Genomic DNA, 72,089 nt, shown 5'->3' with positions numbered 1-72,089 from the left:
TTTAAACGATTCTATATTCCTAGCCCAAAAGAAAATCGTTGCTTTTATATCTTCAATGTCAACTGTATTTGATAGATTCCTCTCCTTGATGATTTTTTTTTTTTTTTTGGAAGTCGACTACGATCAACATATGTCGTTACATTTGGCATTGATACATCAAAGATGTGAGAAGCTCGATAACCGCCCACTCAAACTACCGGGCCTATAGCCCAACTAAACAATGGTCTAAAGCCCAACTACATTATTTATACCCTAATAATCCCAATCCCAATTCAAATAAACCAAAGATTCCACCTTCTCTGGGAATCGAACCTAGGACCTCCAGGGCTTTCTGGAGTTTATGTCAACACCTTGGAACCACTTGGGCTACCAACTGTTGACTCCTTGATGATTTTGTTGTTTCTGTCTTTTGATATATTCCATATAATATAGCCATTGGAACCAGTTGCCAAATTTTTCTTCTACTTTTTCTCTTCCAAAGGCCATCCCATTGTGCTACCATTTGGTTGATACTATAGGATCTGCACCACTGAGTGTTTAGGGATGAGATAAAAAAGTTTGAAACATCTGATGCAATTCTACAGTTGAGAAACAGATGATCTATGGTTCTTCTTCACTCTTGCACATTATGCATCTGTTCTGTACCATAAGGCCTCTGTGTCTCAGATTATCCACTGTTGGCACTTTGTTAATCATAAGGCCCAGATTAGAAAACCACTCTAGGTGGGATTGCTTTCTTCCAGATGTACTTGCTGAAACTTGGGTCTAGAGTCTGTTCCTCTTGGTCCAGTGGAGAAGAGCAATTACTTACTAAAAGTTTCTCTTGGTCTTTTATCCTCCAAACCCTTTTGTCCTGTTGCTCTGATAATCTGACTTGCTGTAGGTTGTCCATGATCTCCACATATTGCTGGATTTCCCGATCATTCAAGTGTATTCTAGTGAGGATTTTCCATACTTGAGCCTCCTGATCATAGCAGTTCTCATATATTGTCGGAAACCTCTCCCAAAGAGTTGTAGATCCCAGCCACACATCTAACCAGAACATAATTCTTTCACCATTTCCACATTCCCGTTGTGTGAGCCTTTGAAACTGGCTTGAGAGAGGGTTTCTATTCCTTTCCAAACTCTACAACCATATGTTGGTTTCCTGCTTGTTGGTTCCCACTCCTCTGGATTAGTTCCATATTTGTCCTCTAGTGATCTGCACTTCCTATTCCTTCTTGTTGGACGGCTAAGACTCCAAATTACAGCATAATAAGTTAATCGTAAACGGTAATAGGCAATCGATACATGGTGCTAGATTGTAGGATAAGTTGACACCCTATCCAACTAAGGTATGTTGCTGTTGGGAACCTTTGGTAATGATCGACAAAAGGACCAAAGTTAACCGTCATATTTTGATCCTAACCGCATAGACAATCTTTTAGATTCTCACATTCATTAGTATCCTTTGGTTTTCAGAGACAACCAGTTTGACATATTGTATCATTGTAATATTTACTTAAATCATTGAATACTAGTTCTAGGAAGGTTGGCGCTCTGGGGAAACAAGAACATGTTAGGGTGCAAAATTTTAAAGGGAAATTGTGAATTTTGTCAAATGTTTTGAGGTACAAAATTTTAAAGGGAAATTGTATGTTTTGTCAAATTTTCCGGGGCAGCAAAACTTACTCTTCTTTGTCATGTCCAACTACCACCTTCTGCCACATCCCTGGCTACCACCTCCGGCCACAACCCTGGCTACCACCTCCAGCCGCCACCATTTATATCCTTTTTTCTTCCCCCTCTCCTTCCACCACCACCACCACATTCATTTATATTTCTTCTCGCTCTCCTCACTCTCTCTCTTTTTTTTTTGAAGATTTGAATTAATATTAAACAAAAGGGACTATACAATAAGAGGGAGGGTGGTGGAAGCTTTAAGCAATCCACGCCTCCCAATTGAAGACAACATCATTGAAAGAAGCAGATCCAATTAAAGTAAGGTTTTTAGCCCAACCAAAAATAACAGACTTTATGTCCTCCACATCGAGGCTCGAGTTTTCATTCGCATCCTTGAAAATCTTGTTATTCCGATCCTTCCAGATGCTCCACACTATAGCTGCTAGGATTAAGTCCCAAATCTCCTCACTCTCTCTCTCTCTCCTCCTCTCTTCTCCTCTCTCTCTATCTATCCCTCCCCTTCGCTGGAAAACTGATCTGGTTTGTGGAAATCTCCCAAACCAGTACGCTGGTTGGGGAAAGATCTCCTAACCAGGTCGTACTGGTTTGGGGGATTCCTCCCCTTCCCCGGAAGGATAGAGACAGAGCGAGAAGAAAGAGGGGATAAAGATAGGTAGGAGAGAGAGAGAGGGAGGAGAGAGAAATAATGGTGGTGGGAGGTGGTGGTGGTGGTTGGAGGAGGAAAAGAGAGAAATATTTGAAAAAAAGAATTTAAAGTCGCCGGTAATGGCCGTTTGCTGGCAACCATTTCTTGAGTGGAGAAAGAATGGGGTAGGAGTTGGGGAAACCAAAAGAAATTAAACTCAAAATTTTGTAACCCGCAAAATTTCTTGTTTCCCCGAAGCGGTAGCCTTCTAGGAAATATTATTCTAACGTTACTGGAGTGGCGGAATTGAGATCACTGCTGCAACAGGCACATAAATGTTTGCTATATATTGCATCTATAACATACTGCGACCGCAGAGACCTGATAAGAACAGGAAATATTTTGTGAAAGGTTGATTTACTTTTAAAGTCTTATACTTATTTTCTCAGTTTCTTAGCTGAATCTTCTTTAAGCGTAATCTGGGTAGTACAATGTTACATACAGAATTCATTAACTGTTTGTATTCTGGAGAGTACAATTTTCTTTAGAAGTAAACCTAGAAAGTCATTAACCAATGCTTGTAAATGCAATTTATGTTTTATGCTTCCTTCTTTGGGTTCATATTATGGTATAGCAATTAGTGCATGTATCTGCATCCGTAAGCTGTGTTACAAATTAAAAAACTTGTGTAGGGAAAGCTGAAGGGGTTCACTTTGAGGACGAAGGTGATGGTTACGAGTTCAATGAAGGGGGATACCTACTTACTTACTATCATGCAGAACTTCAATCTTCAATTGTTACTGTAAAAGTTGCTAAAGCTGAAGGATCCTGGGCGAGACCAAAACGTCGTTTACACGTAATATTATTGCTTGGAGGAGGTGCAAGAGTATGTATGCTTCTTATGAAGCGCAAAACTAATCAAGCAAGAAATGTTCAAACCAATACATTGATATAATTGAATTTCTATAATAATAATTATTATTATTATTTTGTTCATGGAAGATTGATGCATGGGGAGTTGACGGAGAGCTAGTACAAGTTACAATGCCTTCTAGAGCTGAGGTTTCCAATCTTATATCCGCTAGTGAGGAGCAGTACAGGAAACGTATTGGTATAAACTGTTAATACTCCGTACATAGGTTTAAGCTTATGATCTATTTACTGTTGACCATCTTTTTTTAGAAAGGACTGTTGACCATCTTGTCGATTATCAACTGTCACATTGCAGAAAGTGCTAAGCAAATTCCAGATGTAGAGGCGGCTACAGGACACAAGGGAATAGAATTATCTAAGACACCTGTTGAACTAAAAAGTGGTGATTGGCTTCTCAAAATAGTGCCTTGGATCGGGGGTAGAATGATTTCTATGCAGCATCTCCCTTCAGGTAAATCATAATGCATGTCCTGAGGAGCCAAATGTAATTGTTTTCCTTCTTCTTTAAATTATAAATGTATAATATATGGATGGCTAGGTGTTTATTTTCTAACTAGTTCTTTAGTCTCAATATATGGCTATGAAACACGTTAACTTAGAACTTGGAAGGGTAAATCATGTGGAGTTGGTGTTATTCTTACTTGATATGAGTGCGTGTACGTGTTCGTAAAATTAACATTAGACTATAAATCATTGGCATGTTGATTGCATAACGTCGGGCACAGAATCCTTTGAGTAAACTACTGAAGGAAATGGGGAACTCATTCTGTCAGTGCTTCTGGAAGCTCCAACCACATTACGTACTGCTACTATATAAGCTTCGCTTGGTAGTCAGGAATCTTTGCGAATCTTCGCACAACAATAAATGGCTTTGTGGTGTTTATTTAAGTATTATCATGTGACCAAATCCTCCGGTACCGCATACGAACTTGGAAAAAATAGGGTGTGAGTATGTGTACTTTTAAGCATAGCTACAGATACTCCCTGTTGTGCCAAATGCATGTGGCCAAACTGATAGCTTCTTGAGTAAGCATCAGTGCATCACCAAGGCATTAATGTCATTTCAGGTGCTGTTATATTTTCTTTGGTAGGACTTTGAATTCAATTTTCAACATGGGTTGAGGGCTGCATCTTTCAGTAGAAAAACCCAACTCTTTATAGAAGATGGTTGCAAAGATTATGCCAGTTTTAAAATGTTTTCAAGATCCTTAACGTGGATCCAATCTGTCAATTTTGGGGGTGCAGTGTTCAACTTTATGGACCCAAATTGTGTATAGGTGATGTCGATTGTTGATAATGTATATGAAATCTTATTCTGGTAAGGGAAATGCTAAATGTACAAAGAATCTTTGACAAGATTCTTTACAAAATGCTAAATGAACGGTCCGGATCAAAGTCAAACTTTGAAAAGCTTTGATTAACTTTTGTCTTTTAGTGAAAATGAGTCATTAAGTCAAGAATTTTGTCAAAGACTTTGTACATGTAGCACTCCCGTTCTGGTAAACCTTATAAAAGAATATCTGGAAAAAAAATTAGAATTTTAACAGTAAATGCAATATAGTAATAGTACACTATTTAATGTCATATAACGTTGGAAGAGCTTGTATTACGTTATTATATGCATTTTGTCATGAGAATCAATCATATAAGTTTCTGAGAATTGATCATAAGTTTTTTGCTATTTGGATGCTTTCTTTCAGGAACCCAGTGGCTCCATAGCAGGGTCGAAGTGGACGGATATGAAGAATATAGTGGCATTGAATACAGATCTGCTGGGTGTTCTGAGGAATATAGTGTCATTGAGTGAGTTAATGAACTACTAATTTTCCCCTTCTAGAAACCTATATTACTATCATGCAATACTACCATTACGGGCATAATATGAAGCCGAAATGCCGAATTAATGTACAATCATCTTAAATGGTAAACTTAATATCCAATCTTGAGTTTTCCTTTTGTTGCTTGAACTTCATCCTCGTCCTGATAGTGTTACAAATGTCGATGTAGCCGGCCTTTCTAGAATCCCATTTTGTTTGTTTCTGTTCAATCAAGAGGTGTCAGGTAATGAAGAATGATTAAGTTTTGTATTATGAACTGAGTGTAGTGACTTATTTCAGGAGGAATCTTGAGCAAGCAGGGGAGGAGGAATCTCTTCACATGGAAGGGGATATTGGCGGTGGATTAATTCTCCAGCGTCAGATATCTGTCCCTAAAAATGATCCCAAAGTTATCCAGATTGATTCTGGCATTATAGCTCGTAATGTTGGTGCTGGTTCTGGTGGATTTTCAAGGTTAATCAGAGAACTTGATCCATTACTTCGGCCTACATTTGTTTCAATTTAACTCTCTCCAATTGTTTAATCCAGTGTATGGAAAACAACCGTTATAGGGGAAGTAACGGTTATTTTTCTAGTAAAGAAGTGCATTTTTCCAGTTGTTTGACAAACTTTCTTTCATGGCAGTTTTGCCGTTCTTTTTTTACTATTATAACCTTGTCTACACCTTTTTCTTACTGCTTTTCCAAAAAAAACCCATCTTGGCAAAAAGGTGTAACATCCTATATCATGTTATAAAGATAACTGTAATGGACCCACCCACCCTATCCGCTTGTCTGTTATTTGAACATTGATTTAAACCTGCTGATCTTATTGAAAGGACACAGAGCTCTTATTTGTTACTTGTTTTCTCTCTTCACTAGTTAATCCTCATTGACTCCTTTTGATTTGCTAATGAAGGTTGGTCTGCTTGCGAGTACACCCGGTTTTCACTCTTCTGCACCCAACAGAAGTTTTTGTGAAATTTGTTTCTGTCGATGGGTCTCAGCATGAAGTATGGCCCGAATCTGGTGAGAAATTGTTTGAAGGAGATCTTCGGCCTAACGGTACTATCCTTTATCCCCTCGTTCTCTACATTCACAGTATGAAATGTCAGTCTAGTGATTGAATATTATCCAAAATTGAGCCATTTGAGATAGCCAAGGCTGATCCTGTTGAGCCAAGATCTAAACTGGGTGATTTGGATCATCTATCTTAGCTTGTTCTAAAATAGAGTTAGGATCAACATTACCAAAAACTCGACCTCAATCCTGCTTACCATGCACCATCTATTACACCAGCCGTGGCTATCAAAATCACAAGTCTTTAGTAACTTACCTAATTTTTTTTTTAAGAAAGCATTATTTAATTGATTAGTCAAGTACAAGATTTTATTTAATAAACTACATAGAACGTTTAAGAACTTAAAGTTTGTGGAGTGAATTTTTTGAGAGTAGGTGTCTTTATTGTATGGAGTATCATAATGTGGCCCAAAATAGAGTACTAATCGAAGACCCCTAGCATATCGTATGACTCATAATGAACATGGTTCCATGGTGGCATAACACGTCATAGAATACTTTTCAGGTAACATCAGTAAGGATCCACTGAATACATGATCTTACGGGTGTCATTCGATAACCGAACTGGAAGCCGGGAACCCATTCTTCCAGTTCCACATATTTCAATACCAAAACTAAAATCAGTACGGTGATAACGGGTCCCTCATTATTTCGATGATCTTTTACTGAGAATGATTAGACTGAGAATGAGAACCAGCTTATGCAAATTGTTATTCCTCAAGATACTTCCATGATCTTGTACTGTTTTAGTAGGTAAGAACTAAGTAATGGAGAATCAAAACATTACTACTCGATAACAATCCAATCAGAACCAATTACCTCATCCCGATCCATCCATAAACATCCCTATGGCATACCGCATATGTAACATAAAAAGTTCAGTTTCAGGCCCTGTCTTATTTTGCGATATTAATGATACTTCGTTGACTGATTAACTGGTTGTATTTCTGTTTCAAATTATAATTCGCAGGTGAATGGATTCTGATCGATCGAGGTTTAGGCCTGGGCTTGGTAAATCGTTTTAATCTAAAGGAGGTTTACAAATGTATGATACATTGGGGAACCGGAACAGTTAACTTGGAACTATGGTCTGAAGATCGGCCAGTTTCAAAGGAATCACCCCTGACTATCTCCCATCACTATGAAGTAAGACCCATATCTTAGTTAATCTTTACCCACGACGTACTTCAGATAGATTTTCGCCCACTAAATCACATTTCTCATTAATAAGTACACCTTGGGAATCATTTGTAATAAAGTTAAACCGGCAGCTAGGGTGATTCAGTTTCTTCGCCAGCTTGACTTGATTATATATTTTCGTTGCTCATCTTCTGATTATGAGCGTGTTGAAAATGGTAGAGAATGGTTATTTAAACTTGTAATCGGCTGTGGCAGTTAGTGTTATAATAAAAAAAAATCCCTTTTATCAATGAAGTTCTCAACACTGCTTTATGTTTTGTAGCTATAGTAATTCTCATTCCACATGTGAATCTATTAGGATTTCAAGCGCTGTCAAGATGATTACAGATTGGATCTTTACATAATAAGCCACAAATCTATCTTTCTTTTTTGGCCGGGGAATAAAGAAAATTTTCGGGGGCATAAAGAATTATTTGATACCAAAATGATTTAGAGGGCGTATTCTTATTTTAAGCCAAAAATTAACTTGATCAAACATTGTCTTTTGATATTCATCTTCTCTCTCTATCCTCTCTTGTTTAATCTCTTGTTTTCTCTCTCGTTCTTTATCCCTCTCTCTTTCATTGTAGATCACTCATCGCACTTGTTGTAGACACATTTTTTTTGTAAATTAGTTTCTTTTTTTCTCTTTCGCAGTCTTTATCTCTCTTTCTTGCAGTCTCTGTCTCGCCCTTTCTCTCTTGCGGCATGTATAGATCTCGTTGTGGAGACCATAGAGTTCGTGGTCACCAAATGTTTGATCAAGTTAATTTTTGGGTTAAAAAAATAATATTCCTTTGAGAATGTACAGAAAATATGGATTTCCTAGAGAATTTAGTCTCCGGAGATTATTCTTTGTCCCTACTTAAATCAGAATTTTCATACGTACGTAAGAATTCAATCTAATACATTTTACATGGCTTTGAGTCTTTTGCCTCCTTTGACTACAACGCGAGACACACAAAAGTAAATTAAGTAAGTTACAACATAAAACTTAAAGAAGCAAAAAGAAAGAAACATATCTTGTGTGACGCCCCAAGTCCTTGCAGTTACCGATATTATCCCCGCTTTGACCACCTCACGCAGGTATGGGGTTTTGTTCTCGGCGAAGGCACCATGGACCCACCCAAAAGGCCTTGGTACTTACTAAGCTTGAGCGTACACCTATAGCCCAGTCTCCGGACACTCTTACAAGCGATGTGGGACTATTACAATCCCCCACCCTCAGCGAAGAGTCGTCCTCGACTCTGATACCACTTGTGACGCTCCAAGCCCTAGCAGTTACCGATATTGTCCCCGCTTTGACCACCTCAGGTAGGTACGGGGTTTTGTTTTTGGCGAAGGCACCACGAGCCCACCCGAAAGGCCTCGGTACTTACTAAGCTTGAGCGTACACCTATAGCCCAGTATCCGGACACTCTTGCGAGCGATGTGGGACTATTACAATAAATTGAAGTTAGGAGAGTTGATCCCACGACCTCTCTCTCTCTGTATATTCTTACAACGTTTATATCTCTACAAACTACTGTCTTGAAAATCATTATGAAATTATATATATGTTGATTACATTTCCAATATTCTTTAAACATTTATTTAATTCTAACAATATACTTAAATGTAACATTTTTTATCACTCTTTCTCGTAAGAAATGAAGTTGAATTTTTCATTATTGCAATCTTATTTTCATAAAAAACACAATGTAAACTGATATTTACTTGGGTTAATTCCGTTTTGGCCCCCATATTGTGACCAACTCACCGTTTTGGCCCCCAATTGTGTCCGGCAGTTCGTTTTGGCCCCAATTTCCTGTTTGGCCCCCACATATTTTTGTAAGCTTCTCCATTCTACCCTTATGGAAATTTTGCAATTTAAATATGTTTTCTTTCTCTTTGTCCACCTCACCAAGCAATTTCCACGTCACATTTGTCCACATAAGATCGCCGGAATATGTCGCCGGACTACATCTGTTTCCACCGACCTCCATTTTTTTTGAGTTATTTCCCAAATGGCCTCCAACTTTGTGACCAGCTTCCTGCTTGGCCCCGTACTTTAGCAAATATTCCTATATGGCCCCCTTTTTCCGTTATCTTTAACTGTTCGTTACTCTCACTCCTCCACCTCATTTCCTCTCTATGCCAAGTCACCGAAAATGCCACATCATCGTCTTCTCCGGCAGGGGTCGCCGACCGGCCACATTTCCGGCCGGCGACCTTCAAACCTAAAATAAAAAAAAAACTTCTTCTTCCTCTCTCCTGTTTTCTCTATCTTCTTTTTCCTCTCTCTTTCTCTCATCTTATTCCTCTCTCTCTTCCCCTCTCTCTTCCCCTCTCTTCTCACTCTTTCTCTCTCTCTAAAATGGTCGGCGAAGGGGTGAACTAGACCTTCGAAGGTCCGGGATAACCAGACCGACGGCCAGCGAAGGGTTCCCCCCTTCGCCGACCATTTTAGAGAGAGAGAAAGAGTGAGAAGAGAGAGGAAGAAGAAGAAGAAGAAGAAGAAGAAGAAGAAGAAGAAGAAGAGAGAGGAAGAAGAAGAGAGAGAAAACAGGAGAGAGAGAGGAAGAAGAAGAAAAGAATTTTTTTTTTTAGGTTTGAAGGTCGTCGGCCGAAAATTTGGCCGGTCGGCGACCCCTGCCGGAGAAGATGATGATGATGTGCCGTTGTAGGTGACTTGGCAGAGAGAGGAAATGAGGTGGAGGAGTGAGAGTAACGGACAGTTAAAGATAACGGAAAAAGGGGGCAATATGGGAATATTTGCTAAAGTAGGGGGCCAGGCAGGAAGCCGGTCACAAAGTTGGGGGCCATTTGGGAAATAACCCTTTTTTTTACTTATTCTTCTCCAATCATCTCCTCCACCTCCATTCTCTCTCTTTCTCATCCATGTCTCTTTCACCCTCTCCCTCTTTTCCTCTCTCTCTCTCTCCTTCCTCTTCTCTCTCTCTCTCCCCCTCTTCTCCCTCTCTAAAAAAATTAGGTTTCCGGCGAAGGGAAACCGTCTAGATCTGAGGAAAACCCCAGATCCAGACCCCTCTTCGTCTCTAAAAAATTCATCCATCACTAACACGTCTTCTTCAACCTTCATTCCTGAATTAAATGCGGCTGGAGTTCTTGATGAAGCCATCTTTAAGTTCTCAATTGAAGTCAGAGGAGAAGATGAAGAACTACGAGATGATCCAGACAAATTGGTGTGCAGATGATGCTGATTTTGGTGTTGTTGTTGCTGCTGCTGCAACAGAAACTGCTGAATCTTACCCAACCCTGCTGCAGTAGTGGGTGAGTACAGGATCAATTGAGAATCCCGACTGATTGAATCACTACTTGTTGCAAAATTATATCCAGGAGCAGTCAGTGGATATAGAGGAGATGGTTTCTATGGTGATGATCTCTTTGTGAATCAACACGAGGAGTTCTATTCCCCTTCATCTCCAAATTAAATCCCTTCGATTATTGAAATCCTCTTTTCATCACAAAAAACATTTTAAGTCATTAAACAACATCTTGGTCAATAAGATTCAGAAGCTTTCAAGAATTTGTACTATTTATTCATAGTGAAAGTTTATTGGGAGAATTACTGAAACTCCCCAACTTTGATAATGCCTTTACTGAAACCCCCCACATTAATTAGTAATTACTGAAACCCCCCAACTCCGTTTAATTTAACAGATTTGGGCCGTTAGTGGGAGGGAAATGACTTAAATGTCCCTTTGCTAAATGGGACCAGAAAATGGGGCGCCTTCGAGTCAAAGGTGGGGTGCTTATATCACGTTTTATCTTCTCCTTACCCACCCAAATCGCCCATTCCCTCCCAAAACCAACCAGCATCATCTCTCTCAACCGGATGAACAATGGATCAACATCCAGGCGAAGAAATCTCTCGGTAATGCTCCCTCTCTCTCTCTAACGACAAGAACTTCAACCCCTACCAGGTATGCTCCCTCTCTCTCTCTCTCTCTCTCTCGGTAATGCTCCCTCTCTTTCTAACGACAAGAACTAGGGTTTAACGTAATGGGTTGAATCTGTCTCTCTCTCTCCTAATAGGTAATTTGTTTCGGGTTTCAGTAATTTGTCACAATTCAGATCTTCAATTTCAACTTTCCCTGTAAGTATAATCAATTTCTTCACAATTCTTCTTCATTTCCTGATTTCCCATTCGATTTTAGCTCATAAACAAAAAAATCAATTTGTGATGTGAATTTGTCGTGAATCATGTGTGTGTGTAACAAAAGATGGAATGGTACTAGTTATGAAGAAAATGTGTAGAGTCACCCACAAAAAGAACCTTGTGATATTTTCTTTGCCATGACCAATGTTAACTGACTGAAAGGCATTATGGCTTCACCTTCATCGACTGCTATAAATGTGGTGGTTTGAGCTGAAACAGCAATTCAAATTCCATTCTTATTACTAAGTACCACAATTCCTATACCTATTGATTGTGTTGAAGTTAGAAAAGAAACTTCAAAGATGTAGTAGTCTAAAATGGGTAGCTTGGCTTGTATTCTTGACTGTTTCTTTTGAACTTCAGTGAATACTAATCAGTGAGGAAGACAGTTTAGACCAGCAACCAACTTGGCTTTGTAAAGTTTTCTAAGACAAGGATTTTCGTTTTTAAAAACCAATTTGCATCTGAGTTTCCATACTGTCTATAAGATGATTGCTAGAAGGGAAGAAAATCACTTTCTATACATGGTTGGTTTGGTACTTTTGAAACGGTATATGGGGAACTGAAATGGGTTTTTCAGTTCCTCCTACAAATATATTTTAGAGAGAGAAAGAAAGAAAGAGGTAGTAGGTTGATAATGAATGAATGAATGAATAATCTTTTCTGAGTCACCTAGAACTACTAGTGGTTTCAGTAATACAATTCTTCTTCATTTCCTGAAATTTGTTGATGTTTTCATTTCATGTTGTTGGATATGTCTGAAATTTGCTATTTGTCTTTGTTTAGAACTACTAGTGATTTGATTTGGCTAAAAGTGTCGTGACGACATACATTATGAGCTCGAGTTACAAAATGTAAGCTTCTTTTTTGATTTGTGATTCCTTTGCTTCATGTGAGAGGATGTTTATTAACATACTTGACTAACAGGGACCCAATTGGGGGTAAAGGTACTCGTAAAAAAATGGTTGACACACCTCCTCCACCACCATTAAGTAATCAATTTTGTTAACCTTCTCCAATTTCATTTTAGTTTTGTTTTATAAGATTGTTTAATGAGATTGTTTGAAATGATTGTCTTTGTCTTGTAATAGGTGCTACTACATCCATTGACATTCTATTAACTATTGATGACTATACTGTAGATGATCCTTCTGATCCTATTCCAGTATTTTTTGAAGCTGAAATAGATCCCATAACTGGCAATGTAATGGGATTAGATGATATTTGTGTCGATGAGGAAGATGAAGATACTTTTTGGGCTCACAATGGATTATTGGGTGAGGAAGATGGACCAGAAATTGATGTGGAAGAGGGAGATGAAGCAGAAACTGATGTTGAGTTTGAAGAGGCTATGGAGAATGAGAATCCTCCTACCCAACAACCTCCACTGCATTTTGATCAAGCACAAGAAGACGAAGAGTTTGGTCACTTTGTTCAGGACACTGAGGTGTTGGAAGACTTCGAAATGGAATTCACTGATGAAAGCCAAGTTCCTCTTGCATTTAAAAAAGGTATGACTTTCTCATCTGCTGGCATATTTAGAAAGATGGCTAAGAAATATGCTATCTTGAATAAATTTGAAATGAGAATTCCAAGGAATGATGGTGATAGGATAAGGTGTGTTTGTATCGGAAAACCTAAACCTAATCATGAAATTCATGAAGTTAATGATGTAAAACCTTGTCCATGGCTTATGTATGCGTCTCAAATTCGTGGTACAAAAACAATAAAAGTTAGGAAGGTAGAAGATGTGCATACATGCGGAAAAAGAGTTGGTAAGAAGAATAGTAGTGCCTCTTATGTATTTTGTGCAGATGCCGTGGAGAAATATGCACGGGAGAACCCCTCTGGGTTTAATTCCGAAGATGTTCAAAATTATATATGGAAGAATTACAAAATCAAAATTAATTACATGAAAGGTTATAGAGCTTGGTGTCTTCTTAAAGATAGGATATATGGGAGTTTTGAACAGTCATTTGCTTTTGTACCGTTGTTGTGCGAAAAAATTCTAGAAACAAATCCTGGTAGTGTTGCACAATATGGTATAGATGTGGGAACTAGGCAGTTCAAGTATTGTTGTGTGGCATACCAATTTTCACTCCATGGATTCAGGAACTCTTGCAGACCTATAATAGGCTAGATGGATGTTTTCTGAAAGGTAGGTATGGTGGGACTTTGTTGGCGGCCACCGCATTAGAACGGGCAGCAGCACAAGTAGCACGAGCATCAAGTAGCACTCCATTGCTAAAAGTAGCTGACAAGGATAAAAGTAAAGCAAAAGAGTCCAGGCATGGCACTCAAGTGTCTGTTAACCAGACCATATCAGGAGGTGCAGGGTCTAACAACTTTACATTTAACTTTTAGTTTTTGTGGAATTGATGGTAGTTTTTAGTGGTATTGATGGTAGTTTTTTGTTGAATGGTTGTTAGTTTTTGTCGGATGGATGTTAGTGTTTTCTGAAATGAATGTTAGTTTTTTAAATTAAATTGATGTTAGTTTTTTAAATTAAATTGATGTTAGTTTTTTAAATTAAATTGATGTTAGTTTTTTAAATTAAATGGATGTTAGTTTTCAAATTAAAGCCCCTTTGTTAGTTTTCAAATTAATGGATGTTAGTTCAATGTTGGAACATATTCATAGGAAATGAAATTACAACTACTAGAGACATAAAATGAAAATACAACTACTAGATACATAACTCTGAAATTACAACTACTAGAGACATAAAATGAAAATACAACTACTAGACACATAACTCTGAAATTACAACTACTAGAGACATAAAATAAAATTACAACTACTAGAGACATAACTCTGAAATTGCAACTACTAGAAAACATAAAATGAAATTACAACTACTAGAGACATAAAATGAAATTACAACTACTAGACATGACATGTCATTAAGACCTAAATTTAAGTTTTTGTGCAACTCCTTCGCATATATCATCTAACGTGATATCACCTAATTTTGACTTGCTTTTTTTCGATATAATATCAGACAACCAGAGAAATTTGTCACACTCTAAACATTTCAAAAATGGAATGCCATCGTTGGGAACTTTCTTAGAAATCAACAACTTCATCTTACCTTTACATCCTTTTTTTCACATGGATATAAATTCCAAGGACAATTGTTGAGAAAGTGGTTTTGTTCTCCACAACCATGACAACCACTTTGAAATATTGACTTTTTTGAAGAAGATGATGAAGTAACTTTTCTGAGTTCATTCTTGAACCACCAAAATCCACCACATTCGGGAAATTGACAAGTAAGAAATTTTTCACCAAAGGAATTAGGTTTGCCGGATACCATCATTTTTCTAATTCCATTGCAAGTGCCGTTTGTGCATCTTGAATACATCCATGCACAATCTAACACCGAATGTCCGTATTGATCACAAAGTTGACAAATAACCTAACCATGGTGAAAATTGAAAAATCATAATCATAAACATATAAATCAATCAAAAGAACTAGAGTAAAAAAAACTACCTCTTGTTGTGAGCTTGCATTTTGATACACATTTGATGAACTTGAAGCCATTAAATAACTTGAGTGAAAGTTGTTTGAGTGAAAGTTGTTGATGGTAGGGGTGAAGTTTGTAGGGTGGTTTGATGGGTTTAAATAGAAAAAAAAATCCCTCAAAAAGGTGTAAAACGGTCACAACATCCAGGCCCTCCATTTTGATCTTCTACATTCATTTCAAATAGTTGGGGGGTTTCAGTAATTACTAATAAAAATGGGGGGTTTCAGTAATTACTAATAAAAGTGGGGGGTTTTAGTAAACGCATTATCAGAAGTGGGGGAAAAACGTAAGAGGGTAAAAAAGTAATATTGAAAATATCAAAGTTAAATTAAACGGAGTTGGGGGGGTTTCAGTAATTACTAATTAAAGTGGGGGGTTTCAGTAAAGGCATTATCAAAGTTGGGGGGTTTCAGTAATTCTCCCAAGTTTATTCTAAGACTTTCATTTTCATCATTTCAAAATTAAAACCATCAGACATATTTAAAGAATTTCATAACACTATGCTCTTTTTTTCCTTGCGAAAATTCTAAACAACCTTAAAACCCTAATTTCCATCAAACGAGGCTATTTCAAGAACAAGAGATGAAAATAAGCTGGTTTCTTGCGTGGCAAGTTAAAGATACATATTGAACAGTAAAGACTAAATCACAGAGAAGTTCTAAAACCCTAATACTAAGTGAGCATGGATTTCTAATTACCAGATTATCTGAACAAAAATGTGATGGAAGAGAAATGAAAAACATCTCATTCTTTTCTAGTTATAGTGAAGAACAATAGAAACAAAGACTTTTTTTTTCCGGCGACATGGAAGAGAAAGATAGAGAATGGAGGTGGAGAAGATGATTTAAGAAGTTAAAAAAAATGGAGGTCGCCGGAAAAAGATGTCGTCCGGCGACATATTCCGGCGATCTTATGTGGACAAATGTGACGTGGAAATTGCTTGGTGAGGTGGACAATGAGAAATAAAACACATCTAAATTACGAAATTGTCATAAGGGTAGAATGGAGAAGCTTACAAAAATATGTGGGGACCAAACAGGAAATTGGGGCCAAAACGAACTGCCGGACACAATTGGGGGCCAAAACGGTGAGTTGGTCACAATATGGGGGCCAAAACGGAATTAACCCCATTTATTTTGCTGACCTTTTCAGTATTTTTCTAACATTTATTGATTCTATTAGCATAATATGCGTGACATATGTTATGAATTAGTTAAAGTATCTGAATAAAAGTTTGATTATTTATTTAACATATTATTGATTCTAACAACATTCTTAAATATAACAGAATTTTAAATATTTTTATAGCATTTTATTGATTTTAAAAAGACAATATATACTCACACTAAAATATACTTCAAAGTTTTTAAAACAACTTAGTGATGAATCCATGTAACAACAACATAATAATGTAGCATATGTTTTCTGACTTACTTACATTATGTTAACCAAATTTACATTTCTCTAGCATTCCTTGATTCACCTGTATTACTTAAATTAGGAGAACAACATTTTAAATATTTTTCTGGAATTTTCTTTATTCTTATTACACGTAATGCTTTTATATTTTTATGGACATTTATTCAATCATTGAATGGATTTCAGTGATGCAAATTCTTATTCCTTAAATGGAAAATAACTAAGGCAGATGCATGGGGTCCAATTTTCATCCACGTTGGTCAAGAGTTTGAGGATGGTTTAAGCCTTTCGAGATGCTCTCTGGCATTACTCTATCAGTAAGAAAAAGTTACAAATTTATAATAATTCAATTTTGTTTTCAGGCATTTACTGATTTTAACAACACAATTATATCTTAGAGTAAAAATATAATCTTGTTTTCATTTAAATATGCATGTAAACTGATATATATATATATATATATATATATATATATATATATATATATATATTGCTGACATTTTCAATATTTTTGTAGCATTTTACTGTTTCTAACAAAATAATTTGCGTTGTTAAAAAAAAATTCATAAATTTTCTTGTAGCATTTATTTGATTTTTACATATATTCTGGCAACTCTGCCAACATCATCTAAACTCTGGAGATTCCATCATATTTTTACAAACATAAACAAGTTGGATTTAACTACAGCAGAAGTAAATAGATTTCTCGCAAAATTTTACATTTTTATTCTTTTACATTGATGATTTCCTATCATTCAACACCTTTATTTATTATGTAAATAAACATGTTACCCGATCATGAAATAGATGTTAGCATAAAATTCTACTGCCTCTTTACATTTTTTGTTCTTTTACACTGGTCCTATATTCACTCATGTTGGCCAAACATTATATGGATATACTCAAAGATAATTAAAAAAATATTGCTAACATCACTTTTGTGATATATTCTAGCATTTTTCATTAACTCTCAACAGTTTTAACGTATTTCAGGATATTTGTACTAAAACTTAGAGCGATTAAAATTGAGAGAAACTCATTAAAACATAATCCATTACAAGAACTAATAACTTAAAGATTTTTTTTTCATTTATCTTTCAATTAATCCAGTTACAACCAAGTTAATTCAACCCTCTTACTTTGCGCTTGTATTGTTAAATCTTTGGCTAACATTCCATGTGAAAATGTTTATAGTTAGATTCGATCACAAATTCATCTACGTGCAAAATCACATACAACCAGAGTCTTCCACAATCTCGTCAGTAAATTTGTAAAATATATTAGCGTTCAAACAAGTATTCGTAATTCATGGAATGATAAAATAAAAAAAGGTAAAAGAATTGAAATGTAAAACTTTAAGGAAAATATGTACAATTCTACTACCGATAAAGTCATTTTGAGAGTAACGTTGTTATGTTTGTAAAATATGTTATATTTTGTCAGAGTTTAAAAATTGTTGGTAAAATTTCCACAATTTATGCGAAACTGAAGAAGTGCTATAACATTCGAGGGTGTTGTTGACTGCATAAACAAACTCGCTCATTCAAAACTACAAAGCATAAATGTTTTTCTGGGTAAGTCAGAAATTATAAAACGTAAATATGTTGTTAGAATCAAGAAATTGCTATGAGAATATACAAAACGTTTGCAAAATATCTAATTACTTTTCATGTAAATTTTCTGAAGAAAACAAGATTGTAGAGAGAGAAATAGTGAGACAAGATCTGAAGGATCTTTTTAAGAAAAAGATTGATATCCTAACTCTAATAATAAGAACAACAAAACCATGCACGGTGCAACAATCTATCATTGAAAAAAATGAGAATATGGTAAAAGAAAAAATTTAATCCATTGAGCATCATGTTCTTCAAAGTTTTCTCCAGGTGAAGACTAAAAAGAGTGGGTGATTTTTCTCTCCGATTTGTTTAGGTTTTCTCTTGGTGAATTGAAGAAGAGAGAGTAATGATAGATTTTCTTTGGATCAAAAGATTATGGAAACATTCATTTAAAAAGAAAAGACAACTTTTTTTAGGGATGGAAACTTCTTATTGAAGAATTATTTTCATTAAACTGAAAGACAATTGTATCTTCTAATCTATATAATTTTATTTAACCTGGGATAGGTTAGGTAGTAGTAGAAAAAAGAGAGGTTAGACCTGTAAATTACCCCTAGTGGATTTATTTTCTATTTAATATTATCTATGGGCTCTAAACTCATTGACCCTGTAATTTTGGACCTAAAACTCATCCCCCTTTATATTTCATGTGGACCCCACTTTATATATTAAGCATGTTTTCCCTTTCATTTCGAAATCAGTTTCAAACTCATCCACCCGAGAGAATGAAAGTATTTTTTTTTTTGCAGTGAAATTATTCAAATCTTCTTTAGTCGATTTCTTCTTGTTCGATGGTCGGGATTCAATGAAACTTGTTTCAGGTAACCCCACTCGACTCGTTCTACATATCTAGCGGTTTAGAATTTTCTATTTCGTCCGAATTTGGTGGTTATTTGATAGTTATATCGAAGATTGTATAGTTGGATCTAATTTCTTTTGGGTTCATAGTTTGAAGTAGTTATTCTTTAGTTTCTTCGAACGATTATGTTCAGGATCATGTTTAGGATATTGTAGAATATTTTGGGGTGTCCATATATACACGGGTTACTGCCAAATTATTTTACGGTTCGAATTTCATAAGTAGACTACTTTTGGAAATGAATTGGAATATAGAGGGTTACCCGAAATTTATCACATTTCAGATAAATTGACAGTTTGAGTTATGGATTCATATTATTGGGTTAGTTCATAAGGTGTATCAGTTGATCGGTGGAACGTCTCAGTGAACCGTATGTTGTCGATAGGACATTCCTAGTATAGTTTCATTCATTTATGCATTCTTGCTCTGCAAAAGGACTCTTGACAGTTATGTAACTGGCAAATGATCGTTTTGCCATTTTATTTCCGTAAGACTACTATACTGCTATATGGAACTCGAGGAGAGGTGGAACTAAGTCAGCAGCGGAATTGGAGGCGCTAGAAGAGGTAGGATCCTATTAATCTTACTTGGAGCACGGGTATTCTCCGTTTCACCACTTTATATATATATATATATATATTATATATATATATATTATTTTCTTTTTATCGTTCTCTAATTAAAATTATGATATGAACGTATGTGGTGTGCTCTCTATTATGGATGTTTATCTTTTCAAAGCAAATAAGTTTTTCTAAAAGATAATCACATGGCGGCGGAATCGCTTGAGTTGTGTGATCGTTTTGTGTGAATTGTAAATACGTGGTGGCGGAATCGCTTGAGTTGCGTGTATGACATGGAAACTGAATCGCTTGATCTGCGTAACATGTAATGATTGACGGGCATTGATTGGTCCCCTTGTTTATGTTTATGTTATGGATTAGCCATGAATTATGTCAAGGGTTACACTCGGTACGTGGCCAACCGTTTGGTAACGACCATTCCAGTTTACCCAGAATGGGGTCCGGAAAGGGTGGGAGTTACGGTATTCGGACCCTTGGAGTGATTAGGGAACTGACCCAATGTCATGCTTGTTTATTTATTCTGCTAAGCCACTGGTGTGTGTGGTTTGAATTCTGTTGTGATTGATACTTACAATGTTTTCATCGAATTGAAAGAGGGTGTTCAGCCGAGTTTTCTTAATAAGAAAATACTTAATCCCTGAAAGTGGAAACTTATAAAAGCTTAGCTTTAAACAAGGTTTACCCTACCTTGAGACACAAAAACGCTCTTCTCCCTTGAGTTGATGGGACCTTTAGGAGGGCTCTGTTCTTGTAGCTTTGGGAGCCTATCAGATAATTTAATATTATTGTAGGTTCATGCATATGTTTGGGTATTCTTCGAATGGTTAATGAATTACCTTGCGAGGAAGCGTCAGATCTGACCAGAGGTAGGATGCGCCTCAAGATGAGATAGTTGTATCATCGTGTAGGTGTATGGCTCTACTACACGACGATGTTCTTACAGTCGTCTGGGTAAGTCGTGACATATTCTAAGCGTATCATTGTTTGGGTGAGATTTATTATTCGATGCTATTGAGATCACAAGCCAGCCCGATGGGCGATGATGACGAAGGGAGAGTTACAGAAGCTCTTACCGGGATATTACGTGGATCCATGTGTAGACTGCATTAGTCAAATGTTCGATAAGACGCCGCCTGCCTACATACTAACAAAGGCCGAACGGTTCTTCCTAGCCGAATATTAGGTGACCCCGACTGAGGGCATATTCAGTTGTGATCTTGGTAAGTTAGAAGAATTATCTTGCTATATTGCCTTGCTTGGTGTGCATATTGATATCTCTGTATGTATGTAACACTTATAACTATTGATATATTAAACTGTTGATGTGTGTGGTGTGGGTCGGATGTCTAGGTATCCTACTGAGCTGACCTTGGGTTGTCTCATTCCTATTTGTTTTTGTTCAGTTGCAGCTATTGGTGACCCGGAGTGAAACTGTTTACTTCGGTGACTCAGATTATATAATTTCTATTATATTTTCAACTTACGATTTTATCACGACGTTAACATTATATATGTATCATCTAGAATAGTTAGGATCGTTCTCTCACTAGTCTATGATTGTACACATGTAAATAGTATGCACACTATCTCTATGAATTTGATGTTATTTATATGTTGAAGTTTATGAAAACATGTATGAATGGTTGACAGATTTTCAGGTTTGATATGTTCAATTTATAGAGGAGACTCTGTCAAAATTCAGCCTCTTCTGTGAATTGTTCATATAAATGAATTCAAGTTGCTTTTCTCTTTATGAAAACTGTTTTGGGTTACACATTTTCCGAACATATTTTCAAAGGTTTAAACTATATTTGATTATCCGCTGTGTTTGATCTTGATTTATAACCCGTTATGAGAGTTTTTTGCTTGGGTTTATATTTGAAACTTATTTGAGTGGGAACTAAACCGAGTTTCTTCTATAAACTGCCGGACAAACCGTGACTCGGAACACGAGGCGTCACAGGATTAGAGAGAGAAAGTGAAAAAGATCTTTTCTGATTTTGAAATTTAAATGACCGATTTTGTTGGGTTGTAATTTTGGGTGGTCCAGGCTCACAAATTTTTTTTTTTTTTTGGGCGGGGGGGGGGGGGGGGGGGGGGGGAATCAGGTGGGAGTTGGATGGAAGATGTTTCTCAAATAAGAGGGTAATAGAGTCCAAAAGGAAAAAGGAGTAAAATCCCTTTTTCTAGGAAGATAGGACCCTATTCCCTTTTTGGATTTTATTTTGGGCCTAAAACCCATTGACCCTATATAATAACTGATTTTTCATGCGTGGAGTAAATTGTGGAAAAAATCGTATATGAATCCTAAGATACAATTGTTTGTTTGGATATTGATTCATGATGGACTAGCTACAAAGAGCAACAACCTAGGCAAATATAATAACTCCATTGATCAGGAATGCAAGGTTTGTTCTACAGATGCAATTGAGACGGTGTTCCACCTAATTGGCGTATGTCCTAAATTCAGAGACTTAATCATGTTAACAGGAAATCATACCATACAGAATCTAGATGCAGATCCGGTCAGCAATCTAATATATTAACTACATCAGAACAACAACATAGAAGAGATTTGAGATATATACACTTATCTGCTTTGGGAGTGGTGGAAGACAAAATGCTATCTGATATTCAACTCCCCCATCAATCTTCATCATTGTTGGAGACAAATCCAACAAGAGGTAAGCATTTTTCATTTATCGCCTACCACATCGTCAACTAACATCACTTTGCAGGTCGAGCAATGGATACCTCCTTCTCCCAACGAGATCAAGATAAATGTTGATGGTTGGTTTAAGGATTCAGAGGTGTCGGCGACCGCAGTTGCAAGAAATCATCAAGGTGGGATTCTCCAATTGAGGTCTGAGAAAATTCCGGTGATTTCACGTCTCTACAGTGGAATGGTTGGGTTTAGTTTTGGGTAACTTTAGCGGCAGAGATGGGCTGCTCGACTTTTATACTCGAAGGGGATTCTCGATCGATGGTAGATTTCCTCTCTCGCCCTGGATCAACGGCCCCATGCCGTCTTGCGACTAGAATAAACAATATACGTGCAAGTCTTGGAGGCTTCAACATGTCCTTGTATTACTGCCCACATATTCAAACCCAAGTCGCCCACGACTTTGCACTTCATGTGTTGGGTCCAAATTTGTAGTGTTTTGACAGTTCAATCCTTTCAGTTAACTTCGTTACTTACTTGTAATACAATCCCGTTATCATAAGGACCAATTGTAACGTTTCATTTTGAAGTAAAGTTTAATTTCAGAAAAAAAAAAAAAATACTAGTATAATTAAGGCCTAGTTCAACAAAAAAAAAAGTATAATTAAGGCCCCTAAAGCAACTATATAGGGCGTCACTGGAATTGCTCCCAGCAATTATGTGGCCCGTATACAACTTCCCAAATAAGAAAAGAAAGATGCGAATAGTGGCGAATCTTTCTTGGGAATTGGTGTTGGTCTGAGCGTAGAGAGAGATGAGAAAGAGAGTAAAGATGGGTTCAATCAATCAATCAATATGTATGTACTGTTACTACTACAACTAGATAGGAAACAGATGTGGTCCTGGTGGTGGACCTGCTGATGCTGTTTGATTTTACCATTCTTGCTCACTAATTACTAATATAATCAACAAAAAAAAATTACTAATATAATAAAACTAAATTTCATTATGGTCTCCTAAAAATGACGAACTTACCAAATGGGCTCCAAAAGTGATTAGCTTCCCAAATGGCCACCTAAACAGTAATTTTGTTGGTTAAAGTTAACATCTATTGTTTCTTTTCTTTTTTCGCAATTACTTTCTCTATCTTTGTCTTCTACCACAAATCCAAAATAGTTGATCGGTATTTGGTCGAGCAACATGCCGAAAAGTTTGTCTCTCTCCCTCTCTCTCTATCGAATGTGATGAAGATGAAAAAAAACTACACGCTGTTTAGGCAGTAACTTTGACAAAGTCATCTTGAACTATTATAGCGAATTTGTCATCTTTAGTGGGTCAAAATGAAAATAACCATGAATAATAATGAAAAACAAATAGCAAAATATGTGTGGAATGAATACAATACCACGGATACAATACCACAACTGACTCCACGACCCACATTTTTTTACTTTTGTCTTTGAATAATTTCTCTGTTTCTTTCTAACTAAATATACACACAAAATTTTCACCTTTCTTAGTTCTTTTCTAAAAAAGAATAATTGTATCCTTTCTTTTCAATTATTGGTCTTAGACGATAATAGATGAGGAAGAAAATGAAGTTTCGTTGCTTTGAAAAATTTGACAAACTTCATAATTTTCCGATTTTGTAAAGACGAAACAATTCTCGATTTTCTCTCCTATTTTATTTCGGCGATGAAGAATCAAACTATCACTATATTTAGTCCCTTTTCTACTTCTCCACTTTGTTTGGGATTTTGCAGCTCCAAGTACATATTAGGCCTCTTGCTTCTTCGCTCATCAAGGAGACCAACAACTATGTCTTTGACTTTGGTTTAGCTGGCCTTTAGCTAGCCCATGGATGAAAGCTTTTACCAGGACCATCCTCATGCTTCCTTGGACAACCGTTTGCTTCCATTGAAGTGTTTGCTCGCCTTTTGACCTGATCCGGACATCCAATCAGACTTGGTGGGAACTACTACATGAACCAACACTTTTTTAGAAGGAGAAAAAAGAAATTAGCTCGCTTTAGTCAGAAAATTTTCTTATTTCCTAGAACGATAGTCAAATTTTTTTTTAATAGAAAAAGTAAGCCTGTAACCGATAGCTTATCGGATCGGATATAGGCATATTCGTATCCGAATCCGATAAGCTATCTGAATATCTGTATCCGATAATTATCCGACGGATATTATAAATCAATATCCGAATCCGACAGTATTAACGGATATCGGATAATATCCGATATTTGAAACTTTAACAAAATTTCAAAATTTTCCTTTAAATATTTAACTGTTAGATCTAAATAATAAATCTCAACCTACATTTTATATATTATTATGAATAAATTTAAATTTTTATTATTAATTATCGGATACGGATATTTATCGATCGAATATTAGTGTATCCGATATTCGATAAGCAAATATCCGATAAGGAATATCTGAATCTGTATCCGATATCCGAAATTTCAGATATATTTTAAAATTCGAATATGATGCAGATGTAGATCGGAGGTCGAATATTCGGATATCCATTGACAGGCCTAACAAAAGATTACTACCCTATAACCTAGTTCACATATTTTATTATTTTGTAAGGTTGAACTTTATATGTAGAGAAACTTTTAAATGTAGAAAAGTTGATTGAAAATATAAAAATATCTCCTATTCTCTTTATTATTGTTGTCTGTTCCATGCCTATTCTAATATCAGTCATGCAAAGCAAAGGAGACAGTGAAACATGATAAAGAGAGGGAGAAAAACTGGGAAACTGTTTCTGATTTTGTCCAGACATTGAAACATTTATCTTTGGGAGAAAATCGGAAACACCATGAATTATAATTTTAAAAAACCCCCATTCCTCTCTCTAGTTCCACTTATCCTGATGGAATAAATATTTAAGTTTAAGATAGAATTTTTGGACTTATGGTCCAAAAATCTACTCTTAAACACACTTTTAATCCTCTCTAATCATAAAATAGATTTAAAGACCAAAATATAACATAAATGGATATCTAGTCCATTTGTATCCATCTATAGAGAAAACACAAATCCCTAAAATTTATATTAAATCATAATACCTAATCTAACCTTCTATATAAACAAAAAACTGATTTTCCTTCAAAATCCCCAAATATCTGTTCTCTATTTTTATCTCTCACTTTTTCTCTCCAATCACGGTTATATTAACAGAAACTTTATCTTCATTCTTCTCCAAAACGGAAACCATTAATGTTCTCTCTCTAAAACCGAATCCTCTTTTCAACCTCCATTGTTGAGTCTCGAAATCTGCTTCATCTTCATTAGACCAGCTGAAAACTCCATTGTTTATTTTGATTTCCATCATCAAAGATTCAGGTTCGTACTTTTGTTAAGATCTACAATTGCTTATGAGGTTAAAGTAACAAGTAATCTTTCTTTTTAATGTTTTTCATCATCATCTTTAAAGATATTTATGGTTTTTATTAGAATTGATTTCAACTCTGTATCATTTTTTGAAATATTCATCATTTTTCATGATTTTCTCTCTCTAAGATCTTCATAACCGATTTATGATATTAATGTCAAATCCTTGTTTACTAATTCATTATCTTCGATTACGTTATTTTTGTATCCATGTATTATTTTATTTTTCATTAGATTAAGGTTACAGACCTTGATGTTTAGAACACTTCTTAATATCAGATCCGGTAACGATACCATTTCTGATCTAGAGAAGATTTCGTACGTTTTTTTGTAACAGAATGTAAACGATGAGTAATTTATACGAAATTAGGTGTACTCTATTGAACGTGACAAATTTTAACCAAAGAACATTCCGTACAATGTTATTGTAACAGAATGAAAACAATGTGTATTGTTCAAACAATGATATGTACTTTATCGCGCTTTACACATTTGAACCAGTGAAGATTCCGTACAATTTTTTTGTAACAGAAGGTAAATAGTGTGTAATGCTCCAAAAATTATATGTAATTTATTGAACTTTATATATATATATATATTTTTTTACATAACAGTAGCCTTGTTATTCTAACTAAAGTTCTGTTGTCTCCAACACGTGATTAATTTTATAAAACATTATACATAATTTACTTTATACATGTCGCTCTAGTAAATTATATGTTTTGTTGACTAATGTATATGTTTTTCTTTTTGTAGTTTTGCTGTTACTGGTGGAATTTCCTACATGATCATCCAACCTAAGTAAGACTACGAAACTAAATCTGATGGTTGAGATAAAATATTTACTGAAGTTGGTCAGTTGTTTTGATTTCCATCAAAGAAGATTCTATTCGTTTGTCAAGAATGATTTAAAACGTTTAACTGCTGTTTGTTGAATGACTCAGATAGTTGAGAAGATACTACAGTGTACCCGTGTAAAAAATATTAAGTTCTGGTATAAATAATGTGAAATATTAGATGAATTACGTTGTATACATGACAAATGATGGTTTCCTCGTAATAAATAACACATAATTTACGAACTTGTTTCATAATTTGTATTTGATGTGCAGTTATGTATGAGTAAAACCGAAAACAAATGTTGTTGTAATGTTCGTAAAGTGTACATAATTTATAAACATGTTTCATAATTTGTAAGAGATGATTGGTTATGTATAAGTAAAAAATGAAAAGTAAATGAGAGAAAGTGATATATACGTTATGTATATTAACCTCCAAATCACGCTAAATTGATCCCAGAGAAATATACTCTTTCCAAATCTAAAAGTTAAGTGACAGAAAGTGACATAAACGTTTTGTATATTAACCCCCAAATCACGCTAAATTGATCCTAGAAAATATACTATTTCCAAATCTGAAAGTTAAGTGAGAGAAAATTGATTTGAATCGAAAAAAAAATTACATAGTAAGAGAGAAAATATTGATTTAGTTTCCAAATATGTAAATAAGAGAGAAAAAATTGATTTGGAAATATCCGTTATTTCCTATTTAATCCCCCCAATCATGCAACAAAAATGCCGTTTCAATTTTGGTCCGACCCCAATTAAAAAGACGCGAAATCTGTACGAGATATGGACGGGATTTGATTTTATATAATAAGGGTCTTTATGTCCAAATTGCAAAAGGACTAAAAACCCATCTTTGGGAAGATTGGACTCTAAAGGGTCTTATATCCATGGACCCTTTGAGATAATTTTGGGGCTAATACATAGTCCATAATCATATATGAGAAGTTTTAAAGGCGCCATTCGGTAGTGTAGTTAGCGCCTTTAAAACTTCATTTCAAATAGGTACTCCCTTTCATTTCAAATTAGATACTCTCTCTTTTTCTTTTGTTCGACTTAAAATTGATGGCTCGAGCTGGTTTGGTTACAAAATCGACTCAAACCCACCATTTCAAAATTCGGTGGATTCAAATCGATATTATGATTACCCTACTGTCACTACTAAAAACAACTCAAATGGGTAGACTCAGGCGAATTTTGTTATCAATTTAGGCTCAATTCCACAAATTTCCATACTAGAATAGTGAAGTTAAATTCAATGGATTTTAAGTCTAATTTTGTAACATAACTCGGCCCAAGCTCACCCATTTCAACTTTGAGGCTTGGAGTTAAAATCGGTGGACCTTGAGTTGAATTTTGTAATAAATATTGCTTGACCGTATCAATTTTGGAGCGCCTCTAACCAAATGCACTCAAACAAAATTTACCAAGTCAATGAGGTGCTGGTGGGGGTGGGTGGGGATATAACACTATCATGAGGTGCCTTTAAAACTTCTAATAATATATTTGTCCCACCTGTTATTTTATTTTTGTTGGTAAGATGTCCTGTTATATGTAGGGTAAATTGTAGGCCGCGACTTTGGGGCATAAAGAGCAACCTCCAGGGAATAAATTCTCTAAGGTAACCCATGTTTTCTTGTACATTTTCGGGGGAGTATTATTTTTTAGCCCAAAAATTAACTTGACCAAACATTGCATCCTAATCTTTATCTTCTCTATTACCATCACCACCACAACTTCCCACAACCATCATTTTGACCTCTTCTCTCTCATCTTTTTTCCTCGCTCACTTACTATTACCCTCTCTCTCGATCTCTCCCTCTCTATCTCACTATCTCTCTATTACTCTCACTATCTATGTCTTTTGATATATCATTGTCTCTCTCTCTCATTCTTTCAATGTTTCTTGATCGACATCTTATTCTCTCTCTCTCTCCCCCCACACACACAGGCACTGTTTCGGCGAAGGGAAGTGTTCCCTTCGCCAGAACCGAACCTCGAGGTGGGTTTCGTGCCCACAAAACGTTTTGTGCCCTGACCATTTTGTGGCCACAAAATGTTTCGTGGCCACGAACCCTGTGATCTCCACAGAGAGATCTATATGTACCGCAAGAGAGAGAGGGCGAGATAGACATTACGAGAAAGAAAGATAAAGACTGCTAGAGGGAAAAAGAAAAAGAAAAAGAAAAAGAAAAAGAAAAAGAAAAACTAATCTACAGAGAGATATGTCTACAACGAGAGATGAGATTGATCTACAATGAAAGAGAGAGAAATCTAGAGTGAGACCGACAAAGAGATAGTCAGGGAGAGCAAAAGAGATAGAGAGGGAGAGGAAAAAAAGAGGGAGATAGAAGATGAAGATTAGGGGTTGATGTTTGATTAAGTCAATTTTTGAATTAAAAGAAGAATATGTTCTCTAAATCAAATTTTATTCACTAATTCTTTATGTCCCGGAGATTTTTCTTTGTTCCCCAAAATCACGGCCTTTTGATATTCTTTTTAAAAGTTCTTCTGTTTCGGAAGAGGGTGATATTTTGATAAGATTTTAGAATAACAAGAGTGTTCTTTTGGTAAAAGGGTTGACTTCGACTTTATACTTTAAGATGGTTGTTTCTGTTACCCTGCTGGCCCGAATCCTAAGAAACCAGTCATGTTTCACTACCCATTACCCATGGCAACTTTTTGGTGCAAGATATTTTTGTTTTTTTGCTGCTCAACCTGGCTAAAAAGTTTATTTTCTTAGAAATATGTTACCCGAAACTAATGTACCCATTAGTGTTCTGAGTCCTATCCATTTCTCACCCTCCTTATAATAGTCTGTTCTTTTTTATTCTTTGTATTTTTTTTATTTTTTCGGGATATGACGTCCAAAAGTACTTAAAAGATAACGGGAAAAACCTAATGTAATTTCAAAATGGTCGGTTAGTCCACTAAAGGTGATATCACCAAAAAGACGATAAGAAATCTAAAAATGACGTGCACATCCTTGTCCTTAAATGGAGAATGAATATTTTGTTCTATGATTTAGTCAATACGGTTGTTTTTTTTTGTTGAAGAAAAGAACTAACTAAACTACAACCCCAAATCCATCGTCATAGCCTCCTTCGAATGCCATGTGCGCCTAACTCTATTTTTCCTCCCCCACTTGGCCAATTTATCAGGCTGAGTATTGATCGACCTCGGCCCGTAGTGAAATTGGATTTGATCGAAGCCTGCGCTGAGAGATCTTATGCCTTCCATGTGGTTCATGTATTGCCAACTGATATCATGTCTCTGGTCCTTGAGGTGATTAATCAAGTTGATGTTGTCGCTTTCAATTTGAAGATGAGAAATTTTGAGCTCTGATGCCCATTGGACTGCCTAAAGAATCGCCATACATTCACACTCCTCAGCTGTTTGTCCTCTGATAATGTCAGCCAAAGCTATTATGAAATCACCATGCTCATCGTGAATAATACAGCCAATTCTAGCTGGTTCTGAATATCTGATGAACGATGCGTCAACATTGATTTTGAGGAATGGTGATGCCGGAGGATGCCATCTTGGTTTCTGAGCTTTGCTTTTGGGTGGTTTTGCGTCATGGATGCTTGTTGAGTAACTCTAAATCATACGAATAACCTGCAAGGGCGTGGAATCTTTCTTTCCAAAGCATTCCTCACACCTCACTTTCCAAATGAACGACATTTTTTTAGCCAGAAACGCCATGTACGCTTCCTCCAAAGTTTGCCAAAATAAAATCCATTCCAGCACAGTAGAGAAGTTGTTGGTTCTGATGTTAAAGTGGAGCCATATGGCTCGGGCAAAGTTGCAGTGAAGAAGAATATGCGACATAGATTCTCTGTTCTCACAGAAAGAGCATAGATAGTTATTGCCTATGTATTTTCCAATTTTGTCCCTGACCGGGAGGCTATTAGTACAACACTTCCAGAGGAATAGTTTAATCCTCGAGATGGTTTGAATATTCCAAATGAACCGCCAGTCTGTCACTTCATAATTATAACTTCCATTTCTCAAGTGAAGATACATCGATTTAATCGTGAATTTGCCAGATTTGGTCAGAGTCCAAATCATGGAGTCGTCCGCATAAGGATGCATGTTAATACTAAGGATAGCTTTGCTAATGTCTTCGTTAAAGTAAGCATTTAACAGGTCAGTATTCCAGTTGTTATTCGAGATCAAATGAGCCACAATATCAAAAGGGCAGTTATTAAGATTCTGTATCGGCGGTTTATGGTTAGGTATCCAATAGTCATCCCAAATATTAATATTAGTGCCTTTGTTCACATCCCAAAAGATGAGGTTGTTTATTTTGCCAAGAGGAGTTGTCAGGGATTTCCAAACCCAGGAGTGGTTTTGTTTGGGCTGAGAAGGTTTAGCTGTTTTCCGGTAGTATTTGGCTTTGAGGAGTTACGCCCAAGGGGCATCTGGGAATTTGAGTAGGCGCCAGCTAAGTTTACTAAGGAAAGCTTCGTTATCAATGAGAGGGATTCAAAGGCTCAGCCCTCCATACTTACGCGGTCGACAAATAGTAGCCCAGTTGATAGTATGGATCGATTTGTTTTTTCCCCACCAAAAGGACCGTTGGCTGGTCTCGATGCGATTACTAATGCCTTTTGGGATGGTGAAGCATTGCATCTGGTATCAGGGAACAGTCGCCGCAATAGTCGAGATGACTACTGAGCGACCAACTTGGGAGAGGAGGTTAGACTGCCACTTGGAGAGTTTCTTCTGGATTTGGTCAATGAGAGACGCGAAAGCTTGCTTTTTCTTAGCACCGATAAAGAGTTTAGTACCCAGATACTTGTCAAAGGAAGAAGCTTGATGAACTTTGAGGGATTTGATGATCATGCGTTTGAACTTGGGGTGGACGTTCTTAGAGAAGAAGATGGTGGATTTGTTGTAGTTTATGATCTGGCCGGACTCATTACCAAACGAATTGAGAATATTAGTAAGGTTGGTGATATTATCAAGCGTGTTGCGGCCGAAGATAATACAATCGTCGGCAAAGAGCAAGTGGTTGATGGTAAATGAGGATCGGGGAATGGAGAACCCAATAAAATTGTGAGGACTGTCAGGGGAGTCAAGCAATCGACTCAGACCTTCCATGGCCAAGGTGAAGAGGAAAGGAGAAAGCGGATCACCTTGCCTTAAGCCCCTAGACACGTTAAAGGAATTACCCGGACGACCATTGATGAGCACGACCATCGAGGAAGTGGAGATGCACGTGTGAATCATCTTAATCCAATGGTGATCATAGCCCAATTTAGTCATGATATTTTCGAGATAAGACCACTCGACGTGGTCAAAAGCTTTCGACATATCAAGTTTCAGGCCGAAGAAACTTTTGGAACCGCGTTTAGTTTTGAAGGAATGAGACACCTCCTGGCTAATGATGATATTATCCGTGATTTGTCGACCAGGGACGTAAGCTGCTTGGAATGGCGAAATGATATCAGACAACGTGGTTTTGAAGCGATTAGCCAGAATTTTGGTGATGCTTTTATACGTGGTGTTAAGAGGGCTAATAGGTCTGAAGTCTGAAGTGGATTGAGGGGACTTGGACTTGGGAATGAGACAAATATGAGTGTGGTTAGCGGAAGGTGGAAGAAGGGAGGATTGAAAGAAGTTACACACCATCTGAATAATGTCAGTTTTCACCGTATCCCAGTTAGATTGGTAAAAGAACGGAGGAAAGCCGTCCGGACCAGGGGCTGCCTCCGGTTTAAGGGAGAAGGTAGCCTTACAAATTTCATCTTCATTGGGAGTGGTAGTGAGGGTGATGTTCTGAGATTCAGTAATCTGGCTTTTGATCTTCCGATCTTTTTCCACAATTTTTTTGGTGTTAAAAATATTACTATTTTTTTGTTATTTTTCGGTATCAAGTGTTTATTTTTGAAGCATTTTTTATGTGTTTTTTAACTTAATAAAAAATACAATTTGTAACTAGCGTTAAACTGTCTATTTTTACCATACAATTTTTCAGCCAAATATTTCTGGAAACATATTTTTCTTTTTTTTCAAGTGGATACAAACAACAGTTGTAGGGTGAGTGGGAGCCGAGTCAGTGACCGCGGGTTTACTTCCTCACTAGGCCAGGCTCTACAATTTTATATCCATTTAGACTATCTGGAGGACTCAGGCGAGTATTTTATATACTGGGTATCCAAATTTGGTGCTCCCAAGGCCAATAAGGGACATTACAAGTATGAATTACGGGGATATATAAAGAAACCAATGCTTAATGCACCAAACTCGAAAAATAGGTCGTAGTTTCTTTTTCATCTAAGACACTGAGACCGTGATTACATTTGAGTCCATTTTGACTAGTTTAGGGTCAAAATGACATTATCTTTAACACAAAATTAGTTCCATTAAAGATTTTTTACTTTCGATTTTATTTTAGGTTAAAATTAATCTCTATCTCACGTTGAGTTAGGATATAGTTCCTCTGATTAATTGCATAAAAATATGTGATGTGGTTTCTCTACATAGTATTTAGGCACCATCTATAAATAGTAAGGTATCAAGACCGTGCGATATATCAGTTACTACTTTAAAATCCGAGCAAGATCAGTTTATTTTATCTGGTCAATCGAGGTGAACTTGCCCCCTGTTATTTTTTTAGCTCTAATAGACTGGGGTGTCTATTCTGGGTTTCAGCTTTTCAGACTTTTTCCCGGCCCAAGTTTTTTCATTAAACCATGAATATTTTTTCTATAAATCTTTAATCTTTTTCGTATGTAAGAAAGTACATCCAATTTGTTTCTACCGTACTATTGCTTTTTCTAAAAGTGTTTTTCCTAAGTGAAAATACATATGTTTGTTTGAAGTACATTTTAACTAGAGAAACGCTCGAAACCAGAGCTTAAATCTCTCTCGAACAAATGTATTTATTCCAATTTATCATTCACTTTAGTTCCTCATAATTTTCCCTTCTATCTTCCACTTCACATCTCTCCTCCACTTCATCTCCCCCTCTCTATACCTCACACTTCTTCTCCGACAAAAGTCTCCGACCCACGATCTTCAACCAAAAAACAAATTTTTTAAGTTGGTTTCTTCTCTTCCTTCTTCTTCCTTTCTCTCTACAATGAACGGAAGCAACCCCTTTGCCTAAGGCCTCGAGCTGGAACCCCAAATCCGAAATTCCAACTAGAGGCTCTTCCCTTTCACCGGAGATATAGAGAGAGTACAAAGAGAAGGAGAGAGAGGAGATAAAAGAGATAGAGAAGAAGAAGAAGAGAGACAAAAAAAGATGAAGAAATTATTTTTAGGTTGAAGGTCGCCGACCGACAACATTCTGTCGGAGAAAATGAGTGGGATGGAGTGATGGAGAAATGAGGCGGAGGAGAGACGGGATGAAGTGGATGTGGAAGAGAGAAGGTGAGATGATGTAAAATTTATGTTTTAACATTTTGTTGGGATTAATTCCATTTCCTAGAAAAAGTTGAATTTTGTTTTTTTGCCCTCGGGGGCCAAATTATATGACACTGACCCATCACGACGAGTTGGCCACAAATTGGGAGCGCACACAAAACCATCAAGTAACTTGCCTTTACACTTCTATAATTTTTTTTTTGCAATAATAGAATATATTTATTGTCAGAGACTTTAATTTTCGTAGAAAGAGATTAACTAGGCACAAAGAATCAATCGATTTTAAGTATGATGTTCACAAAGAATTGTTTAACTTCTATTCCTTGTGTTCTAGTGAAACAAAATTAAAGGAGAAATGATAGCATGGTCGAAAATTAGGCCAAATGAATCTAAAATTCTGACGTGTACAACTAATCTTACTCGACATTCAATAAGTGATCAGCTTTCCGCGTGATCCCCAATGTTTGTATGAATGTCCAGATGATCCACGTTTGTGTTTTTTGATGCATTGACTAAAATGATAAAATAGTAGAATCAATTTTTTTAAAATTTGATCTTTAGTCACTGTATTAAAAAACACAAAAAGAAGCTACCTCGACATTTATGAAAACTTAAGGGACCACACTGGAAGCTGGTCATACTTGATGGGGCATATAGTGATATGACTCTTGGAAGGTTATGGTCTTATGGATGGTGATTTTATTGAAGGGAGGGGCTGAAGGCGCCGGCCAAAATGCTGAAAGCTTCCGAATTACATTGGACCTCTCACAATTTGCGGGGGCCTATAGAACTTGCGTCAGATCCCATGTTGGCATGTCCAGTCAGTACAGACTATACCCTTGCTAGCCTGCGAATTTTCTTTCTTCTAGTGGTGTTAACTGTACCGCCATTCCTGGAAAAGAATCCATAACAGATAAAAATATTGTATCTTCTGAATTCTGATATCTACTTGTCTTGAGTAATTTCAACAGTAGAATAAGGGTATTATAGTAAAATACGTATTTACTCACCCGTTACAAATACAAATAACGGGAAATAAATAATAAATTTCTCCAAATTTGAGTTCTTCCCACCATCAGTAATGGCGGCAGAAATAGTAGTCGCTCCACCACCAGAAGCAAAAGAAGAAGAAGAAACTCCAAAACTCTCAGCACTTTCTCTCTCTACATATCTTGGACTTAGCTTCTCTGTCTTCTTAGCTTTACTTCCAAGATCTTCTATATCTTTAATCTCATCTCTTCAATCTCGAAACAGATTTCTCTCACTAAAACTTATACAAGCTGAAGAACAACTTAGACAGATGAAATCAAGAAGGAAAGAAGATTCCAAAGCAAATGCCAGAGTTGTTGAGATATTTGCTAGTCATAGAAACGGATGGCAACAAGAAGAAAGAAAGTTATTACAACAGATCGAAGCTTCAGCTGAAGAAATCGGACATTTGAGAGTGAAGATAGATGAACTGGAGAGATCTGAACAGGATTTAAGAGTTTGTATGGAGAAATTACAGAGAGAAGTTGATGAGAGAGAAGAAATGATCAATTTCATGTCCAGACAAACAGTTGAAGAAGAAGAAGAAGATGATGATGATGATGGTGATGAGGAGTTTGGTGCTGGATCAGTTGGAAAAGATGAGAAGGAAATGGAGTTTAGAGGTCGATTATATGGTTCTCAGATAAGAAGAGGTTATGGAAGAAGCTTTGAGGAGGAGGAAGAGAATGGTGAATATAGTAGTGATTACTGTGCTAATTTTTCAAGGTTTGGTAAAATTAGGGCTTCCGAGGGTTTAGATCCAGTACAGGAGGAATGTTTTGTGGATAGAAATGGCGATGAAAATGAAATGGGGGTTCTCTATGGACAACAAAATGGTTTTATTAGGGGTTTTGTATCTGCTGCTTCCAAGGTTAGTTCTGAGAGAGTAGCCTGTGGCTGGCAGGTTTGACATTTCTTCCTCTCTCTCTCTCACTACTTTCTCTCACTAGAATGCATACTGAAAAATGATTATCTGTTATTCCATATAGCTTGTTAATACTTCTTCTTAGAACTTTGATTCAAATTGAAATAGTGTAGTATTTCAAGAAACAATGCTTAATTGGTTTATTTGATGAAATATTATTTGTTCAAAGAAGGGTACTGTTTCTAAGTAGTAGTTCAACAAAAAAAAAAAAAAGTAGTAGTTGTTTGGTTAAACAATTGTGATCAAGAAGGGCATTGTTTCATTTGTTTATAGTTCTGCTAAATTGAGTGCTATATCCATGTTTGATGAGGATCATAACACCAAAACTTCATTGATAACCCTTATTACCATGTCCCTTCAAATTCTAGCAATCACTATATAGGATTTGAATATGTATCTAAACCGAGCTCTTTTGTCTACTGCTTTTACTTAGTATTGGGCAAAGTGAAGAAAAGAAATGTGTAAATTAAAGTTTCCCTAGTTTATGTTATCTTGGGTTATATATGTTTCCCTTACTTCGTTAAGATTTCCTCGGTTATTTGATTGTATGATTGCTGATTTGCTGACTTGGTAAAGTTTTAGCATATGAAAATTGATACTGCCCTGATATTGCTATCTACGACCGATATTGTTGCAGGATATGCGTTATGATTCTCCTGAATCCTTGTATCGTTTGAAGAACTTTCTACCAAGGTAATTTAACAGAACTCTTGTCGAACTAAGTTTGTTCACCATGTTCTTGATTATTTAAAAGCTAATAGTTTCCTTCTTCAGAAGGGAATCGCCGTGGAAGGTTGACAATATATCAACAGGAAGTCCTGCCAAATGGAAATTGCTTGAGCAGGAATTACTTAACTACGAAAAATTTAGCAAGGGCGATCAATCAAAAATCTCATCATTAATTAGGAAGCAAGCTAAGAGATACCAAGCGCTTTCCGCAAAGATTGACGATCTGTGCAGTAGAATGGTATTTTACTTAAAGCCCTTGAACATCATACTTCTCCACTATATCAGTGTTTAGAAATAAATCGGCGTACGTAATTGTTCCATATATTACAAATTGTAATTACAGTGATATAAGCATGCCCTAGTTTATACGGAAACTATGGAAATTATTAGGTGATATGTTACCTTCAAACTAGTTATAGCACAACAACCCACTGCTTTTTATATCAATATAAAGAAACTTTGTCATAAATCAGGAAGAACATTTTGATTTTGGAAACAAAATCCTTCTTGTCTTCCAAGTTAGAACACAACTTTAGTTCCCATAGTTAATGATGTACTAAATTACTTGAGGTCATATTCATACCTTGACAGTGTTGTTGCAGTGAAAAGAAACTTCTAAGACATCTTTTTCACCATAATAAATAACTTGTGAATTGAAAGTACAGATAAAACGAAATTCCGAAAAGAATGAAATAATGAATGATTTGACTATGTTAATGTAGCTTTCGTGGTAGAAATAGTCTGTTATGTGGCATCTATTTGCAGTATAGCCCATATGGTATTACCATATGGGTAGCTAACTACCGAAGAAAATAAAATGAACAAATTTGACCATGAAATGATTTGACGGTCCTTATAAAGGCTCATGTTAAGTCACATTTTTTTCTATTGTAACAAGTCAAAGTTAGACTTTCCTATTATACCTATTCCAAAGTTTTTCCTTGGAGAAAAAAAGGAATCTTTGTCTTATCATGTGCCCATACATGGCCAACCACCACCCACCAACCATTTATATATTCTGAATGGTCCATTTACTTCACAATAAATGACCCTTTTCACTTTGCAGGCTAATAGGTTTCATCTAATTATAAATGCTGAATCTTTGTATTAAAAAGCATTTTACCTTGTTGACGACGACAGTGCTTTAAATGGTCTGCCATATAGCATCTCTCTAGATTCAGTTAGATAAGTGCTTGGTTGGTAAAGTTTGTTCTGACTCAGATGCTATGTCCTACTTGTTTTGTCTTGATTGAACAAAAACCAATTTTCTAGACCCACCACTGTCTAGATCAACTGAGGACCTCTCATGTAATAAAGTTCGAAGTTCAGACGAGGTAAATAACAATCAAAACAATTACATTTAACTCCCATCAATCACACAAGACTATCGGCATTTCTGAATTTGATAAGAAACTCATGGTTGTCAAGTTTGCTTCTAGATCTCCATCTTCTCCGTCTTTAATATTGGCTAATATGTTTTGTTTTGATCGCTTTCTTGCATTATTATTTTCATGTAGTAATTATTGGAGTTGTAATAACCGTTATGAGCGATAATTGCATTGGTACTAATTGTTTACTTCATATCTTTTCCCCCCTTCTTTCAGCAAATAAACGACCCATGTGAACAGAACCTTAATGCCAATTTTCGAACTCAACGACAAAGAGAATTCTTGCTTGAAGCCGGTAATCTACAGCAGCGAGTGATTGAGGCAAGACAAAAACTAACATCATTGCAAACTGAAACGACGAGAGCCCATTTCGGAGAAGAGTTGGAAACTCAAACCAAACAAAGTATCAGAAAATCAATGGATTCCATCAAAAACAACTTCAAAGAAATGCAGAGAAATTTGGAAATATTATTGGCAAGAATTATGGGTGATCTTGAAGGGTTGTTGTCTAGGGAAGGTGCTGCTGCTTCACGTGCCAAGGATTATTACATGTCTAAATATCCTCCTTTTGCTTAGTAAATTCCTCTTCTTTCATCCTCCAATATATAGTATCTGGGTAAAACTGTAAATCCCTAAGTAACCCGTGACTTTTGATCATCTCAACCTTTTGGTTTCTAGTTTTGTCAAACAGACTCTTTAGCTCCCAAAATCATCGATCTCATCAGTGGGTTGTTATGAAGAAATGACTAACAGTCCACTGGCATGATCACCAATTTTGGGGCGAAAGGGTCTACCCAAGAAAACTGAGGAACAAAGGTTTGGATTCGTCGAAAGTTGGGGGTTGTTGTCGTACGTATTTACCCTATAGTAAGACATATTCCCTCTTTTGCTGGCATAGCTGATGGAACTATATCAGATGTCGAAGGTCTGTCAAATGCTTGATCTATAACTAGTAACCTACTAATTGCAGAATAGGGTTAACCAGGTTCTATGGTGTTTGATTTTGGGTTCTTTTACTTTTCGTTATGGCGGTTCTGATCCTTCAGTGTTAATTCAGTCTGTATATGAAAGAACGAAAATTTGATACTACTAACTAGTAAGAAGTGAATCAATGGGGAAATAGCAATTTTGTGAAGTCTTTGTTCTTATGCAATTCAATTATCGACAATTTTGTGACTGCTTCTATTAAAGAGTAGCCTTTCTATGTCCTGTTTAGAGGTAAACAGATTTTATTCCTTCTGATATAACTGAGTTGGACAAAAAAAAGAATCTATTCAGTTTATGCCCCCATTGCAATACCAACTTTAGGATGCATGTCTTTAAGTTTTGAGAGTGTTAGGTTGGAGATGCCTTTTGAATTGGATTGAGAATCTCAATAATGTGATCAAGAAAAGAGAATCTCAATTGAGACTTGACACATAAGACAATTTGAGTTTTTCTCAAACTCTAAAGCTTAGAGTGTCATATAAGAATTTTTTGAGTTTTTTTATACCATCTCCAATGCAAAGCTCAACATGAATCTCTAAAATGATGAGGCAGGGATTGTTAAGATGACACTCTAAATTTAGAGTGTCATTTTGAAGATCTCTAAGTGCCAAATAAACAAATCAAGTAATTTTATAGTCAAAATAAAAGTATTAGAATTTCTTTTGAGCGTTTGCATTGGAGAAGATTTTTTAATATAGTAGGTAAATGAACATGTAGGAAAGATTAAAGATCCTCTTTTCACACTAGATACGTAGGGTTTTTAGAGTTTTTCTTCAATCTTGCATTGCGATGCTTTTAGATTACTAGTATGCTCTTGACTTGAGTAATAAATACTCTTGTTTCTTCTTACTTCAAATTCTAGACAGACTAGAATGCAGTTCTGAATCACAGTTGTAGTCACTACCCTGACAACAAGTGAGTAGTTTAATATAAGGGAAGTCTTTTTTCCTTCGTTTTGGTGGATGTGGCACTAAATTGAAACTTACTTTTAGTTTGAGTGAGACTGCTTTGCACTACATTTTATACCTGATTTGAAACCTTTATAAATTATTCAATCAGGACTGGAATCAAGCGAACTTTAAATTTAAATTCAAGAGCACGATGATCAAAAGGTGTCTGATTTCGTCATCTTTAAGTTCTTCAAAATAGAGGAAAACAAACTTAACTAAACGTCTAAATCTAAAGGGTTATTTAGTAAATAGACCCCAGTTATTTACCTATATTAGGGAACCACCCCCAAAACGATAATGCTTTAGGGGTTACCCCCATTCTCTATTTTTCCGTCGAAAGCCCGTTAAGTTGCGAGCGTGTCAGTCACGTGTGTTTCTTTTGACGATTTTACCCTCCCCAGTTACCGTTTGAATATATGTACCAGAACCACCCCTCTCTTTCCCAACGGTCGTATGAATCCCTCTCTCTTTATAAACCCATCTCTTTGTTGATTTTTAAATCGATTTCTTACTCCAAATCAATCAAAGACAGTGCTACAACGATGGGAGGAGGTGTTAAAAGGGAAGAAACGAACCTGGTAAGCCATTATTGGTCTTCATCAACTATACTGTAATGGGGGTCCTTCCCTAAATAGTTGTTTTACAGTGGGGGGGCCTTCACTAAATGTCATATTATTCATGTTTTTAGAGGAGATGAGCTGTCAAATTTGTGAGGTGAAAGCACATGAAGCCTTCAAGTATCCATTTATGTATTCATCATGCACAAATGCAAAATGGTTCTTAGGAAGAAGAAATGAGATTTGTAAGAATAGATTGAAATACCAACTACATTCCATGAACAACAGTCTGATCTTGAGAAAAAGAGAAAAAGATTGAAAAACTTTCGAATTTTTTTCAAAAGCAAAAAACTTTTGCTTAATTGATTCAAATTCAAGATCAAGTACTTAATTGAAGAACACAAATTTACAGAGAAAACATTAAAATTGAGCATAATGACTCAAACCTAATAATTTTCTCCAATTTTAGCTGGCATTTATCTGAAACCTTCTTTTCTTGAACTCCATTAAAGCAGGGCTCCAAAATCCAGAACCTAATTACTCACTTGGAAGAGAGTTGAACTTTGTTTTCACTGAAATCACAGCTTTCTTATGAAAAGATATGAAGTAGTATTAAAATGGTGAAGGAACCCCCACTGTAAAACAACTATTTAGGGAAGGACCCTCATTACAGTAAAGCTGATGGAGGGCAAATTTGTCAAAGGAAGCTCACGTGACTAGCACGCTCGCAACTTAACGGACTTTTGACGGAAAAATAGAGAATGAGGGGTAACCCCTAAAGTATTATCGTTTTGGGGGTGGACCCCTAATATAGGTAAATAACTGAGGTCTATTCACTAAATAACCCAAATCTAAATCTCGCTTAAATTGAGGTGGACAGTCAGATTTCACCTATATCATCATGGAGAGAGAAATTTGTGGCAAAATTTAGGCATCCACGTCCCATTGTGGAGCATTTTTGTTGCATCCTGTCCATTTTGGTTTTCATAAGTCTAATGTGGATATTCCTAGGCACCTTCGTGATAATAATGAAGTTGCTATCTTGTGCAGGTGGGTTGGAAGGGGGATGCCATAGGTCACAGGGTAGTGGTGATATGTCAATTTTAGGGTCCAACTCCCCATGTGACTAAAAGAGCAGTTGACAGGGACCATAGTTGTGGGTTGTGGTCCTTCTTTGGGAAAGTAAAGAGGGACTTAGTTTATTACGGGGGAAAAGGCCTCAAATGACTTGATAAGAATATTTTTCGCACATCCTTTAAAGGCGCGTCCGAAATTATTTTTCGTGCCTCGACGTACACCATGCTTTGAGCCTCGGGCTAGTTAATCGAAGGAAGGCGCTTTCAATTTTTCGGGGCCATAGTTTAACCTTTTTGAGAGGTGCTTACAGAAATTTGGGAGGCACCTTTAGACCCTCCCTATTTTTAGGTCGTCATGATTTGATACCGTAAATGCTGTTCTTGATTTTGTGGGAAAAAAGAGACTCAGCATAGAGAGTGTTTGTTGAACGTGAGCCAATGGAACAGATCAATTATTTCGTCATAATAGACTTTGAGGTGGTTTGACGTTGTACAAGTACAAGGGGGAGCAAGAAGCGCCCGAAGAAAGTTTAATTACCCCAGTTATGCTAATTAGGCCATAAAGAGTGATCAAGTTCCTAACCTTCTCAATTTTCAACAAAATGTCAGTGCTTCCAATTTAGAAGGGAAAATATGAAATTTTTAATGAGAGCACGATGTCACAGAGTAAAATACGACTAGGCACTGGCACGTATTACCCATGCGATACTTATGCTCAAGAACGGCCTAAGTCGAGCACAAGTCAGCCTTTACCTTAAGTTACGCAAGTACTACACGCTGATTCAAGCGAGCTAATCAAGTCCCTTCGTGGCGGAATCACACAAGAGATCTAACCTACTAAAGTACTTAAGAGAACCAGCAAGAAAACTCAACTATACCACACTAGTACTTTGGTGGAAATAACTCTTTTATTGCCTTAAGAACTCCTCCAAAGTACAAACTTACAAGCACGCTTTCGAAGTCACTCAATTTGGACTCTTACTTGCTTGGATCACTTCTTGGATGGTTACAAATGAGGCGGTTCACCCCTATTTATACCACAAGTCCTATACAATGGACGGTCAATATTAAGACATATGTCTTCAATCTAATGGCCAAGAAGGGTGTAGAGATTTCTATGGAGATCTCTAGAAACCTTCTAGGGAACTCATTGATGGTCCATATATTTCTAAGAATTCCTCCCTTGGTAGCCCATAAATGTCTCAAACATGGCCCGTGTTCATAGTCCGGCCAATTGTGACATATTCTTGAGCTATTTAGACAATTTTAAAGGCTTCCACCAAGAAAGGGGATGTCACTGGTACCCACAACCCGACCCATTGCTTAATCAGAATTTTTTGGGCGTGACAAGGAGGATGAAGACATAAGCCACTACCTTATTTAGCTGGTATCTCTCTCTCTATGGTAATGTGGGTGAGAAGTGATCGAGGGCAAAATTGTTACTTCGTCTGTCCCATTTTGTTTTTAGTTTTGGGGAATTCAACTTATTAAAGACATGTTATTTATTGATGACAAATATAAAAACATTTTCTAAACTACACTCATTTAATATAGAGTATTTTATTAAATACAACGTTTGTAGAAGTGAAGAACCAATTAGAACCTTTTAATGGTATTTAAACCAAAGGGTAGTGTTGGAAGTTTCACCATATTAATAATTAAATAAATGTAATAAAAGAAAAGTATACAAGCATTTTGGGACATCTATAAGAATAAGAACCAAACAAAATGGGACGGAGGGAGTATTAACTATCAATAGGTGGGCCAATTCAAAAAAAAAACTATCAATAGGTGGGTGATTTGGGAAAATAAGAAAATTATCCTGGTGCAAAATTTTAAAAGGTGAAAAAAAAAAAAAAAATTTAGCCAATACTCTCTCTTATTGGCGGCAGAAAGTCGACGGCCGGCTCTTGGCCGGCGCCAACTGGCAAAGACTCTTTCTCCTCATTATCTCGCTCTCTCTTCTCTTTCTCTCCTTCCTCTTTCTCTCCTTCCTCTTTGTCTTTCTCAATCCCTCCATCCCTCTCCTTTCTTCTCTTTATTTCTTTCTCTAAGTTCCGGCGAAGGGGAGAGCCCCTTCGCTGGAACCCTTCGTGTGAAAATTAGACGAAGGTCGTTGGATCTGAAGAATCAGATCCAGACGAAGCAAGCTCGTCCAGAAAATCAGATAAATTTCCGGCGAAGGACCCCCAACAGAAAAAAGAGAGAGAAAGAGAAGAGAAAAGGAAGAGGGAAGAAAAGAGGGAAAGAGATAGAGAAAAAGAGAGAGAAGAAGAAGAGACGAACTTGGTGGTGGCCGACTTTAACGGTAGATCTCGCCGGAATATGGTTGGAGTCGCCAGAATTTTGGTTGAGGAAGAAGAAGTTGAAAGGTTGAAGTGTTCGAAGGAAATACAATGTTTTAAAAAAAAAATTTACTTTTTTGTAACCTTTGTACCCTTTCTGCAAATCATCCACCTTATCAATAATTTCTTCTTAATGTGTACTTTTTTGTAAGCTCTGTACTATGCCGAAGTACAATGAGAATTGTGAAGTCTAGTTTAAATGTGTGTTTGGTTTGGAATATTTAGGCAATTCGAAATGATTGATATTTGGTTATTTCATTCATATTCTATTTAGAAAATTTTTATAAGTTTTATAATTTTTTATTCCATATTCTATTTAGAAATGTTTATTTACGTCATATTATACTATTGATGAATCCGGAATCATCATAATGAACAAAACCTAATTTGGTGTTAAAACATATTTAAGTTAAAACGAAATCAAGTTATTAATGGATATTAGAAGAAAATATTCGGGGTTCCAAGAGTTACTTCGGTCTTAAACTGGATATATCTAAAGTGTTCGATCGTATTGAGTGGTCATATCTCGAATAAATCATGGAACGGCTTGGCTATAGTAATCACTAGATCTAACTTATTCATGTCTGTATTACTACTTCCTCCATGGCGGTCCTCATCAATGGCCGACATGGATCCACCTTCAATGTCACTAGGGGTATCCGCCAGGGAGACCCCCTCTCTCCTTTTCTTTTCACCATAGCCATGGCAGGTCTCGGCAGACTTCTTGAAGATTCCGACCACTCCAACAAATTCATCGGCTTCACCATTCCCAGATCTGAGATAACGATCAAACATCTCCTTTTTGCGGATGATTGCATTATCTTCGGCCATAACTCTCTTGATAACATCACCAATCTTAAAAATATTCTTGGAATCTTTAGCGAAGCATCAGGCCAACTCATCAATTATGCCAAATCTACCATATTCTTTTCCAAGAATACCCATTCGAAGTTCAGACGTATGATTATCCGTAATCTCAAAGTGCACCAATCCTCGTCTCTAGACAAATACTTGGGTACTCACCTTTTCATCGGAGCCAACAAAAAACAAGCATTCTCTTCTCTGCTTGTTCAAGTCCAAACACAACTTTTCAAAGTGGCAAACCAACCTCCTCTCCCAAGCTGGCCGCTCTGTTGTGATTTCCACAATCGCTGCGGCCGGTCCCCGATACCAAATGCAATGCTTTGCCATCCCCAAGGGCATAAGTAATGGCATTGAGACCATCCAACGGTCTTTTTGGTGGGGAAAATCTAAATCCATCCACACCATCAATTGGTCCAAAATTTGTCTCCCTCGCAACCTCGGTGGTCTTGGTTTCAGGCTTCCTTCTTTAGACAATCAGGCCTTTCTTAGTAAACTTGTGTGGAGAACTCTCAAATATCCGGACTCTCCCTGGGCTCAAATTCTCAAAGTTAAATACTTCCCCAGAACCAGTAAACCGGGCTCGGCAAAACCTAACCATTTCTGGCTATGGAAATCGCTTGTGAAACATTTTGATACGGTATCCAGTCTGATACTTTGGGATGTGAATAAAGGCACAAACATAAACATCTGGTTCGGTTATTGGATTCCAAATCACCCTCCGCCAATCAACAACGATCGTAATTGCAACCTGGCCACAGTTAACCAACTAATGATCAATGACACATGGAATATGAGCATTTATCTCAATACTTTAACATGGATATATGTAACTCTATTTTGAGTATCAACATGCAGGTACAACAAGAGGATTCTATGAAATGGTCTCTAACCAACTCAGGTAACTTCACTATACGATCTATGTATTATCATTTGAGAACTCATAGTCACGATTACGAAACGATCAAATGAAAATTCATCTGGACGATTAATATTACTCCTAGAATCAAACTATTCTTATGGAAATGTTGTACCAACAACCTACCAGTTTGAGATAAAATAGGTAAATACATAGGTAATTCTTTCAACTGCAACTACTGTGATAACATTGAATTACTATTACGCATGTTATGCTGCATTGCCAATATGTTCGTCCTATATGGTTCCATTTAAGTAACAACAGAGAATATCCACGATTTACGAGAATGGATCACTCAATGGGCAGACATGGAAGCGGAACAGGTTTCTCTTTTTGCTAAAGCTATGTGGTTCATATGGAAAGCAAGATGTGATAAATCTTTCTCCTCAAGAGATCAGGATCCCAAGCAGGTCATCACAACTATCCAGAACACAATCACCACCGTCAACTCAGTTACTAAAGACAAAGCCAACAACAAAAGTGAATGGACCCCCCCAACAATCCGTTTATCAAAATCAACGTGGATGCTTCCTTTAACACTCTTAATGATCCAGCAGGAATTGGATGCATAATGCATGATGATCAAGCAAACATCATAGCAGCTCTAGCAGACACCACCAGGGGCCAAAATGCATATGATTGTGAATGTATAGGCATCCTAAAGGCCCTTCAATGGGCATTGTCCCTCAACATTCGGCTTATTCATATCGAAGGCGATAACCGGAACCTTATCCAACATCTCAACAACAACTCCATCTCTCTCCAATGGTAATCGGGCAAGCATATGTACAACATCCTCAAGCTCAGAAACGAGTTCGATAGTCTTATCTTCTCATACACTCCAAGGCTCAATAATGAGAAAGTAGATCGAATAGCTAACTGGGGGAAGAACAATCAAAGAAGACACACATGGAACTCCATTCATGACCTCTCTCATATCCTGCATCCCTAATATGTAGTTTCATTTCTCTCAACAAAAAAAAAAACAAAATCGTAGTACAATTTCAACGGAAAAAAAAACAAAGTCGTAGTATGATACCAATGCCACATCTTTGACTATGGTAAATTTGGTTTGACGGACTCGTCCGTCCAATTTGGTTAAAAGGATCGGCTCAAGTCCACTGAAATTCAGTCCGAGTCCAACGACTTTGACTGTATTTAGTACTGCTGGTAGAGTTCGACCGATTTTGCTAACCAAAATCAATTAGAAACCACCGATTTTTTATCGAATAACTGCCTAAACCTATCGTTTAGCCCTCATCGATCATTTTACAAATACTTTCCCAAAATTACCCTATTATTAAAGTTCACCACATTTAAAACTAATTGATTTCAACCAAACACCCAAATAAAAATAGTAGAAGTCCATCCTCCTTCAGCCCATTAAAGAATCTCCAATTGATTTCAACAAAAAATCCAACTAAAACCCCCCATATTACCAGATTGGAATCGTCATAACAACTATTGTAGATCAGTTTCTCAGGCTTGAGAGATTTATTGCACAAAAAGTTAAATTGAAGAGAGAAACATGATCAACCTTGACAATTTGGTGGCCCTAAACGAGTGGTTTGAATGTGGCCCCTACTTGTTTTCATGATGTTGGCACGAACACAACAACTATCAATTATAATACCTTTTAGGACTTAAGGGGATGACATAGTGTCAGTACTCTTCTGTTAGGCAAAACATTGCTATATATTCTGAAGGTGGTTTTACTAGACCGTCAATTTTACGTTTGGTGTAGGAATTTAAAATACATAACTAAATAACTATATACATGTCAATAGACATGTTTTTTGTTTAAGTTGTTCGTGTATATATATGTTAAGAGCCACAAGGGGTGTTTGAGGAAAAAAAGAGACACAGATTGGAAATGGCTTTCAACAAAAAAAAAGATTGGAAATGGAGTCTGATGGAAAGGGAGTGTTTTATAGAGGAAAAACTAGAGATAAATGACTTGTGGGTCGTCAGTAGGGATCAAAATTAACTGATTTCTAGAGTTTAGAATGTGTTTACCTCTCTTGGGGAGGATTAATGGACGAAGAAACTTGCTTTGGACGTCCCATGAAAGATGTATTAAGAGCTCTACCACTAACGCCGGTATACACGATTGCATTTAGCTATGCAATTAGCCTTTGATTCTCTTGTTTTCACACAAGAGCACGAGTTATGTCTCGTGGAGGGTTTCCAGAGATGCTACCCACAAACATCAAGACCCATCTTAATCGGTTAACGATCATATAGTAAAAGCCGGAAGATTTGGGGGTCAACCCAAAGAAAGCTATATACAAATGGTAAAAGTCTCACAAGAATATTAAACGAATGAAGTGCAAGTGATACTAAAAGCGAAAAGAGACCATCCCCAAACTTAGTGGATGCACGGTCCACTAAGTACGCATAAATGCTAGGGGCGACGACTAAAAAGTCGTCAAAAGGATCGACATACAAATGAAGGGTCAGGAAGTCAGTCGAAGGTAAAAAGTCAAACTCAAGCTTAGTGGATATAACATCCACTAAGTCCCTAGACATGCTAGGGAAGACGTCCGAAGTGTCCCATAAGGGGTCAACGACCGAGTCTGAGATCATGTGGAAGGTCGAACTAGACTCTAAGGATAAGGCAATAGGCTCAGGGACCAAGTCAAGGTCCGTAATTTCCTTAGGTAAATGGTCCGATAAACTATCCATTATGTCTCTAACTACTATGTCATCGACGTCCTTAAAGGCATCGGGAGCCTCAAAGTTAGGCATAACACCTTCCATTCTACATAACCCATCCAAATAATCACAAGTGCTCAAGATTGGAAAGTTCAACATTGTGTGATTCCCAAGTTTGCTCGTAGAGCTATCATCCTCAACCTCAAAATCTAATGTAGTCGACTCATGGTGAGATGAAAATGGTTGAGGGAGTGGGCAATGAGGGTCATCGGTCAATTCATGTTCAAATGGTCTATCAGGAGCTTCTTCGACATTTAACTTAAGACTAGAGTTAGGTGTATTACCCTCACCATCATTCATAGTCTCCTCTTGAGTTTGGGGTGCGCAAACCCCTTCCTCGTCGATGATAGGCTCCGACTCAATTCTATCAATAATATTGAGAATCCATTCCGTGATCTCTTTTATTTCTCGATTGAATCTAGTTTGATACTCTAAAACTAATTGGAGAGTCTCTTCAGACATCTCCTCGTAATAAGGCACATGAGTATAACTAGACGAAGACTCTCGCGGAACACGGATCATGGGACAATAGTCGGTCAAATGGTCTAAGCTCGCACAAATAGCACAAACCGGGCTAATGGTCTCCATGGTCCTTTCTTCACTACCTTCATGTAGATACCTAGACTCGACTCTTTGAGTGGAATCATCGAGTCGGGAATTGTCATCACTAAATGAACCGTTCATATATGCTTGTCGATAGTCACGAAGACTTCGACGTGGTCGATCAATACTAATAGAACTACGGTCCTCATCAAATGACAAATTCATACATGAAGGTGTGGTCATCCCAAATTCTTGTCGATAGTCTCGAAGACTCTTACGGGGTTGATTACCCTCATGCTCATAATCCCTAAAACCATGTTCATGACGAGTCTGACCGACTCCATACATCCGTCGATATTCACCCATTGTTATCCTAGGTCGGTCAGGCTCAACTCGCCTATTCCTATCACTAGTCGGAACATTCCTATGTAAATTTGAGTAGTCCTGATGACTTGTAGATGGTCGACTAGTGTTGGAAAGAGTTCGCATGAGGTCATTCTCATCAAATGACCAACTTGCCATGATCTCACAATGTTCAAGATACTAACACACAATCGCAAAATGGGAACAAACACTTATAGACTAACAATCACACACAAGTGAAAAGGAAGAGATAGAATGTGATACTATCGAGTGCTCCTCTCCTTTCGTTCGCCTTTTCCTTGGCTTCTCGATTCCTTCCTTTTCCCTCGCCTTTATGTCGCTTTTGGCTCTTTTCTCGACGGTACCTAAAAAGAAGATAAAAAACTACAAAAATAAATAAAGAGAAAACGTCTAAGAAAGCAACTAACACAAGACTAATGAACAAAACAACAAACGCTAGCCTAACTACTAAACCTATCCCCGGCAGCAGCGCCAAAACTTGATGCACCCGAAAAGGTTGTACACCCAAGCGGAGGTATCAAGTAGTAACCGGTAAAACCGGAGTCGATCCAAGGATAGGAAGGTGATTCGGATAACGAAGGAATCTCGTTCGCCGGCCTAGGTATCACTAGCTAACTTAGACTAAAAAGGAAAGAAATAAGATAAAAGTGGGAGGTTTTTTATGAATAAGCAATAAAGAAGAAAACAATCAAAACTACACTAAACAATCAAAGTAAAATGGGCGAGAGAGATTCGAGAGAAGAGTCGGAGGAACAAGAGTCGGGAGACGGTAAGACTCGATTCGGGCAACAAATAGGCGAGAGAGGTGTCGAAGTCCGGGAATCCATAATGATAAACCTACGACTACGTATGATCCAATCTAATGTGTCGAAGTATAATCGATGTTCGACTCCTAAAGTAGATGTTTCTAAGTACTACGTATATCCGGAGATCATACTTAGTCAAACAAACGCCTAATTCGGTTAATCCCGAGTCAACGAAAGTGTCGCCTAGTCGCCTAACTATGTGAAGTGCATGACAAGACACATGAAATTATGACTTAGACTACTATCGATATCGAATACCTCGTTTCGTCTTTTAACTATGTGAAGTGCTTGACAAGACACATGAAAATACGATCAAAACGATAATCGAATCAAATGAACATCAATTCATAATCAAAACATCAAATCATATTAAACATAATCACAAATTCATCACATTTCATCTCATATAATCGACACACTTGATTTAGCTAACATGGTGAATAAGTAATAAATGAAAAGAAATGATAAGAGAAGTCCCCCTTTTTCGATGTGGCTCGAGGCTAGGTTCGTCGAGAAAAATGAGTCTCTAAGTGTAGTCGATCTCCCCGTAGCGATTTTCTGGATTTCCCTTTAAAAATGCAATTTGGGTGTCCCCGAGTAAAAATCAGATTTCCCCATAGCACTCATCATCATCTTCTCCATCTCAAGAACATCCACCATTAAAGCTTCATCAAGCTTTCTCTCTCTAGAGATTTTTCACCCAAAATCAAATCAAACTACATGGGAAGATAGATCAAGACATGGGGAGTAAAAGCCCTATGGTTTCGAATCAAGAAAGTTGTCGGAAAGTCTAGAAAAATCCGATCAAAATTTGAGACATTTCCGGCCAACCCTAGATCCGGCCACATCTTTCTCCCCGAGCCGCACATGAGTAAACCCTAGGCGTCCCGTGCCATCTTGGAAGCATCCCGAGCAGATCCGAGCACGTCCCGTGATGTCCCGAGCAGCCTAGAAACGTCCGGCCGAGAGGAAGCTGCTGCCTAGTTGCTGTTGCTGCCGGTCTTGCTATCCCTCGCGTGCTTCTGTTCCGGCCTTAGCAGCTGCTGCTGCTGCTGCTGGAAGCTTCCGTCCGAGCTCGAGAAGCTTCCCGAGCAGCAGCTCGGCTGCTCCCGTTCCTTTTGGTCGCGTCCCGTGCACACTCTTGTGCCGGCCAAGCTTGGCCGGCTAGGCCGACCTTGCTTGGCCGGTCTCCTTCTTCTCCCCTTCTCTCTCCAACCAAACTCTTGCTCTCTTTCAAACCCCCAAACCCTAGTTTCTCCTTGCCTCTTTTTCTCTCTCTTGTTTTGGGGAAGAAGATGAATAGTCCTCTCCCTTTCTCTAACTTGTGTATACACAAACCCTAGACTTAGTCAAACTTGACTAAGTCTTGGGCCATTTTGACTTGGACTTCTTTAAGAGGTGCTCATAGAAATCTTCCTTGCTTTCTCTTCTTTGGGCTCTTGGTTATGGGTTGGGGTTTGGCTCTCATCTAGAAATCAAGGGGGGTGCCTTCATAAAATCTTTGTTTTAAGACCGAACCTCGACTTCTTTCTTTCACAACTTCCCCGTCCGAACTCGGAATTGACTTCCGTTTTCACCGTTGGACTCGTCTTTGACTCCTCTTCTCATATGATTTGCTTGAAGTCCTTTTCTCTCATTTTGGGCACATGAAATAATAGCGATAATTCGCCCCCTTTATTCCGATTCCATGTTTAGCTCCAAATATGGTACCTAAACAAGAAAAACACATAAAATATTATTGATAACACTTGAAAATGACTAATTAGTCTAAGTTAGGCTCTCCAAATGTGACATTTTCGTGTCACATCAATTGGAAATGGCTTTCAACAAAAAAAAAAAAGATTGGAAATGGAGTCTGATGGAAAGGGAGTGTTTTATAGAGGAAAAACTAGAGATAAATGACTTGTGGGTCGTCAGTAGGGATCAAAATTAACTGATTTCTAGAGTTTAGAATGTGTTTACCTCTCTTGGGGAGGATTAATGGACGAAGAAACTTGCTTTGGACGTCCCATGAAAGATGTATTAAGAGCTTTAAGAGATTTTGTTTGATGATTTCTAGGGTTTAGAATGTTTTTTTCTTCTTAATTTATTCTCTAACTTTGTTTCTGATTTTAGAGAAATAAGTGTAGCAGGAATTGGAGATTTTGGGAAGATTAGTAAGAGAACTGACTTAAAATTAAAAAGAGGTGGAAATAACTTAAAATAAAAAAAAATTAATTTTTTATTACTTAAAGTTAATTTTGGAAATTGTAAATTTTTTCTGTATTCCCCATAGGAAAGTATTCCTTGGAAATTTTACAAAGAAACATGGATTCCCTAGAGAATTTATTCCTCGGAGATTTTTCTTTATTCCCCAAAGCCGTGACCTTCCCTAAACAGCTTGTGGGTTTTCTTTATTTCATTATATACTGGACCTCAGTGTTATCTTTATTTTGAAATTTTTCTGTAGACAATATTCTAGAATATGTGATCCCTAAATTTAGTGGTCCAAAACGAGGCTTTGCTTGTTTTTGGCCATGGCTGGCTCTGGAGAGAAATAAAGTTTGTGATTTTAGTGTTTGGGCTACGGAAAACAAAAGAACAAAAAAATATATGAGGAAGTGCTTGTGCCCCTTTGAAATCGTTAGACGTGAGACAATTTTAGACCAAAATCTGCTCAACCTCATTGATTTTGAATCAAACCAAAAAGTGGGAATGCCTCTTTTTAGAGGTGGCACTTTTAACACTTTCTAGACATTGGAGGGCGCTTTTAATGGAGAGGTGCCAATATACACAAATGGGCGGTGCTTTTAATCTTCCTATTTTAGACTACTAATGAAGGGAAGTTTTATAGGCAACAAGTGTACTTGTTAGAGGCGATGTGATTTTCACCCATGACTTGGCCAAAACAAATTGACCAAGTATGGTTACAGGTGATTCCCCTATCCCTCATTTTTTTAGGGTGTTTATCAGCCACTTTTGTTTTTTCTCCTTCTCGCCATCTCATCATTATTTCGGCAAAAATTCGTAGGTGATAAAAAGTTGTTGGGTTTCCACAATGACAACAGTTGAAATGATCAGCGAGTGATCTCTTTCATTGAAGTCGTCTAGATCTGGAACCCCAAATCCATGTGAAGGCCTAATTAACCAAACCATCCGCAAAAGGGGGGTCATACCCTTCACCGACGAGAGTAGAGAGAAAGGAAAAGAGGTGAAGAAGAAGAAGAGAGAAAAAGGGAATTTTTTTGTGGGCTGAAGGTCCCCGGCCGGTGGTTGCCGACGGACGACCTTTTGCTGGAGAAAAAAAGATGAGGTGGCGAGAAGGAGAAATGACGTGGAGGTGAAGAAGATGAAGGTTGAGTTAAGTCAAATTTGACACAACCATATAATCTTACGACATCAATTGTGTCGTTAGTTATATGTAATCAGGATTTGTGCCCTGATTCTCGAGTAAGTTGAAAAATCCGAGCCGCACAAGTTGCAGGCATTCGAATCCTTCTTCCTCGACCTTCAACTTTCGTATGACGATTTTTGGTTGAAGCCCTTTTTGCTGTTGTTGTCTATGTAACCACCGACATCTCCATTGGCAAAACCTTTTCTCCTTCTGTTTGGTGATTTGGGTGTTGATTTAATGAAGTTTTATCTTCTTCTTCAACTTCTTGATTCTGAACCGAATCCATCATATAAAACAAAAGAAAACCCTAAACCCACTATTCTAGAAACACTGTATACCCAACAACAGAAAAACTGAAATTGAAAGTACATAGAAACCGAAAAAAGAAATAGGATTTCTAGAGAGAAAGAGATGTGTTTATCTGTAAACCCCCAACTTATCTTCTACTAATAATTTCTTATTAACTATGAGAATCTAAACCAAATCAAAGTAAGTGAAGATAAGGGAAGAAAAACAAACCCTAGATTAAAAGCTTTTTTTTGCCTTGAGAATCTGAACTTCTCATACAAAGAGAGAGAGAGAGAGAGAGAGAGAGAGAGAAATTGGTTTTTTGATCCAGCAATTACAACAAAAATAGATGAGAACCAAGCCCATGCCCGAAAACAACACACTAGTAGTAGGAAGGAAATAGAGATTCCGGCGAAGGGACAACCCTTTGCCGAAGGAAATCGAAGATCTAAAACGATTTTCTCTCTCTAGGACGGTTTCCTCTCTGGTTCTTTTTATTTTATTTTATGACCTTTAGGATCTTTAATTTGTGACTTTAGGGTCTTTTTATTTTATTTTTGCAATCTTATACTCCTTTCCCTTCATGCTGTCTTTACTTTTGTAAGTTTTGAAGGAGATGTCCTTCAACCAAGGATGCAACGCGAGCGATTTGTCGGATAGGACAATTGATGAGAAGATCATCAAGTTCGGATGATTTAGGGATCATAATGTTTAGCTAGAAACCAACTACGATCGTCGAATCGCGAAGCGATTCGCGGCTAACTTCGTCCGGATCCTACAACGGGTTACACAAAGAGTGTCAACTTGATCGGAAGATATGACTAGAGGGATTGAATATATATGCATGGATAGTACCCATAAAGATTTGTCCAAAGACCTAAAAGAAGTTTAGGCAAAGATAGTACGAAAGACCCGAAAGAAGGGATTTTGGGCCGGGGCACCAAAGGGATGATTTGGGCCCAAGCGGATGGCCGACCAAGCAATCTGGACTGCCCATAAGGGGCTGTCCAGATCAGGTCACAACCCCTTGTGTGGGGCGGCCATAATAGAGGAATTAGGGAAAATAGAAACTAGTTTGTAATTTTCACTATTTCCTTAATCTTATTCAAAAGGGACTTTTTAGGAATCTAATTAGGGTTAGACTCTAACTTAGAACTCTATATAAGGTCTCTTAGGGACTTGAATAAGGTGTGAAATTTCTCATTAAGCTTTCTTACTCTACCACATCAAGTAGAGAAGAGAAAGTGAGCTAATTCCCAACTATCTATCTAGTCAAAGAAGAAGGTGTTCTTCATCTAACCACCATTAGTGTTCTAGCTAACAACAAAGTGGGAGATCAAGGTGATTGCTCGGTGTCCCAAGTAGAGGAGGTACAATTGGAGCTCTTGGTCTTCTCAATAGCGGTTGGAAATGTTCGAGGAAAACTAGCGATAAAGGTATTCATACAACTAGTTTTCTTAGTTCATCATTATTAGTTTATGCATGAGATCCTGGGAATACTAGTGTTAGCCATTATATGTATGAGATTCTGCTTTAGAACACTAGAAGTGGTCATAACCCAACAGTGGCTTTAGAGCCTCTTGCACATAGCTAATTTTGGCTAAGTTTCAGACCAATCTATGGTAGTTTAGATAAATAGTTATGTCTAAAAGTGTTTTGGGCATGTGAATTTGATTAATTTTGAATGGGATTCAAAGATTATTCAAGTTGGCTTCAAAAGTGTTCTTTGAGAAAGTTTCAAAAACATAAATTTTGATCCAAATTGGTTTTAATTAAGAGTTGTTTTTCAAGTTTTAAAAGTTTTGAAAAAAAAATTTAGTTTTTTAGAAAGAGTTCTAAAGTTGGGAATAACAATTTCAAAAGTTGCTAAAGAAAAAAAAGGAAAGAGGAGGCTTTAGAAGTTTTGGGAAACTTCTAAATCTAGGCCGGATGCTAGGATGCATCCTGAGCCAGCTAGAGACGCGTCTCGGGTATCCAGAGACGCGTCCAGGTCTCTAGCCGAGTGCGTCTCGGTCTGAGAGACTGAGTGCGTCTAGGTTAGTAGAGACTGAGTGCGTCTAGGTTAGTAAAGACCAGACATCCAGAAGCTTCCTGCGCGTTAGACGCGTCCAGGTCACCCGAGTCCATCTCGGTCTTAGAGATCGAGATAGCTGCTGAGACTCGGACTCGACCAGACGCGTCTGGGTGTCCTAGGGCATCTCGGTCTTACCCGAGATGTCCAAATTTGGTCTGGTCTTGCCCAGACGCGTCTGGGCAATTAGACCCGCGCCTAGGTGCATGTCTAGGACGCGCCCTGGCCGAGATAGGCTCGGGCCAGGACATGCCGTCCTTAGAGCCGTGCCATGTCCGAGCCATGTCTAGGGCCTTGCTAGGCCTAGGCCGGGACTTGGTCTTGAGCTTTTGTAAAGACTTGTCCTGGGCCTTTTCGAGCTATTTCATGGACCTTAATTCGAGTGGGAGTTTTATCCGATTTTTCTCCCGCTTCCAACCAAATAATTCCGAAATTGACCCGGGTCATTCATGAGCCCAAACGAAATTTCTCTTAAAATTGATTTTGGAAACCATAAAAGTCAAAACCAAGACGCACCATTAGTCTAATCCTTCAAATAAAGACTTAAGGTCCGTATGTGACATAAAGATGCCGAGAAAAGTATCTCCCAGATTATCATGCATATATAATTGTTAGCCTAGAGTATTATATGATTGCATGGATGGGTGCAATTTGTAAAAATTTATTTCAAGTTTATACGATCTGCAAATCGTTTGAGTCTTGTAATTAGAGTTTCAGGTTTACGGGTTCATTGAAGATGCTTGTAGTGGCCAAAAATCGTACTAGGGCCACTTCGTCTAAATCTCGCCTAGACCCAACCTACATCGAGTAAATGTCACTTGGGCCCAGCCCTCTTGTCTACTGGTTGGAGACTCTCCAACTAGGAATTCGACCCATTAGAAGCCTGAAGGCTCCAAGCCTATGCGAACGCCCATCTAGACAAACAATAAACCATTGAAAAGTAACAATACTCCAAGCACCCCTTGGTCGCCCTCAACCGAGCCTGCCGGTTACCGAGTCAACCTCAAATTCGGAGACCTCGCCACATATTCATTTGACGAAATCCCTTTAAAACCCTACGTCGCCTTAAGTACCGTTAGGCGATCTCAGACTACGAAGAGTCCAAAGTCGAGGCGGCGTAATCATACGATCGAGTTACTCCAGACGACGACCAAGAACGAGTCTCCATTAGGGTTTGAGGTCACCCTCGACCTCAATTATCTCGGATCTAACAGACTCCACGAGTCCATCATTCGCCTATAAATAGAAGGAGACTCAGACTCCAAAGGCATCGAATACCAACTAGAAAACTACAGAACATTCTTCTCTCTCTCTCTCTCTCTCTCTCTCACATTTAGTATCTTCTGATCAGTGCTCTAGACAACGATAATCGACCTTCGAATTCCAGAAGACTTGAAGGGTAATCTTCTAGGGGATCACTCTAGACGGCGATATTACATCTTCAAGCTCCATCATCCTCGAAGTCCTTCTGAAGCCCCTGTTACACCCCACTTCTCCCTTATCCAGAATCTCCGATCGAGACGACCTCTCAACCTGCTCCAGGAGATCAATCCGACCAACTATCCCGTAGAGTCGAAGCTCCGGCCACTCTACGAGTCTAGCCACCCTCCGACGATACAACACGGTGACACCCTCAACATTCAATCGATTAATATTTATCTTTTATAGTTTGCTGACTTGACCGTCAGAGTGCCCTTGGCAAGACACCATCCCGGTGTTCCCAAGACTTCACGGTTTTACTTGTTTTTGTCTGTCTACAGGTCCAACGAGAACTTCATCCGTCTCGAGGTCTAGAGCCCAAGTTGTCGGTGGCCCACCAATCGACGGTCTATTAATTGTGTGATTTTCTACCGTCCACAGTTTGGCGCCCACCGTGGGGCCCCTTCAACTAACATCTCAAACGACCTCATCAATGGAAGAAGGAATGGTAGCCTCACCAAACGATGTCTCGACCCAGATCGCCGAACTCACAGCTCAGATGCGAGAAAACTCCCAAAAGTTTAAAGCCCTGGAGGAGGAGAATGTTCTGGTTCGAGCAGAAAACCAACTACTTCAAGAAAAAGTTACTGAACTCGCTATGGTGTATCCAACAGGACCTAGGTTTCGAACTCCAGTCAACCCGATGCAATCCTTGGTGACCCCTGAAGCAGGAAACTCATCCAGCCAACCAACCGTCCAGTCTGGCACCATTGGCGTCTCGATTTCGAATCCAGTGACTAATACTACGACTCCGGCAACGACGTTATTACCATCTTTCCAAAGCTCAGCTCAAACCAATCAACAATCGCAGTCGATGACTGCCCCTCTTTTCCCATCCTCATTTACCACTCCTACTTTACTACCTACTAGTGTACCTTTTAGTTTGTTAACTGATGGTCTAAACTCTGGCTTTGCAGGAACCCCATTGGAGTAGGCGATGGCTAAAAAATTGGCGGAGATGGAGGCTCTGATCACTCGCATTCCAGGAGTCCCAACCCCCCTTAGAAAGAGTCTACCACAGAGTTATGCAGACTCCCCTTTCGTCGACGCCATCGCCTTAGTGGAGATGCCGAAGAAATTTTCATTCCCAAGTATGAGAATTTATGATGGCACCTCAGATCCAGACGACCATATTGCATCCTACAAGCAATGGATGTTCACTGCAGCCATACCCAGGGACCTTAGAGAGGCTTGCATGTGCAAAAGCTTCGGGTCGAGCCTCATTGGTCCAGCTCTCCAGTGGTACACCAACCTGCCGAACAACTCCATCGCCTCATTTGCCCAGCTGACAGACACGTTCGTTGAACAGTTCGCGAGTAGTAAGAAGTTAGAGAAGCTCTCTGGAGACCTTTACCGACTTTGCCAGAGGCGAGGTGAACCACTTAGAGATTATGCAGGGAGGTTCAACAGAGAGAAAGTCTCGATCCCCTATTGCAACCAAGAGACGACAGTGGATGCATTTCGAAAAGGGTTACTTCCAGACAACGAACTCTACAAAGAACTCACCAAGTTCAATTGCACCACCATGGAGGAAGTCCTTGCTCGAGCTTGGGTAGAGATCCGTTGGGAAGAAGACGAGTACCATCGAAGCAGACACTACCTTAGCGACGAGCGATCCCGAGAACGTCGCTTGAGACGAACAGATCGTAGGTCAGATGGTAGAAACTTAGAGCCCTACACCACCTCAAGGCGACCTCAAGCCCGAGACGAAAGAAAACCACTTAATCCACCAGGTCTAATTGCCGAACGGACCAGTTCGCATCAGAGTTCCAGACTACAACATGAACATCGAACCATCTGAGTAGTAGGGCAAGGTGGACAAACTACAACTCGAAAATGAACTCAAGCATCGGAGAGTCGGTGGCGAACTGTTTTTTTATTACATTTCATCTTGAATAAACTTACTGACTTAAGCATCGGAGAGTCGGTGGCGAATTGTTTTTTAATTACATTTCATCTTGAATAAACTTACTGACTTAAGCATCGGAGAGTCGGTGGTTACGCCACTGACCAACCCTCTAGCTCGATTTTTTGCAGGTTAGAGCATCTTACCCAGACAAACAGATGTCTCGCCAGAGGTGTATCTCTAACCTTCTAAAATTCTACCTCAAAAGTTTACACTGTCTTAAAAACTCTACCGAGTAACTTTTGTACTAGAGGGTCGATAGTTCCACCATCAACCTCCCCTCTTACCCAATCGCAGAGCGACTAAACACGACCGGGGGACAAACATGGCTGGAAAACAACACCTCCATCATCCACCAACTTTAGTCGACTCAAGAGACAACAGTCTGGAAAAGTTGATTCAACTTCTAGGCTAAAGGGCACGAAACAGTCTACACCTACAATCTGGGGCAAAAAACATCAAATAACCCCTTGGGAGCACGACCTAGCTGGAACCAGACCTGAATCATGCACTATCCTGGACTCTACACAAGGTTAATTGATATTCATCTCGACTCCCATACTGATAACAGGAACTCGGTCAAAGCTCGTGGACAACAGGAGAAACACAACCTTCACCCATCTACCGAAGCTAGCCAGCAAATAATCAACCTAAGTCCAGAAAAATAATGTTCTGCACTTAGGCTGGGGGGACGAATGGTGCCTAAAATGCGAGCTCGAATTCCCTCAAAGCTAAATGGAGACTAGAGCTATCAACCTTAAACTTCAGACGAAGAACATAAGACTTCAAAGAAAAACAAAAAATTTCTAGAAGCTTACTGTCGCTTCGACGAAGCAGCAAGGTTCACGCTCGAGCTCCAACTGGCCTAACAGGGGACAAATGATACCATGAAATGCAAGCTTAAACTTCCAACATAGCCACACAGAAGACTAGAGCTATCGACCTCATACTTCAGATGAAGAACATAAGACTTCGACGAAAAAACAAAAATTCTAAGAAGCTTACTGTCGCTTCAAACAGTAGTGGCCAAAAATCGTACTAGGCCACTTCGTCTAAATGTCGCCTAGACCCAACCTACATCGAGTAAATGTCACTTGGGCCCAGCCCTCTCGTCTACTGGTTGGACACTCTCCAACTAAGAATTCGACCCATTAGAAGCCTGAAGGCTCCAAGCCTATGCGAACGCCCATCTAGACAAACAATAAACCATTAAAAAGTAACAATACTCCAAGCACCCCTTGGTCGCCCTCAACCGAGCCTGCCGGTTACTGAGTCAACCTCAAATCCGGAGACCTCGCCACATATTCATTTGACGAAGTCCCTTTAAAACCCTACGTCACCTTAAGTACCGTTAGGCGATCTCAGACTACGAAGAGTCCAAAGTCGAGGCGGCGTAATCGTACGATCCAGTTACTCCAGACGACGACCAAGAACGAGTCTCCCTTAGGGTTTGAGGTCACCCTCGACCTCAATTATCTCGGATCTAACAGACTCCACGAGTCCATCAGTCGCCTATAAATAGAAGGAGACTCAGACTCCAAAGGCATCGAATACCGACTAGAAAACTACAGAACCCTAAGGCATCGAATACCGACTAGAAAACTACAGAACATTCTTCTCTCTCTCTCTCTCTCTCTCATATTTAGTATCTTCTTATCAGTGCTCTAGACAACGATAATCGACCTTCGAATTCCAGAAGACTTGAAGGGTAATCTTCTAGGGGATCACTCTAGACGACGATATTACATCTTCAAGCTCCATCATCCTCGAAGTCCTTCTAAAGCCCCTGTTACACCCCACTTCTCCCTTATCCAGAATCTTCGATCGAGACGACCTCTCGACCTGCTCCAGGAGATCAATCCGACCAACTATCCCGTAGAGTCGAAGCTCCGGCGACTCTACGAGTCTAGCCACCCTCCGACGATACAACACGGTGACACCCTCAGCATTCAATCGATTAATATTTATCTTTTATAGTTTGCCGACTTGACCGTCAGAGTGCCCTGATGTGGCGTTAAAATGCCACATTTGGATACATTAACTTTGATGAGTTAGTTCGTTTCGGGTTTTATTTCTAATAATTTATGTATTTTTCTTGTTAGGAAGCTTATTTGGAGTTTGACATTACATTCGGAATAAAACGAAGCAATTCGTCACATTTTCGTCTCATGTGGAAGAAACCGGAAGGAAATAGCACCAGGGGTATTTTGGTCATTTTGAGAAAATCAGAGGTTAGACGGCAAGTGGAGTCAAGGGTGAGTCTGACGGTGAAAACGGAAGTTGAATCGGAGTCGGGACGGAAAAGTAACGGAGGAAAGAAGCCGAAGGACATTTTTGTATTTTCTGAAAATTAGAAGAAGTAGAAACAATTATGCAGGCACCCCTTGGTTACTTAATGGAGCCCAAAAGCCCAAGGAAGAAGACCAAAGGAGAAGTTTATGAGCACCTCTCTTTATAAGCCCAATTCAAAGTTAGTCTTACCAAGTCAAGGGTTTTAGAAAAAAAGAGAAGGCTGGTTGGTCATCTTCTCATAGAGGATTTTAGGGTTTAGGAGGGGAGTTGAGGGAAAGGAAGTGAGAGGAAGTAGCCGCCGGCCATAGCTTTGGCCGGCCGGCACATCTAAAGCACGGGCACTTGAAGAACAGATCGGGATCAGCCTTCACAGCAGCTAGCTTCTCTTGAACAGCAGCTCATGGTACAGAGAAGAAGCTCGAGTCTTGGCTGGAAACCACGGGAAGAGCTGCTCGGGATTTCCCTCAACAGCTCGAGACGCCGGCGAATAGAGGACGGGCAGCAACCGAGAGGGAACAGCAAGCTTTCATAGCTCGGTATTGGCGAACAGAGCACGGGACGCTTACGGGAAGCTTAACCGGGAGCACGGGAAGCTTGGCCGAACCTCATAGCAGCTCAGATTTCAATTTCTTGGTCGGATTTTGCAGATCTGGTCGGACAGTTTTGTGGTGATTCCGGCCATCTTTTTGGCCGAAAATTTTAGGGTTTATGCTTGAGTTACTCACTTGATAATTTCCCTTGTGTTTCCTTGTGCTTTGGTGTTCAAATTTCTAGTGAGAGAAAGCTTAGTTATAGCTTTAATGGTGGATTGTTTTTGAAAGGAAGAAGAAGACACTGTCGTTAAGGGGAGGTCAAGTTCGGTTAAGAGGACACCTATTATATTTTGTTAAAGGGACTCCTGCATTCTTTTATAGGGAGATCGACAGCACTTCAATATATATATTTCCCGTCGATCTTAGTCTCGCGCCTCATCGGAATAGGGAGATTCTCACCTTAACTTTCTTTGTTTTCTTCCCGTTTATTATTTGTATCGCCATGTCTAGCTAACTTTTGTAGTCGGATACTCGTGAAACATGTTTTGATGTGACAAGAGTTTTATTGCTTTTAATGATAAAATCTTCCGAGTTTTTAGACCGTTCATGGACTGGAATCTGAGTTAAACCAAGAGTTCGTTGACCAATCCAAGTAAATGGGTGAAGTTAACTGACTTTTCATGCTTATAGATCATTAATACTAGTCACTATCGATTTTGTGGATCGAAGTATCCCTCTCATTCGATTCTTGCTCGACTCTTTTCGAATCTCTCACCTTTACGTTAGTTAGCCTTATTTGTTTATTTATTTAAAATCAATCCAAAAACCCAACTTATTATCTTTGTTTTTAGTCTGAGTTAGTGACTGACACTTAAACCGGTGGGTTAGACTTTCTCGATATTCGTATTACCTTCCTATCTTCGTGGATCGATCTCGGTCTTACCGGGTTATTACTTGACGCCCGTATACTTGCGGGTGGAGACCTATTTAGGGTAACCTTTTAGGCCCATCAAGTTTTTGGCGCCGCTGCCGAGGATAGGTTTAGTAGTTCAGATATTGTTTGCTTGTTTTGTTCATTAGTTTAGTGTTATTTGTTAACTTAGACGTTTTTCTTTCTTTATTTTCGTAGTTTCTTATCTTTTTTTTTTTTTTTTTTTCAGGTACCACTTTAAGAGAAAAGCCCAAAAACAGGAACATAGGATCGAAGGGGAACAAAAGAATCAGAAAGGAATCGGAAGGAAGAACGAAACGAGAGGAACATCCGCTAGTATCGTATTCTATCTCTTTCTTTCTTACTTGTGTGTGATTGGTTGGATAAGTTTTGATTTGCATTGATAGCTTGTTTGTTAGTTCCTTGAGCATTGTGAGATCATGGCACGTTATTCTAACGGTTGGCCATTTTATGTTGATGATGATGATGACCTTGTTCTGAGGAGTTCCATCACTACCCGACCTGGTATGACCTTCGGGGAATACTAGCAGATGAGTAGAAACGAGCCTGACCGACCTGGTATGACATTTGGGGATTATCAACGAATGTCTAGAAACGGTCCGATTAGTGAGGGGAGTAGACCAGAACCTGATCGATCTCGTATGACATTAGGAGAATACCGACAAATGTATAGAGATGGTCAAATTAGTGATGGATATGGTCTGACACCAAATATGTATGAGAGACCTTATAGTCCACACTATTTTGAGACCAATGATTTTAGAGACATGTATGATCCTAATATGTACGATGAGAGTTATGATCAAGAGTCGTCATTGAATTGCACTAGTGAGCCTTATTATGAGGAGACTCTTGAAGAGTCCACGAGTCGTCTTAGAGAGATGATGTCACAATTTGCGACTCAAACGACGCAGGAGATTGAGTCATTGACTCAACAGGTAAAGATGCTTAAGTCACAGTTATTCGTCGACGAGGAGGGGGTTTCACCACCCCAAACTCAAGAGGGTACTAGGTACGATGACGAGGGTAATACGTCTAACCCTACTACTAAGTTAAATGTCGATGAATTTACTGATAGTACCTTAGAGCCTGAACGGTCTGATGGCCTTGTTGTCTTGTTTCCTCCACTAGTGTCGTCTCACCATGATAGGACTACATTAGACATTGATGTTCAGGGTGATGGCTCTACGAGCAAGTTTGAGGATGACATGATTATGAACTATCCGATTTTTGACACTTGTAAGGAGTCAGTGTTAGATGCAATTCTAGGAAGGCCTGCTATTATAACTGACTGCGAGGCTCCAGATGTCTTTGAGGATATTGATGACGTAGTAGTTAGAGACATGTTGGATAGTTTGTCAGACTATTTACCTAAGGAAATCATGGACCTTGACTTGGTCCCCGAGCATATTGCCTTACCCTTAGAATCTAGTTCGACTTTCCACATGATCTCAAACTCGATTGTTGATCCCTTTTGGGACATTTCAGACGTCTTTCCAAAGACGTCTATGGACATAGTGGATATTCTGTCCACTAAGCTTCCAGATGAATTTTTTCCTTCAACTGATATTTTGACTCTTCACATGTATGTTGATCCTTTTGATGATTTCTTTGTTGTCGTTCCTTCTATTTATACCTACTTAGTGGACTGTGCACCCACTAAGTTTGGGGATGGCTTGTTCTCTTCCATCGGCTCATGTGCACTTTATATTCTTTATCTTTTTGTGAGACGATTAGCACCGGCATATAGCTTTCTTTGGGTTGACCCCCAAAATTTCCGTCTCTTATTGTATGATCTTTGACTGATTGAGATGGGTCTTGATGTTTGTGGGTATCATCTCTGGAAACCCTCCACGAGACAGAACTCGTGCTCTTGCGTAAGCAAGAGAATCAACGAATAATTGCATAGCTCAATGCAATCGTGTTTACCCGCGTTAGTGGTCATTTTTGTGGTCATGATCTTATGTGCTTCATTCTAATATTGCTTGTTGATCATAGGAGCATTTCTTATTTGTTTTGCTTCTGAGGCATAGTTTGTTCCAAGTTTGGGGATGGCGACGAGCTCGACATCAACTTGGAACCTGTTCATACACGAGTCTCGGTAGTAGTATCTCTTATCTCCTCCGGCTATGGTAATATCTTTCCATTCTTCTCTTTAAATTAATATGTCTTATCTTTTGGTGAGTATACGGTTGAAACATTGAGGACAATGTTAATTTTAAGTTTGGGGATGGGGTATGACTTTCAGCCATGACCATGGGGTTTCCAAAGACAAGAGGGTTCAATAATTCGACCAAAATTTGAAAATTTTTGGGTAGATTTGATATGACTTTAGTGGTATGCTTAAGTATGTTGATGCATGTGTTTCAGTTTTGGTGAATGTTATGCATGTTCTTTGTCTTTCTTATGAATGTCAAGTCCTTTAGCGTTTGTTGTCTGATCATGTGAGTAGCATCTTAAGGAAAAATGAACATTTCTGAGGGACCTAGAATAGTCATTAGTGGAGACTTAAACCCATGTGAGATATTTGAGCCTTTATATTGTTTTCGAGTGTACTCTTCTGCGCTAACTCTGAGTAGAATGAAGAGCTACTCAACCTCCACTACAAAAAAACGTCACATTTGTAACGGCTATATGTAACGGCTTCCATGAAAGCCGTTACAAATAACACTTTTGTAACGGTCTGTGGAAAGCCGTTATAAATCTTAGCTCATTTGTAACGGTTCCACGCTGAAAAGCCGTTACAAAAAACCTAATTGAGTCGGCGCGAAATTTGGCGCTCACAGTTGGGTTATTGTAACGCCTTTGTTAAAATAAGGCCGTTACAAAAACTGAATTAATGGCGCCACACGTTCGCGCCTAAAACGCTTGTTATAACGGCTGCGCTGCCGTTATAATTACCTCTTTGGGTAACGGCTCTTTTGTATTAGGGCCGTTATAATTGTTGGAAGCCCTAAATTAGAAAACAGACCCTCCATCATTATTTTCTCTCTCTAACTGCTACTCGTTCTCTCCTTCCTTCTCCTTCAATATGAGCTCATTCTCCTTCACTCTCTCAAACTCAGGTAAGATCTCTCTCATCTTTGTTTTTGTTCGACTTTATCTTTGAGTCTGATTCGTTCTCTCTCTCTCTGGTTTATCAGTCAAATCGATCACAACGAAGGAGCCAAGCAAAACCCTAAAATGAAATAACTAATTTGTGATCGAAACCCTAAATTTTGCTTTTCTTTCTCATAACAGGGGGTTATTTTGATCTGGTTAGGGTTTATGAATAGTTGGGTATGTAATTTTCTTTGATCAAAACCATAAAATTAGTTATTTCATTTTAGGGTTTTGCTTTAGATGTGATTAGTTTTTATGACTAATTGGGTATGTAATTTCTTGATGAAAAGGGAAGTAGCAGCGGAATCAATTTATAAGGAGGGTATGTAATTTCTTTCTCTCTCTCTGGTCTATCAGTCTCACTCTCTCTGATTTGTGGTAAGATCTTCTCACATTCTTGTGTTAATCTCTAACTACTTTAGTTATTTTTTATTTCTTCAATTTCTAACCACTTTGATGTGTAAATCTATAAAAGATTTTAGGATTTATTTGATTCCAACAACAACAGAGATTCTGGTGAGGGTTTACCTTGAATCTTCCTTGATGTTTGAACTTTCAAATTAATAAGTGGTTGAAATTAGGTTTTCAATATTTCATTGATGGTTGTTTTTTTTATGGGATAATTTTGTTTTTCTTATTTCAGTTATTGGTTGAACTCTCAAGGATTTTGTTGCTGGAATATCAAATTTTCTAGTTTCTTTTTCTCATGGCTTGAATCCTGCGGTTTAAATCAAACCGACCTAAAAGGTTAAAATGCAAAATCAATCCTACTGTTGAAATTTCAGTCGACATTGTTTTCAAAAACCCAAGACTGTAAGTTTGAAAACTTCACCTACAGTCGAAATTTCAGTCTTTCAAGTTTAAACAAAATACGGAAAAAGAAATCGCTTAGCTGTATTTACTTACGACCTTGATTTCCTAATTAGATGTTAGTGGTTCTGTTTGTTGTATAGGGTATAGCCAAGAGATGGGCGAGAGCTGCTCCAAAAGGAGCTGCAAGGAAGGAGGTGAGTTATGACAAGGTAATTTTTTTTTAGAAGGGTACTAGGTCGACTGCATTACTGCTCTCTCTTAATTTGGATCAGTCGGAAGATCCGCTTAACATTCACACGTGAACACAGCTTAATACTGGTTAAGTACACTTATACAGTGACAACTGACAACCTTGTGATAAGATTAGATACTCCTTAATTAGGATTTCTCCTATCTGACGCGTGATGTTTATCTCATCTGAATGATAGACTCGAACTAATAGTCACTGCATTTGAGTCGGATACAAAATTAGTTATTATCAGTTGATCACTAGTTAATGGTGGGCAATTTACATCTGGGGTATTCAACGAGAACTCTTTCTTCTTTTCAGTGTTTCAGGTTGACTGCTTTCATGCTTCAAGCAGGAGTGATCCTTCGGATGTTCCTTCTTCCGTTTTTTTGTCAAGAACGGACTTAATTCATTTGAAGTGAGCAATATGTTATTGTTAGGTATTATAACCTAATCTCCTCTTTCTTTCATTTATGTTATACGCTAAGATATAGTTTCTTGAACAATATGTTATTGTTAAGTATTATAACCTAGGTTGGTCGTGAAGTTCAAAATGTTGTAATTCTTATCTATTATCCTTATGGGTGGGCAATCCCCTTCTATGATTAATGATGCCTGTCACATTTGTATGCCTTCAATTAGCATTTTCTGTTAGGTCCAAGACTTAAGTCCTGGCATAGCTCTGGCTTGAAGTTGAAAGTATACTTAAGTTGGATAATTGTTCTGTTATTTAGGCTATGGTTAGCAAACTTGGCATATTTCAAAACCAACAAAACAGAGAAATAGAGAGTAAGACTAGAAAAGAGGCTTCAATTCATCTTGAATTCTTGATGATGTTCAAGTGTGCAGGTAACTTTTTGGCATGTTTGCTATAGCAATAGTATAATATTTGCAGATTTTTCTCATCACCTCCAGTTTTTCATTTTTTCGTGTCTTTATGAGTTCACACATACCTCTATAAAATGAACATTGTCACATTAATACTCAGCTTTCCTGTCTATAGTGTAATGTCACAGGTATCACGGAAATCTTGGTCGAAATGAGTGGTGGTCGCCCATTATGTACATTTCGACCGAGAAATTTCAGCTGAAATCACTGTTTATGTCGAACTGAACAGTCATTGACACTGTATAGTAGATTAGCTAATAGTTAGTAAATAGTTCTCGATGATTACAAAAGGGTGAAAGGCATGCAGTTATTAAAAACCTATTGATTAGCTTTTGAATCAACCTGCTGTTTTATTAGTATAAGATTAGCTATGTTCTTTTGAAATCACTGTAACCCAGATAAGAACTTCTTCGATAATGTTATACCTAAATATTGTATGGATAATAAACCAGATGTTGGAATGAGATTGTATAGAATGATGAAAGACACTGATATTTTCCCCGACTTGTCAATTTATAAGGTTTTGGTGCAGTGCCTATGTATAGAATGATGAAAGACACTGATATTTTCCCAGATGTTGGAATGAGATTGTATAGAATGAAGAATAGCATATTTACTGATACTTCGGTATATTTTCAATCATTTTTTTTAGTTGAGTTCTTAAATGCGATCTTCATCCAAAACACTAAACGATGTATAAGAAGTACTATGAACTGTTTCTTAAGATATGATGTTTGGTTTAGAAACCATGAATTGGAAACTTGTATTAAGAGTATGAAGTCAATATAATGAGTTTTGTTTGATTTATTGTATTAGTTTAAGTTATCTCGTTTACGTTGGTTTTTTGGTGTCCAAACAGGGAAAGCAGTGCTGGATTTCACAGATTTGATTTTTTTTTGTTTTTTATTAGTTATTTGTAACGGCCTAATCTCAAACCGTTATAAAAAGTCCTTTTGTAACGGGTTTCCTTCCTCAAGCCGTTACACACAAGTGTCAGTTTTTGGAAATTGGCTGACTCTTTTGTAACGGCCTATCTTCACAAAGCCGTTACAACAAGACTTTTTATAACGGCTAGAAGCCGTTACAAATTTATTAGCAACGGGGTTTTTTATAACGGTTTGAATTTTTTATATAACGGCTCTTGGCCGTTACAATAGACCATTTGTAACGGTTTTTTCCTGTTTTTGTAACGGTTATGGCCGTTACAAATGTGACGTATTTTTGTAGTGCTCGTAACTTTTAAAAGAGCTTAGACGATCTCATGAGCTCAACTTTCTTAGCCACTAGGAGTGACATCACGATAGCGACCTTACTCTTGTAGTCCATGAAACCCGATAATAGTGTCAACTTTAGGTAAACGGATACTCCACCACCTATTCATCATCTTATTCCCGAGAATGAAGGCATGATAGTTATAGAAAGAAGAATGTGAAAGCAAAGTGCGAAAGAAGAAAAAGTTGTTTGTTGAGAATACTAGTGTTAGTATTTGTTTTGTTATAAAAAAAAATGAAATAAAAAAAGAAAAAAAAAGTGAAAAGAAAAAAAGATTGAGTTTACTTGTTATTTTGTTTGTGTTGTGAATAATAAAGTGTTCAAAGCAAAAGCTAAATTTAGTAGTTGTTTGAGCGTTCTTTTTGTTGAAGACGTCGACATTCTCGAGATTTCACTACTTTCATCTCATTACTTGTATCCGTTGACCTTTAGGAAGCATTGTTAGAGGGTATAGTGGGTGAGAAGGGTGAGTGAGCTTCCCCATTCCATTTTAGTGGTTATTTCCATTCTTTAGAGATCATTTCGTTCTAAAACTTGTTATCCTCATTTGTTTTGTATGTGTTGAGTTTCTCTTTATTCCATGCTCACACATTAGAGTGAACCGTATTATCTATTTTTGAGTGATTTCATGTTTAAGAGTGTATGACCGTGAGGCTAAAGTCGAGGCGAAATGTACTAAGATAGAAATCGAAGTTTTGTGACTTTGAACTTAGATGATGCTCATTATGATTGGACGCTTACATTTTCGGATGAGACTACTAGTGAGGAGACTTTTAGCATTTATATGCGTTTATCGATTTTGATTCGCTTGTTAAGCATGCTTGAGTGTGTCATTGGTTGTCATTATCTTATTTACATCGATGTTGAACTCTTTTATCTCTTTGAAACTGGAATTTTGTGGGTATATTCTCTGGAAACCCTCACGAGACGACACTCGTCCACTAGGGGTAACCTAGGGGTTTAACGGCTTGTTGCATACGCTAAATGCAACCGGGATTCCTCCGAAAGTGAGTTAGGATTTTACTTAACTTGGATACATTAACTTTGATGAGTTAGTTCGAGGACTAGCAAATTCTAAGTTTGGGGATGTTTGATGTGGCGTTAAAATGCCACATTTGGATACATTAACTTTGATGAGTTAGTTCGTTTCGGGTTTTATTTCTAATAATTTATGTATTTTTCTTGTTAGGAAGCTTATTTGGAGTTTGACATTACATTCGGAATAAAACGAAGCAATTCGTCACATTTTCGTCTCATGTGGAAGAAACCGGAAGGAAATAGCACCAGGGGTATTTTGGTCATTTTGAGAAAATTAGAGGTTAGACGGCAAATGGAGTCAAGGGTGAGTCTGACGGTGAAAACGGAAGTTGAATCGGAGTCGGGACGGAAAAGTAACGGAGGAAAGAAGCCGAAGGACATTTTTGTATTTTCTGAAAATTAGAAGAAGTAGAAACAATTATGCAGGCACCCCTTGGTTACTTAATGGAGCCCAAAAGCCCAAGGAAGAAGACCAAAGGAGAAGTTTATGGGCACCTCTCTTTATAAGCCCAATTCAAAGTTAGTCTTACCAAGTCAAGGGTTTTAGAAAAAAAGAGAAGGCTGGTTGGTCATCTTCTCATAGAGGATTTTAGGGTTTAGGAGGGGAGTTGAGGGAAAGGAAGTGAGAGGAAGTAGCCGCCGGCCATAGCTTTGGCCGGCCGGCACATCTAAAGCACGGGCACTTGAAGAACAGATCGGGATCAGCCTTCACAGCAGCTAGCTTCTCTTGAACAGCAGCTCACGGTACAGAGAAGAAGCTCGGGTCTTGGCTGGAAACCACGGGAAGAGCTGCTCGGGATTTCCCTCAACAACTCGAGACGCCGGCGAATAGAGGACGGGCAGCAACCGAGAGGGAACAACAAGCTTTCATAGCTCGGTATTGGCGAACAGAGCACGGGACGCTTACGGGAAGCTTAACCGGGAGCACGGGAAGCTTGGCCGAACCTCAGAGCAGCTCAGATTTCAATTTCTTGGTCGGATTTTGCAGATCTGGTCGGACAGTTTTGTGGTGATTCCGGCCATCTTTTTGGCCGGAAATTTTAGGGTTTATGCTTGAGTTACTCACTTGATAATTTCCCTTGTGTTTCCTTGTGCTTTGGTGTTCAAATTTCTAGTGAGAGAAAGCTTAGTTATAGCTTTAATGGTGGATTGTTTTTGAAAGGAAGAAGAAGACACTGTCGTTAAGGGGAGGTCAAGTTCGGTTAAGAGGACACCTATTATATTTTGTTAAAGGGACTCCTGCATTCTTTTACAGGGAGATCGACAGCACTTCAATACATATATTTCCCGTCGATTTTAGTCTCGCACCTCATCGGAATAGGGAGATTCTCACCTTAACTTTCTTTGTTTTCTTCCCGTTTATTATTTGTATCGCCATGTCTAGCTAACTTTTGTAGTCGGATACTCGTGAAACATGTTTTGATGTGACAAGAGTTTTATTGCTTTTAATGATAAAATCTTCCGAGTTTTGAGACCGTTCATGGACTGGAATCTGAGTTAAACCAAGAGTTCGTTGACCAATCCAAGTAAATGGGTGAAGTTAACTGACTTTTCATGCTTATAGATCATTAATACTAGTCACTATCGATTTTGTGGATCGAAGTATCCCTCTCATTCGATTCTTGCTCGACTCTTTTCGAATCTCTCACCTTTACGTTAGTTAGCCTTATTTGTTTATTTATTTAAAATCAATCCAAAAACCCAACTTATTATCTTTGTTTTTAGTCTGAGTTAGTGACTGACACTTAAACCGGTGGGTTAGACTTTCTCGATATTCGTATTACCTTCCTATCTTCGTGGATCGATCCCGGTCTTACCGGGTTATTACTTGACGCCCGTATACTTGCGGGTGGAGACCTATTT

General features: G+C 38.1%; 3 protein-coding genes and 2 long non-coding RNA genes across 21 annotated transcripts in view; 3 read left to right on the top strand and 2 right to left on the bottom strand.

The window, feature by feature from the left end:
• The window catches only part of LOC147544299 (uncharacterized), a 17,473-nt gene extending 9,906 nt beyond the window's left edge, over positions 1-7,567 (top strand). For all 3 annotated transcript variants that reach the window (XM_086632532.1, XM_086632533.1, XM_086632534.1), the window contains exons 17-23: positions 3,001-3,194; positions 3,311-3,419; positions 3,537-3,692; positions 4,942-5,044; positions 5,359-5,532; positions 5,977-6,122; positions 7,108-7,567. In XM_086632532.1, the coding sequence (XP_086488658.1) occupies positions 3,001-3,194; positions 3,311-3,419; positions 3,537-3,692; positions 4,942-5,044; positions 5,359-5,532; positions 5,977-6,122; positions 7,108-7,301 (1,076 nt within the window). In that variant the 3' untranslated portion in view covers positions 7,302-7,567. The remainder of the gene's footprint in view (positions 1-3,000; positions 3,195-3,310; positions 3,420-3,536; positions 3,693-4,941; positions 5,045-5,358; positions 5,533-5,976; positions 6,123-7,107) is intronic.
• A 26,722-nt stretch (positions 7,568-34,289) lies between these two features.
• LOC147544298 (uncharacterized) lies at positions 34,290-36,096 on the bottom strand. Its single transcript, XR_015223747.1, has 2 exons — positions 34,787-36,096; positions 34,290-34,668 (listed from the first exon to the last, which is right to left on the bottom strand). It is a non-coding gene; the product is annotated as an uncharacterized LOC147544298 (long non-coding RNA).
• Positions 34,817-38,982, top strand: LOC147544297 (Ribonuclease P protein subunit P38-like protein). 4 transcript variants are annotated; one of them, XM_086636477.1, is made up of 4 exons: positions 34,817-35,676; positions 36,368-36,423; positions 36,508-36,697; positions 38,064-38,982. In XM_086636477.1, the coding sequence occupies exons 1-4, from the start codon at positions 34,858-34,860 to the stop codon at positions 38,421-38,423; spliced, it is 1,425 nt and encodes a 474-aa protein (XP_086492603.1). In that variant the 5' UTR covers positions 34,817-34,857; the 3' UTR covers positions 38,424-38,982. The 4 variants fall into 4 exon arrangements, with proteins under 4 accessions (XP_086492603.1, XP_086492602.1, XP_086492600.1 ...); XM_086636476.1 differs by having other exon boundaries at positions 34,819-35,676; positions 36,505-36,697; XM_086636474.1 differs by having other exon boundaries at positions 34,819-35,709.
• Positions 37,320-42,421, bottom strand: LOC147544296 (uncharacterized). The gene is made up of 2 exons (XR_015223746.1): positions 41,187-42,421; positions 37,320-40,007 (listed from the first exon to the last, which is right to left on the bottom strand). It is a non-coding gene; the product is annotated as an uncharacterized LOC147544296 (long non-coding RNA).
• Positions 42,422-61,620: 19,199 nt separating this feature from the next.
• Positions 61,621-68,456, top strand: LOC147544295 (uncharacterized). Of its 12 annotated transcripts, XM_086637980.1 has the most exons (9): positions 61,621-65,949; positions 66,028-66,163; positions 66,277-66,364; positions 66,462-66,502; positions 66,630-66,799; positions 66,940-67,008; positions 67,350-67,468; positions 67,763-67,877; positions 68,437-68,456. In XM_086637980.1, exon 1 carries the CDS (start codon positions 63,415-63,417, stop codon positions 64,684-64,686), a length of 1,272 nt encoding a protein of 423 aa, XP_086494106.1. In that variant the 5' UTR covers positions 61,621-63,414; the 3' UTR covers positions 64,687-65,949; positions 66,028-66,163; positions 66,277-66,364; positions 66,462-66,502; positions 66,630-66,799; positions 66,940-67,008; positions 67,350-67,468; positions 67,763-67,877; positions 68,437-68,456. The 12 variants fall into 12 exon arrangements, with proteins under 12 accessions (XP_086494106.1, XP_086494113.1, XP_086494111.1 ...); XM_086637987.1 differs by lacking the exon at positions 68,437-68,456 and having other exon boundaries at positions 66,125-66,163; positions 66,277-66,308; positions 67,763-68,429; XM_086637985.1 differs by lacking the exon at positions 68,437-68,456 and having other exon boundaries at positions 66,125-66,163; positions 67,763-68,429.
• The last annotated feature ends 3,633 nt before the right edge of the window (positions 68,457-72,089 follow it).

The sequence above is a fragment of the Eschscholzia californica genome, unplaced genomic scaffold (assembly GCF_041429995.1).
Source record: "Eschscholzia californica isolate CP2 unplaced genomic scaffold, dmEscCali1.0.p SCAF_4, whole genome shotgun sequence".
In the NCBI taxonomy this organism is placed as follows: domain Eukaryota; kingdom Viridiplantae; phylum Streptophyta; class Magnoliopsida; order Ranunculales; family Papaveraceae; genus Eschscholzia; species Eschscholzia californica.
This window is presented reverse-complemented; position numbering and strand designations above follow the sequence as displayed.

What these genes read in the sequence shown, in the direction of transcription:
- LOC147544297 (XM_086636473.1), top strand. Translation starts at nt 34,858, where the DNA reads ATGGCGGCAGAAATAGTAGTCGCTCCACCACCAGAAGCAAAAGAAGAA. An exon ending in GAGTAGCCTGTGGCTGGCAG is followed by an intron (nt 35,710 to 36,367) that starts GTTTGACATTTC and finishes ATATTGTTGCAG; the next exon opens with GATATGCGTTATGATTCTCC. An exon ending in ACGATCTGTGCAGTAGAATG is followed by an intron (nt 36,698 to 38,063) that starts GTATTTTACTTA and finishes CCCTTCTTTCAG; the next exon opens with CAAATAAACGACCCATGTGA.
- LOC147544295 (XM_086637980.1), top strand. Translation starts at nt 63,415, where the DNA reads ATGAGTAGAAACGAGCCTGACCGACCTGGTATGACATTTGGGGATTAT.